Source organism: Cydia pomonella, chromosome 13, assembly GCF_033807575.1.
Source record: "Cydia pomonella isolate Wapato2018A chromosome 13, ilCydPomo1, whole genome shotgun sequence".
Lineage (NCBI taxonomy): Eukaryota > Metazoa > Arthropoda > Insecta > Lepidoptera > Tortricidae > Cydia > Cydia pomonella.
Window position 1 is genome coordinate 10,315,241 of NC_084715.1, and position 69,770 is coordinate 10,385,010.

A 69,770-nucleotide genomic window follows, 5' to 3' on the forward strand; every position below is an offset into this window, starting at 1 on the left:
TTGCCGGTGTAGCCTTTGGCGAAAGTGGATTTATATTTACTAATTCTCACATGTTGACCGACCTTGAACTTGGCACGTGGTTTGACTTTAATGTGATTGTAGACTTTATGTAACAACTGTTTAGAGTTGTTTTTATTCACACTCGCCGGTGCCATACCGATAGTACGATGCAGTTTGTTATTGTAATATTGTTCCACTTCACTTGTCAGCTGTATCCATTTGTAGGAACCATTCATGCTAAATTGTTTCCAAATCCAATGTTTTAAGGTTCTAATTAGCCTTTCCACTATGGAAGCTTTCATGACACTATAGGTAGAGTAGTGATTGATATGATGATGTTTCATGAGCGATTTAAATTTGACATTGAAAAACTCTTTTCCATCATCTGATTGAATATTCTTGGGCTTTCTCCCGTTTTCACTCAAAATTCTGCTCATTGCCTTTGTAACATCTTCAGCGCTCTTAGACTTTAGCGGTTGCATCCAAGCGTATTTGGAAAAGGTATCGATACACACTAGAATGTACTTGTAGTTGTTATTATCCTTGGAGTACTTTTGCATATCAATTAGATCAATCTGCCATGTGTCATCGAGCCCCCTCTGAATGAATCGACGACGTGGAAATGTTTTTCTCGCATACCTGTGTATCTCGTTGACCACTTGAGCTTTACTCATTTTTCTTCAATCGCTTTCCTGGAGCTATTGCCGTTGCTGATGGTGTTTGGGCTGGTTGTGGTGCGTGTGTTTGTGTAGTAATTCTAGCTGATAATTGTTCAACCTTTACCCGTAAATCTTTTATATCTTTAATATTTGCCTTTAGCTTTGTGTTTAAAAATACTACTTGTTCATCCAATTCAGCCCTACAAATAGCATCAGTTTTAAGAAAAGATTTATGAATTCCTGCCACCCGTCTATTTTCAAAATTTACTAAATCTCGTTCCACTTTCAAGTCGTCACGGATTGTAGACTCGCTACCCAAGTATTGTCCAAACTTGTTAAGAGGCATTGTGAAAGTGAACGATGGGGGAGGCCTCATCGGTATTTATAACAAGGTAGCAAGGGGGGGAGAGGCTTAGTTACAAAACATGTCTGTTTTATTAGATAACAGCTCAGAACAGGTTTAAAAACAGCTAAAACAGAAGAGGGTCTGTTTTCTTACTTTAAAATTATACCGCTCTCAGTCAGTTCCTCAACGATTGCATTGATCTCGTTCGAATGAGAGGTGTTGCCAGCATTCTGTGATGCTATCAAAAGCTGTAAACGGCTCACCAGTTCGTTGGGATCATCCCAATAGATATAATCAGTTTTAGGATAAAAAGTTTTAGTTGTTAATACATCTCTTCTACCAGAGTTCAAACATCCACCTTCTTTATGTTTCTTTGATTCTTGTGGTTGTTTAATGTAACATTGATATTTTACACTTCTATCTCCACTCAATTGGCCGTTTGGCGAGAATCCTCTACGATGAGCGTTTGTAATGTCTAAAATATTATTGTAATCCTCTACATCTTTTCTCAAAACTATATTCTTGTTTGGTATTCTTTTAAAGATAAGTTCCAACAGTCCAGGAGTTAGGTTGAATCGTGAATCTTTAATATGTAACACGTCATCAATGATTTTAACCCGACTATTACCAATATGCATTTTATTATCCTTGAGAGAACACCAAATGGTATTTTTGATGTTTTTAAAAGATGTTTCATATATTTATTTTGTAGATCATCAATACTACTATTACCACTACCACCACCTTCATCAAATTCAAGAGCCGACTTCATATCTTCAGCATCGCTAAACTCTTCATCTCCCTCTGTTTTTCTTTCATCATCATCATCATCATTATCAGCATCATCATTAGAATCATCTTCATCATCATCATCATCATCAGCAGCATCATCAAACTGTTGTGTTTTTGTAAAAAGATTATTACTCCACTTAATCAGTTTACTATTGGGTTCTTCGGTTTTAATCAGATATTTCCTTTTACGTGAATGTTTTGACAATGGTGTGGAGGTCTTTATCAAAGGGAGCTGGGGGTTATTCATTACTGCTGGTTTAGCATTGTCATCATTATTATTATTACCTTTAGATTCTAAAGCTTTAGTCATTAAAACATTGAGCGGTTTTGTAATTGGTTCAAAGGTTTGAGCTAGCGAAGTGTCAAGCAAAGTTTTATCTGCTCGCAACGCTTTTACTTTTCTCTTTACACTCTCAATGGAATCTACGAGTTTCCGTTTCAACTTTTTATTACCAAACATATTTTATTTTATAGTGTATGTGCTGATGCTGCTTCTGCTGCTGCTGCTTTTGGTACGGCCGATGCTAATATGTTGATAGGATATAAATTAAACGACGTTGTTCTTCAGTAGCTGACAACATAAAACTGATAATAAACCGGAGATGACACTAAATTTTATACAATAATGAAAACGTCAAATCCTTTACGATATCGACCCTTATTAATGTCTCTCTCCTTGTCGATTGTTAAAAAAGTGTACTTTTTCTGCCAACACTCGCGACAAATTTCCTTAAATTTTTCCCAACCCATATCGGTGTTCACGTGATCGTCATAGGCATGTTTTAAATTCAACTCGTCCTGTTTGAATAGCAATATAAGATTGGCATTATCACGTACCAACTGTTTAGGTATCCTACTATATGTCTGGCATAAGTAGAAACAATCTAACCAACGATGACGTCCCATTGCAAAGTACTGACGAATGGCATCTTGATCTTCCAAAGCCACATCGTCAAATACAATGACGCTGTCCTCCGCAGCTTCCTCCGGTGGGACGACTTGACTCTTATCATTGTACGTGTGAAACGGTATGTCACCCGCTTGCTCTAAAACGTCACTCAGAAACTTGTATTTAGGTTGATTCAATGATTTCGAATAAAGATAAACATTATGAAACTTTACACCGTTCGGATGTAAGAGCAGAGACAACAGAACATTTGTCTTGCCACAGTTGGAAGGTCCACAGATGAGACATCTAATGTTATTCGCCAGCAACGAGCCATGTTTAAGGGAGCGACGAGTCATTGCTGGTTTCACATTATCATCTAGCACAACACTCCAATCTTTAATAGCCAGTGACGTGTTTTGTTTTTTAAGCTTCATTTCACTGTGATGTATCAAATCGTTAGGACATGTATTTTATACTCACACATACACACATACATGATCAAATTTCAAAGGTTTAAATATTATATAGATATATAGGCATACTTTATACTCACGTACACAGTCAAGTATAGATACTTGAGATGATAACACACATTGGCGGGGTTAGTGTTAAGCATAATCCCAAACGACCTAGACGACTGCGATCTCATAGTAGCGGTGGGGGTATTATAAATAATTTAATTAATAATCTACCATTCGAAGCGCACATACCCGGTTACAATTATTGCGGTCCCGGTACTAGATTGAAGGAGAGATTGGCTCGCAACGATCCCGGTGTGAATCCGCTTGACGAAGCTTGTAAATTACACGATATTGCCTACTCACGTGATAAAACATTGGAGGGACGTCATCAAGCAGATTTGCGATTGGCCCAAGCTGCTGAAAATCGTTGGCGTGGTAACAATTCAATTGGTGAACGTATTGCCGCGTTAGCGGTAGATAAGATTATGAAATATAAAGTTAAACACGGTATGGGTATGATTCCCATATCTAAAGTCATTAAAGCAAGTCGTGATGCTGTAAAAAAAACACATTGCGAAAAAGAAGGATACAACTACTAATACACTACTAAAAGTGGGTGTAAAAGCTGCTAAACATTTTGTTAAAGGGAAAATTGTTAAGGGACAACAGAAACAGCGAGTCATTCCAATACCTAAGAAAGGCGGTTTCCTACCAGCTTTGATACCGCTACTGGGTGCTTTAGCAGCCACGGGAACTTTGGCCGGCGGTGTTACCACTGCTGCTAAAAATATTTATGAAATGGTCAGGAATAGAAATAATAATAATAATAATGAAAGCAAGATTGTCGGTAGAGGTTTATATTTAGCACCTTATAAACGTGGAATGGGACTCTACATTACACCGGCTAATGAAGCAGCAGCAGCAGCAGCAGCAGCAGCAACAGTAACAACAACTGCAAAAGTGGCGAAAAAAAAAAAAAACAAGAAATTAGATTTACCTCCGATTGGTCAAGCTCTCACCGATGTGGACATTGTGAGATTTGCACGTAGAGAGAAAATCCCCTACTTTAGGGGTGTTTTCATGCGAGATAATCTCCCAAAGAAACCTCACTATTATAAAACTGGTATTATCAATTTAGACTCTCAGCAGGGTGAAGGTACACATTGGTGTGCCTATGCGAAAAAGGGTGATTATTGTCTATATTTTGATAGCTTTGGTGATTTGAGACCACCTCGAGAGTTTATTGATTATATAAATGATTCCGCTAGTACCAAACAACAGCGCAACATGCGAGTAGAGTATAATTACAATCGATTACAGAAATTTAATACTGTAAATTGTGGACACTTATGTTTGGCCTTCCTGTGTACCAATGCTAAGCGTTTGTTTTAAATAAATATCATGAGCATTACATGTGTAGTTTCATTCTTACATTAATCGTCTACCCGTCAGTATCATGTCTATGACATCATTCACAATAAGTCTGAGCGGTAACGAGCCTGTGTTGAATGTAGACTTTCAACCGGCTCTAGAATTGGACAATGATGGTTTTTACGAGTGTGCACTCGTGTACTTTAAGACTTTCAACACTATTCCTAATGTTGATAAGAGCAATAATATGTTTCACTATGGGGATGATGTAATCGCAATTCCTGAAGGTTCATACGAGCTCTCCAGTATAATACACCTCTTGAACGAGGAAATGACAAAGAGGGCTAAAGGTGATGGTGAAAAATTGGTGGATATCTTTGTAAATAACAATACCTCCAAGTGTATGATATTCTCGCCAAAGTATGATATTCGCTTTGACAAACCAAACAGCATAGGGTCATTGTTTGGTTATTCAGCGAAAAAGCTTAAAGCAAAAACATCACATTGGTCGGATAAAACAATTAATATAATCATTACAAACACTATAAGAATAGAGTGCAATATTGTGGAGGGCTCATTCGTAAACAACAAGCCGTCACGAGTTTTCACCTGACGTCCCGCCCGGCTACCAAATTATTGAACAACCTACCAATATTATATATCTACCCGTCAAGAAGAGTAACAATCGCATACAAAACATTGAATTGCGCATTGTAAACGAGCACGGTAATACGGTAAATTTCCGAGGTGAAAGCATTGCACTTCGTTTGCATATTCGTAAAAAGTAAAAAAAAAAAATGATTATACATAACAATAAAAGCCTTGGTAACAACACCTTCACAACTAGTCGAGATCTTGCTCTCGTCGAGAGAACTACTACAACACGTCGTATTAACGAGAGACAGCGGCAGTCACTACAAAAACAACAACAACCAAGGAAATTGACTAGAGAAAACAGTACATTTTTACAGAGTATCGGTTTCAAAGTATGTCCTCGTCATCTATCTTAAACATTGGTGAGAAGGTGTTATTCGATGACAGTATAGAAAGTATAGAATTTCACCCATACACTCCGTATAATGACTCTTTCAAAAACAACGATAACATCCACATATGTATCAACCGTCAAGATCTAATTCTACTACCGAGTCAAAGTCAAATATTAGTGGAAGGCACTGTGGAGAAAGGCTGTCTACTGGTCAACAATGGTGCTGCTTTTTTATTTCAAGACATTCGTTATGAATTGAACGGTGTGGAGATTGATCGAGCGAGAAACTGCGGCATCACGTCCACCATTAAGGGACTAGTCTCATACACCAAGGAAATGGACCATAGTCTTCAGACAGCGGGGTGGGAAGTTGGTGCTAAAAAGATACATGACAAGTTTACATTAACCATACCACTATCTCATTTCTTGGGTTTCGCCGAGGATTACAAGAAGGTAATAATGAATGGGAAACACGAGTTGATATTAAATCGCGCCAGTATAGATGTAAACTGTTTAGATTTAGCACCCGTTGATCCGAATACGGTACCAAAACCGCCGACTCCAAATGGTGAGATTGAAATCACTCGTGTCACATGGAGGATGCCAGTCATAAAAGTATCTGATAAGGAGAAACTGCGCTTAATGTCGTATGTTGAGGGCAGCATACCAGTTCAGATAGCGTTCCGCACGTGGGAACTGTATGAATATCCCATACTACCTTCCTCAGAACGTCATATTTGGTGCATCAAGACTAGTACTCAGCTGGAGAAACCTCGCTATCTCATTGTTGGTTTCCAAACGGCACGCAGGAACGACAAGACCAAAGATATGAGTATATTCGACCATTGTAATCTTACCAATTGCAGGGTGTATTTGAACGCACAGTATTATCCATACGATCCTTTTTCGGCTGAATTTAAAACAAACAACTATGCGCTCTTATATGACGCATTTACCAATTTCCAACGATCGTACTACAGCCGTGATCATACCAGCCCTCAAGTAAATTATGCTCATTACAAGACACACTCTCCATTAATAGTCATTGACACGTCCAGACAGTGTGACAGCTTCAACTCGGGAGCTGGTGCTATTGATATTAAATTGGAAATGGAGTTTAAAGAGAATGTACCTGCCAACACCACGGCATACTGTCTCATTATCAATGATTCACTGTTTGAGTACAACGCTCTCACCAGTGCCACACGTAAAATCATTCAGTAGAGCATTGACCACCCTCAATTGTAAACGTGTCTTGGAACTTTGAAAATACGTTTAAAAAATGAATTATTCAAACATTTTTTTACCTTCTTACACACCGTCGATTGATTGTTCCGGTGCTGGTGATGGTTGCTGTGAGCTGAGCAAGAGTGTCTACAATCTCAAACGCTGTCCTGCTGGTGCAAGTGCTCCGATTGCAAATATCCATGTATACTTAAAGTTGCAGTTTATTCAAGCTAAAATCAGATTACATACCTGTGTCAGTTTTAATGGCCATTATGAACTCACCTGTGAAGAATGGAATGCAATGTTTGCGGAAAAAGTTGACGTCATTGGAAACTTCTTTCATAGCCCAATGTGTGTTTCACCAGAGCTGATTCAGTGCGATCGTCTTCGGATGTGTATCTCTCCTGTACCGTTACTTTTACTCAGCTGTGACAATGAACCGGTGACGAACACACACCCCTTGGTGATAAACCACATGGAATGGAGTCATATCGAATGTGTTATGGAGTGTATTAACGCACGTATCGGATACTTGAACAAAATAAAGTCTACCTACGAAAACCGTCTCAACTTCTTCAAGAAACATTTCAAGATATATCACCCCGCTAATGTTCAACATGCACGCAATATTATAGGTAGTTTGTGCAATGTAAACGATATTGTCGACTCTGAAATCAAGTGTTATGCCACCGATATTTTGTGTAATACCTATATTTTCAATTGAAACGGTTAAAGTTTCATGAAAATAAAAATAAAAAACAATAACTAACCTATTTATTATTTATTTTAACATAGAACCCTTATCTTTCTTCCTCCCCTACACCAATGCAATTGTAGGCTGTACAGTAATAACGCGCAGTAATAATTAAATATTACGTCTTTTTTTTCTACTCACAAAGTGGGTTCACCAGAGTATACTTGAAGATATGTAATCATTCACTTGTGTTTGGTCGACGGGAAATCCCCGTTTTCTCTAACCATTCTCAGTCAAGCCCGATGATGCAATAATGAGTCACTCTGTGTCGACACGTGCAAATCATGTGTGGGCGTCGCATGGCGCGTCGTCGGCCAGGCTCCCCTTCCCCGCTTCGCCGCGCACCGCAGACGTCAGCGCATGGCATGATGCAACTCACTTAGTTGCCCGCAGCCCGCCTCACGGCACGACCGTACCGTTGTCTGAGCGAGTGAATTGAAGCATCACCATGGCGTTGTTACATCATTGCAACTTTTGTAACGAAGATGTATTATCAAACTGTTTGATATCTCATTCGGAAAGTGACCGCCACATCCTGCTTTGTGCACAAGAAAAGTCTGCCGACGGTGCTGTTTACATTGTTGACAGTGCCTTCAAGTGCAGAATAATTACATACCGGATTAATGGGAGTGCAGACATTTTGGATCCTAAAATGTATTTGTTGAATATTGGAGAAACGCTTGAAAAGCTGATTACCATTGAACTAAAAACACATAAACATGTAAAAATAAATGTTGAACTCTTTGGTACTTTTGTGAAAACCAATGCTGAAGGTGAAGTGATACGTGATCTAAAGTCATTCAACACAAAAAACGTGGCTCTGCATAAAGACTGTATGGATTTTCCATCGTATTTTGAACAAATATCCTTGTGTATTTCCAAAAAATGTGAAGATTTCAACGAAAGGGACAGCGGTTGGGGTCTCGAGAAGATTGAGTTTCTCAACGTCAACGTTAACAAATATCAACCACTCAAAGGATCTACATATATACCACTGCCACCCGAGGTGCAATCGAAGAATGCATGTGTTAACGTGAAAAATCGTGATAACAAGTGTTTTTATTGGGCCATCATTAGTGCTCTCTATCCAGTTGATAAAAACAGTGATCGTCCCTCATCGTACCCACATTATACAGACATTTTTAACGTGACAGGTATAAAACATCCGGTTTGTCTCTCGGACATTAAAACGTTTGAAAAATTTAATAAAATCAGTGTTAATGTATATGGTATTGATACAGATAAGAAAAGGGATGACAGGGGTCTGACTATTGTACCTCTACGTATTTCGAAAATGTCTTGCGAAAATCATGTAAATTTGTTATATTTTGAGAGAGGTGATGTTTCACATTATTGTTGGATTAAAAATTTGTCTCGTTTGGTGCGTTCGCAAATTACTAAACACACAGAAAAAAACATGGATATGTGATGGGTGTTTACACCCCTTTGCAAATAAAAATAAACTAGATCGACACCGAGCAATTGGTTGTGGGGAGACACTTGTAGAGCTACCTAAGCCTAATAATAAATACTTACGTTTCAAAAATTATAAAAATAAAATGAAAGTGCCATTTGTAATTTATGGTGACTTTGAATCGATTTTAGTTCCATTAGCTAATGAAAAGTCTAATACTACAAGTGCTACTTGTAACACCCATAAACATGTGCCATGTAGTTTTTCCTATTATATTCATTGTGAATATGACAATAATTTATCCAAATTTGTTATCTATCGCGGTGAAGATTGTGTGGAGAAATTTATACAGAGCATTCGTGAAGACGCTGATAGAATCATAAAAATCTTGCAAAAAGTCGTACCACCAAAAAAAATTACAGCGACAGCACCGGTGCTAACACATCCTCCAATATATGTCATATTTGCAAGAAAAAAATTGGAGATGATGAAGCTTATGTAATTGATCATTGTCATTTAACGGGTAATATTAGAGGCAAAACACACAATTCATGTAATTTGAATTACCAATTACCAAAGTTTATACCAGTCGTCTTTCACAATTTGAGCGGTTACGATTGTCATCTATTCATTAAGGAATTAGCCAAGATTAAGGGAAAGTTAACCTGCATTCCCATTAACAAGGAAAAATATATTTCATTCAATTTAGAGATTAACGAATACAGTCTTAGGTTTGTCGACTCGTATAAATTCATGTCAAGTAGCCTGGATAAACTAGTTTCAAACCTTTCACAGGACCAATTCAAAATACTACCACATTTCTTACCACCATCCGATAATTGTTACGAGCGTGAGAAATATATGAAGTTACTTACGCGTAAAGGAGTTTTTCCTTACGAGTATGTAAGTGACTGGAGGCGGCTTGAGGAAACTGCGCTACCCCCTCAGGCCGCCTTCTATAGCAGCCTCACGGACTTAAATATTTCCGATGAGGATTACCAACATGCAAAAGATGTTTGGGATGCGTTCAATATTACAACTCTGGGTGAATACTGTGACTTATATTTAAAGACAGATGTTCTATTATTGGCTGAAGTGTTTGAAAACTTTAGACAAGTGTGTTTAGGTGCGTATGAATTAGATCCGTGTCAATATGTCACTGCACCCGGTTTGAGTTGGGACGCCATGTTGAAACATACCGAAGTATGCCTAGAATTGTTTACGGACTATGAAATGATTCAATTTATAAAGAAAGGTATAAGAGGTGGTGTATGTCAAGCGTCAAACCGCTATGCTAAGGCCAATAATGTATTTATGCATGATTATGACATGAATCAGGACAGCAGTTTTATCATCTATTTGGATATAAATAATCTTTACGGTGATGCCATGCGACGTCCGCTTCCAATCGATAACTTTAGGTGGATGAGTGAAGACGAGGTTAAACTGTTTGATATATCGACACAGCGGATAGACTCTGATGTTGGATATATATTGGAAGTAGATTTGGAGTATCCGCATAGCTTACATGACTTGCATAATGATTACCCTTTCTGTGCTGAAACCAAGCTACCAATTGAAGGTAAAATTAAAAAGTTATTGCTAACGTTCGATAACAAAACCAATTATGTCGTGCACCATGCTAACCTCAAACTTTATATAGAAAAAGGTTTAATTTGTAAGAAAATTCATAGAATTCTCACTTTCAATCAATCATCTTGGCTAAAATCATATATTGACTTAAATTCGCAAATGAGAATCCAAGCTAAAAACAGTTTTGAAAAAGATTTCTTTAAACTCATGAATAACTCCATATTCGGGAAAACTATTGAAAATGTCGAGAAAAGGGTTGATGTCAAGTTGTGTAAACGGTGGGATACTTTGCACAGCGAACATAAACAACGAAAAAAACCTACATATGGTCTCGATCGTTACATTTCCAGACCAAATTTCCACAGTGCCTCTATTTTCTCTGAAGAACTAGTAGCTGTGCAAATGAACAAAACCATAATTGTATATGACAAACCTATTTATGTAGGTTTTAGTGTATTAGATTTGAGTAAACAAATCATGTACAACTTTCACTATGATTACATGTTAAATAAATACGGTGATAATGTAAGCCTTTTATACACGGACACCGATTCTTTTGTTTATCATATCAAAACAGATAACTTTTACGAAGACATTAAACCTGACTTGCATAGCAGATTTGACACTTCAGATTTGCCTCAAAACAACGTATATAATTTACCACAAGTCAATAAAAAGGTTGTGGGCATGATGAAGGATGAAAACAATGGAAGAATAATACGAGAATTTGTTGCGTTAAGGGCAAAAATGTATGCGTATATATTAGACTCTGATGACAATAACGAAATTAAATGTATAAAAAAAAACAAAGGTGTTAACGCCGCTGCTGTACGTAGGTTAAATTTTAATAAATACTATACCTGTTTAGACTTGAGTAAAACTCTCTATGATAACATGTATAATTTGATTAGTGATAAGCACAATATGTACACTCAAATTAGAAGAAAGAAAATTCTCTGTGGTAAAGATGAAAAGAGATTCATTTTGAACGATGGTAATAAAACCCTTGCATGGGGACATTGTAAAATAGCTAAATGATTGGTAAATAAATAATTACTCATTCACTTTTAAACTTTTTTTTTATTTCAGTATACCTATCTATCTACACACCTGCGCATACATGATCATTTCTCCACATTATTGTTCAACGAGCGATAGGAAATTTCCCATTCCCAATTCAAAAAGCAGTGTATAGGTTTTTAAAGTGTTGGCAATGCGCGTGTAACAATTCTAAAGTTGCAGGCATCCATAGGCTACGGTGACAGTTTATCATCGGGCGGACAGTATTTGCCACCGACGTGGTATAAATAAGTTCACCAGTACCAGGAATCGGAATTAGGTCAGCTAAAAAATACCTATTACATAATATAGAGTGGTTACAACCGGATATAAAAATGTATTTTTCTTGAATACCTGGATATTCGATATTTATTTATTATTCACATACAGATATACTCGACTTTGCTAGTTAACGACATACTTAGGTTTAGAAACTCCCTTTTCTAAAAAGTGTGATGTAAATGTTACCAGATGTAACTAGAAATAGTTACAACTTTTAGATTAACATGAAACATCCCGTAATGTAAGTAAAAACATGTATGTTTAACATTACGACTAGTACCTGGATAAATATCGAATACCCAGGTATTCAAGAAAAATATATTTTTCTATCCGGTTGTAACCACTCTATATTATGTGCTCTTGCAAATATGCCCGTATGCATATTTTAAAACAAACTTATTGGGCAGTTGGAAAAGTACAAAGTCCATATATTTGCTGACCGCAAGCTCCAAAACCAACCGCACCGGGAGCGAGCCGAGGCCATCGACCTCGACCTTGACGCGTACACGTGCTCTGTGGCGTCAGATACATACAAAGTAGCGCCAATATATAAATATATAAATATATATATGCATATTTTAAATCTAACTTATTCTCTCTCTTATCTCGATCGACCTCGACGCCCACGTAGGAATTTGCAGGTGGCCGTCGGCGCCACGGTGGCGGCTGATGCAACACGTCGGGAGATAAATACCTAAATTGAGCCAAAAACGAGAAATTAGGACCAGTTTCACCGTGACGGGGTGGCCTAGGGGTTCATGACGTTAACTGGCTAAAGACGCCCCGGTTAGCTAAAGACGCTGGTTCGAATCCGACCTTCGCCACTGGAGGCCACCTCGTCACTTTTTGTTTGTCGTACACGTACAAAGTGGTGCCATCTATTTTAGCGAAGTTTTCCCTCGGGAGATAAATACCTTAAACATAGAAAGTAGCGCCAACTGGCGAGGATATATGCACAACTACCAAGGGGCGCAGGGCCATGGGCAGCGGCGGGGAGGGGGCGGGGGAGGGCGGGGAGGCGGCGGGAAGGGGGCAAGTGGCGCCCTCTATATATTTTTTAAACAGATCCATAGCTAACTTACTTACAAAGACGGATCATTGCGGAAGGAACAAGTGACGCCATCTAACGGATCTTTGCCGAACTTTTTAAATTCATCGATAACTAACTTACACGTACAAAGTAACGCCATCTGACGGGGATCAATGAACAACTACCAAGTAGCGCCATCTAACGGATCTTTGCCGAACTACCAAGTGGCGCCCTCTGGCGGATCTTTGCCGAACTACCAAGTGGCGCCATCTAACGGATCTTTGCCGAACTACCAAGTGGCGCCATCTAACGGATCTTTGCTGAACTACCAAGTGGCGCCATCTAACGGATCTTTGCCGAACTACCAAGTGGCGCCCTCTGGCGGATCTTTGCCGAACTACCAAGTGGCGCCATCTAACGGATCTTTGCCGAACTACCAAGTGGCGCCATCTAACGGATCTTTGCCGAACTACCAAGTGGCGCCATCTAACGGATCTTTGCCGAACTACCAAGTGGCGCCATCTAACGGATCTTTGCTGAACTACCAAGTGGCGCCATCTAACGGATCTTTGCCGAACTACCAAGTGGCGCCCTCTGGCGGATCTTTGCCGAACTACCAAGTGGCGCCATCTAACGGATCTTTGCCGAACTACCAAGTGGCGCCATCTAACGGATCTTTGCCGAACTACCAAGTGGCGCCCTCTGGCGGAATAGTTTTGAGATGGAACATACATATTTACACTACTAAAGTATCCATCAACACTGCAATTGCAACATTACTGCTGCGGCCTTGACGAAGGCACTGTGTGTCAACTTGCTTAATAAAAAATGAATAACATTCGCCGTCGTATTACTTCCGGAAGGTAGAGGCAAGAAACAGAAACTCCTTGGGCAGAATTGTTGCAAAATTGTCCAGATGTCAGCTATAAATAATAGTTCTAAATCTCTCCAGAGTAGCGCCAGAGTAGCTAAAAACCTGCGTGTGAAGTGCGCTGTCTATGATTCGATTTTTTTCTCAAGTGTTCTAGGTATTGTAGCGCCACCTATTTATGGTTTTTTGTCGGACACTTTTTGATATATGGAGATTTTGTTCCTTGCCTCTACCTTCCACAGTATTACTGGCACTAATGACGTCAGTCATATTATTTAGAAAATTGACAGAGCGGCGGCGTCAATGCGGCAGCAGCTGCGCAGTAGTAATGAAGCTGAATTGACTCCCGAATGACACCTTCACAGTCATGTCTGGGGGCGCAACGTTAAATGACTATACACAAAAAAAATTATCTAAGTAATATAGGTAGGTACATTGTGTGCGTTTAATCAAGCCAGAGTTTGCAGACGTTTTAAAAACACGTACGGCATCTTCAGTAACAAAGTGGTCTCACGTTAGTTCACTCACGGTTCTCGACGCTCGATCTCTTTCAATTAACTAAAGGACCCTCAATGCCCGTCGGATATTTTCACTCTTTACTTAAAGCAAACTCTTATCTTATCCTCTTTTACAACTCTAAAAGCAGCCTTCTCATTCAAGAAATAAAGTCCACATTAAAAAGCATAGTATATAAAGATATGAGGTTACGTAAGAAGACGCCTGATTTCCAAATTGCTGTAAGTCTATATAATATAGCGACCTTTTTACCTGGAGGATAAATAAAGAATTTCCTGATCCGTCTTGACCTAGATTTTGATACAAAAAGATATGCTGAGACTTTCTTTGAAACCTCTAAGCAAAAATGTACAATGGATTCTTCAAGATGCTTTGGATTACTTTAGCTGTAGATATTGAAATATGTATCTGTATTTTTTTTAAAACAGAACAAACAAAAACGAATACAGGGACAAAATAATGATTGTCCCATATTGTCGTTACTATGTCGTTACTAAGCATAAATGAAACTGGATGTCGTGGAAATGAACAAAAATATTTCTTTCGACCACCTAACTTTTTTCAGTTTCGTACAATAGTATAATTGCTTGTTTTTAAATTACTGCCTTTATTATTTTTTAGGCTTTAATATGATATACAATAAATGATAGGTAATCGAATGTATGAATATCAAGTAATACATACAATTTTTTTATAAAGAAATTATAAAACTTATGTAAAATAGAACATAAAGATGAATTCTTACAACTACGCTGTAAAACAATCGCATTCAAGCATTTTACAACACGGCACTCAAATAAACGCTGTGTGTTGTTGAAAAATTCAATTATATATTTATCTCCGCTTGGTTAAACGCGCGTTGTCAGGACGCGCGGTAAGTCGTGCTTGCCAACCGCCAGGCGATCACGTACAGATCCTGGATTTACCTACATATCGAGAGAAAATACAATTTTACCAATACTTGGAAAAAACATTGTAAAGGGGAAGTTTAAAATCCGCATTCCGTTTTTAGGAGATTCAGATGCAATATAAAATAACCTGCGTTTGGTTTCTTTTTTTTTGTAGGTTACTTTTAATCATTTGGAGATTTAATTGAATTAACATATGGCAACAGTAAATACTAAGCTTAAGTTCTTTCTGTAACTTTAACAGTTTTATTAGAATAATTCGAGCACATAGTTGACTCCCCAATATTCATTTTTACAAAAACAACACGACATAAAACGCTACAGGCGCAACCGATGCACGGTTCTGTCTGAGTGAGAAATCAATTTGTCCCACCGTTTTCATTTATGCAATTCAAGCGTTCCCATTTATTCGATAGCAAATTGGAAAGGGACTTTGTCGTCAGTTATGGCTTATGCAGTCTCAACTTAGCGATCGAATGCCAGGAACTGTATACAAGTGTAATGCACCAGACGAAATAATACATTTAACATCAAATGTCTTTGTTTATTTAGTGATGGTGTTGTCAAATGAAGTTATAGGTAAACAACTTAGCTATTTTGTATGCTTTTATATATGTATTATGCTTTTATATTTTTATTATTTTTTTATATTACCTTTACCTGAATACTACTTAATAATGATCGTGTAGATCGTGTCATTCACGACGACGCATGCCTTGACTCGTAATGTCATGTTGTTAAAGGTTAGATTTGACAAATCTGCGCGTCATCGTGGATTACACGAACTACCTATACCCGACACTTTGACGCAAAATACTTTTAATTCTAACTAGTGACAGTATCGGTTACAAAATCTAAATTATTTTCACGTCAGCAGCTGGAACAAGGGTAATTTGCTGCTTAAAAACAGTGAGCAAAATCGCATTTTGCTCACTGAGTGAGACAAAATAACATTCAAGTGACCTTCATATTCGAATGTCATTTCAACGTGCGGGGCCTAATACAAGTTCGAAGTATTTGGATTCTATTGTCTTTGTCCCTTTAACGTCATTAGCAATAAGAAAGAGACAAAAAAAGTGCATACGTAATTCAACGATATATTGACGGTTTATAATAGACCCCCGAAATAAGTCAGACCGCATCGTTCCAAAAACACCCTACGAGTCTTCATTCGTAATAATTAATTAATGAAATAAAAGCTTAAAATTTAATAAAAATACCATATTTTACGTATTTTATTATACAATCAAAACAATGTACTTATTCAAATTTACGCAATTGTTACGCAGTAAATAATTCTACTTAACGACTTTTAACGATCTCTACTATAGTTGACAAATAGTAGTATCCGCAATTCGGACCGTATCTTATAAAGTTTTTTTTAACAAAAAAAAGTTGACGATTGAACTGTCAATTGATGTTCGTTAATTCATTATTTTCGTAACATTTTATTGAAATTTCTTTCGTTTTGTTTTATTGCGGTAATTAAAGTTAATTGTTAGAATACCTTCAGAAAACATGAGTGAAATAGTGATGAAGACGGATTACATTTTTTCAGGTTGTATTTTTTGATGGCTGACTGACGTGAAAAATTTTGTGTACTACACGAGATCAAAGTTATTTACGTCTCGTGCGCTTTTGAGTCCCTTACTACGCTCAAGATTCTAAATTAGATTCACTCGCTACGCACAACAAGCACTCGAAGAAATATCAAGCTTGGCTCTCTTGTTGTACAAATAACTATTGCCGTCCTCTTATTAACAGTGTAATAAATATAAATAGTACAATTCTGTAATGCGCGTAAGTAGCTTCCTTTTACACTCTGATTTACACACAGGGACTTATCTTTTCTTGTAAAGCTGTTGAAGACTGATGCTAAGTACATATAATACTATTGGCGCGTAGTTCATCTGCCACTATTATTTAACTCTTCATGTGGCAATAGGTTATTACCTATGCTGCTATTGCTAGTATTAATACTGACTGTACTGTAAGTGAGTAGTATAATATGTTGGTAAATAGATTAATTTATTATATTTATATTCGTTTTTTTTTGTTCGCTGTGCCTTCGTATGTCAAGTAAAAATAACTTATTCGCCCTTACTTGCTTAATTTTCAAATAATAACTAAGCTATTGTGGTTTCATGATATCATGCATAGACTCTCACTGAGACCTGAGATTAATGTGTCCACATGACGTCTCTATCACCGCAGTAAGTGGCGCAGAGGCTCCGGGGGCTTACACTAGCTTATCCTACGGATAGAGATATAAGCAGAATTCCCGTTTGGTACAGACTGCGTTTGACCCTCCTCATAAAGTTTACGACCAACTCTTGAGACCAGAGTGGTTTTATTCAAGGCGGAGGAAAACGAAACGAGATCATTCGAGTGAGTTGTTTGAGGAATATGTGTTTACAGACACAATACCTACGTAACATAGTACCTAGTGTGATCATAAGTTATGAGACGAATACAAACACAAATAATTCAATTACCACAATTTTATTTATAAATAAATAATAAATATTATAGGACATTATTACACAAATTGACTAAGTCCCACAGTAAGCTCAATAAGGCTTGTGTTGAGGGTACTTAGACAACGATATATATAATATATAAATATTTATAAATACTTAGATACATACAAAACACCCATGACTCAGGAACAAATATCCATGCTCATCACACAAATACATGCCCTTACCAGGATTTGAACCCGGGACCATCAGCTTCGTAGGCAGGGTCACTACCCACTAGGCCAAACCGGTCGTCAATTTGTTTACATTAATTATTTTACTTAACAACTCTCCTACTCGTATGTAGTTAAATTAAACTGACTTTATTTGAAATGGCCTTTCGCGTTTTTCAGTTTCACTGTAAGTAGTTTATATTTTTTGTCAGATTTTGATAAAATTTGGTAGGTCTGAAGAGTTCATGATTTTGGTCGGAATAAACATGAAATCCCAATATGGGACAAAAAATGTATGTTGATTCCCGTTGAAAATTCCATTCGTTTCCGTAATTCAGTGAAAGATTTTCTAAAACATACGGTGGCTTTTTTTTAAAAATAATAGGAAACTATCTACGCACCAAATTTTATCAAAATCTGACTAAAATGAAAATACGACCACAAAAAAAGGGCCCATTTAAAAAAGTTATGTGTATAGTTCGTGTCATTCACAATGACGCGCAGATTTGTCAAATCTAACATTTAAAAGGAACGGGGATGACCGCTTCTCCAAACAAACGTAGTCCCCATTTTCCTCTCTGGATATTGACATTACTGAAAATATTTTTAAGCATATCAACCAATTTTTTGATTATTATCAGAAGTAGGAGCGGAAAACAGATACTATATATTTTTTTAAATGATAATAAAAAAAATCGAAAAAATAAAACGACGGGGCATAGCTGTGGTACACCAAATATTTTCATTAATGTTAATAGCCAGAGAGGAAAATGAGGACTACGTTTGTGTGAAAAGGCGAACCGCGCGGTCGTCCACGTTCGTCATAATGACATGACAATACGATTCAAGACACGCGCCTTCGTAAATGACACTATACTGGCATTAAAAAATCTAATTATACACTAACCCCCTTATTCATAACCGTCTACTAAAGTTGACAAACCGCTAATAATCGTCCCAGTAGACAAACAAAAATATTTTATTTTATTTATTCACCAACTTAAATTTACAGTTAAACCAGACATGCAAGTTATGGGTTACATACATATTTAAAACAAATTAGACTAAACTTATCACTAGATTTAATTAATATGAATAGTTGTGGGTGTAGATATTGACTCCAGGTAGCGGGCTGCTGTGGCTAGGAATTTCGGTTCTGTTTGTTCGAATATGTCAAGCGTGGGATTATGGAAAACAATAGAGGACTAGTGACTAATGTCATTGTGCTGGTATTGGGAATTACGAACAGAGGTGTAATTCGTGGCCGGAATCGTTTGTCCCTTTCCATCATACCACTACGTCGGAAAGGGACAAACGATTATTAGCGGCTTGTCAACTTTAATAGACGTTTATGAATAAGGGGATTAAAGATTGAGAAATGTTGCGAATGCTCTGCTGAATGGTCATTAAATTGATCAGCATACCAGTAACTGTAATTGTGCTAGGGATTTCGTAGTATGTTAATTCCAGTTGTGAACTATCTGTAAATTTTAATCAAATCAGCAATTATGATATTAAGATCCCGATAACGATCTTAGAGCAAAAATGTAAAATTCTAGTTAAATTAAGTCGTTGAAATTGTACACCTTTTGTTACGTAATATATAAATAACAAGTAGTGGTTTCTATTAGCACGTCTTCTCAACTTGCCTTTTAAAAATGAGGTCACAAGCGTGCGTCTCCAGTAATGTGACGAGAAGGGTTAAAAGTTAAAAATTAATTAAAAAAATATGGTGGTAAATTATACAAATTGATGTAAAAGAATAGTTTCAGAAAATGTTGTAGATTGTTTGTATCAAAATTACTTTGAAATTGAAGCAATTTCTGGAGAAAATTGATTTCGTCTTTCATTTACACTACTTCAAATTTATAATAATAAAAATGTAGTTTATTAAAGTTGAAGTACTTACAGGATATGTGTAATACAAAATTGCCATTTTAGCAGTCCAAACTTTACGAAATTCACAAATAGGATCGACAAAATTAGTGCTTTACGCGCGTTTACTTAAACGTCGATTAGAAAAAAACATTTCTAATTAAGTGAGTCTGTTTTCAATAAATTGATTTATTCAAATGAAAGATAAAAATATAATATAGAAACCGGTCCTTTTTATTACTATAAATTTTATTATTAATAGTTAACAAAAGGTGTATAATTTCATCGACTAAATCTATAAATTTGACATTTTTGTGACTAAAACCGATAACGGCGTAGGTAAGAAACTTACTTCATGTTGGTAAAACATTTAATTGGTTTAAAATGTCGAAGTTCAGTGACAGAGTAAAATTGAATGAAAGTAACAGAATAACGCACTCGTTAAGTTTAAGGTATTGTCTGGATTCAGACTGTAGACCAGCGTCATTGCCGCAGTATTGCAGCGCAACATTACTGCCGACTGCATTACTGCCGCATTTTTGACATTTGAGGCCGTAATGCAGACGGCAGCAATAAATCCAAACGGTACAATTAAAATAATCCGATATTTAAAAAAATATTTGAATTGTACGAGGAATCTTTCGTTAGAAACGTGTAACTAATGTAAATGATGACTTTATAAAAAAGTTTAATTAAAGCTCTATAGACTCAACTCCGGTTTGTTGAAGTTTATTTAAATCCAAAGCCAGTAGATTTAAGCAGGAATTAATTTATACAGTTGATCGACCTATATATTGCTTCAGTACGAAAGATAAATGAAATAATATATTAATGCTTATATGATTTTACTTATTTTAGTTATGCTACTTTAGTTCAATAAATTATACAAAAAATGCAGATAGTAAGAAAAAAGCGGTCAAGTGCGAGTTCGTTTTACTCGGGCACCGAGGGTTCCGTACAAAGTTTGAATTATCTCGTGTAACTATAAAGGCGAAATACTTTTGATCAACGGTACCTATACTATGTATGATTGTGTTCAGCGCCATCTATCGGCAAATTGTCTGACTAATTTGCGCGATGTAATGCACGTATTTCGAGGATAATTCTATATCATGTGAAATGATTTGAAATATTGTTCTTTTATTCGAAAAAAGGTGTCTTTAATGTAATCTCATGGAATTTCAAGTGTAATAAACACACGTAAAGTTGTTTAAATTGCAAACTGTATTTGGAAATGTTTTTTGTTAGCTAAGAAACAAGTTATCAGGATAGAGGGCTTATTATATTTTTCCTATAAAATTTATAATAATGTTAATAATATTGAATAAAATCATATTTTTTCTTCAGTAAACTTCGGAGATAAGACAGGGGGTGGGATGGTATTTATTTCACATTTGCCTCCAATAAAATAAAAAATAATGTACAACTTGAGCTCTTTCAATGATACCTAAGAGAGGTATGGGCATTGTGAATGTCATCTCGCTTTGTGTGGTAGGGCACAGCCAGTGAAGATACTGGCAGAGGGCGGAGGCCAGGAGGCGTGGGGAGCCCACAGATGCGAGAGAGGTGGAGAGGTTGGCCCGAGCAGCCGCGGAGCGCCTTAAGGAAAGATGGAGGAATGCCTTGGAGGATAGCCGTTATGGAACCCGAACCATAGGGGCTATCCTCCCAGTAATGGATGAGTGGTTGGGGAGAAGGAAGGGGGCCCTGACATTCAGGGTGACGCAGGTAGTGTCCGGACACGGCTGTTTCGGACACTACCTGCACAAGATACAGAGGGAACCGGGGCCCCAGTGCAACGAATGTGGCGCAGCGGATGACACGGCCCAGCACACTCTGGAAGAGTGCAATCGCTGGGCCGTGGAAAGAGTGGCCCTTAGGGCGGTGACGGGGGTTGCGGACCTCTCGCTACACAGCATAATTGTGGCGATGCTGGGTAGCGAGAGGAAATGGGAAGCGGTGGCCTCCTTCTGCGAAAAAGTCATGTCGCAGAAGGAGAAGGCGGAGAGGGAGCGAGAAGCATCTGCGAATGCGCCTCCTCTCCGTCGCAGGCGGCAGGGTCGAGGGCGAAGAGCCCATGCTCGCCTCGAGCCTTAGTAGGGCCAGCGGGTACCAAACCCGCACTGCACGGCCCCATAGACGTTGTCGGGGGAGGGGGATCAAGCGTTTCTGATCCCCCCCTCCATTATGAGGGTGCCTTGGCGATAAGCCGGGGCTGCCGGAGGGCGCCGTGGTGGAATGTCATCGATCCCAGTGCGCCCTCATAAACGGCAAAGTGGGTGAAACGCCGGAGTGGGTTTAGTGGGTAGGGCCAATTCTCCCCCCCTCTTGCCAGGAGAGGGGAAAGGAGCGGCGAGTCCCACACACTGTGCGTAAATGCATTCCCACTCCGTCAAAAAAAAAAAAAAAAAAAAAGGGCACAGCCAGTGGATGTCATTCCAGATCTAGAGCAGAGCCCAACTGGGGAAGTACCTCCACCTTACAGAAAACAGCAGCCAAATAACACTAGACCCTACTCATAGTGTTGTGTTCCTGCCGGTGAGTAAGGTTGCCAGAGCTCAACGAGGGGGGGGGGGGGGCGGGTTTAGGGTCGGCAACGCGCATGTAACTCCTCTGGAGTTGCAGGCGTACATAGGCTACGGAGACTGCTTACCATCAGGCGGGCCGTATGCTTGTTTGCCACCGACGTAGTATAAAAAAAAAAAAACCTAGTCAAAAGACTTCGAAATTTTGCCCCCTCTTCATAATGGGCATTATCTATAGTTAATAAAAAAATACTTTCAATGTGTCTGGGTTAGCGTTGTTCATAACTATTCCAAATTTAAAATTGATAGCTTATATATTATGGTTCTCGAGATGTTTAGTAATGTGACAGACAAACAGACGGACGGACGGGCGGACGAACAGATTCGCACCATAAGGGTTTTTGGTACGGATCCTAAAAACTATGATTACAATCTTATGATGACACAAGTCGGCATTTCAAAGACGTCCTAAGGAATTATCAACGTATGCAATTTATAAGCATTTAATGAATACTTACTTATATTCATTGTACTTTAATTGTGTGTGTGGTTGTTTTAGTAGCCTATTTTGTGTCCCACTGCTGGGCAAAGGCCTCCCCTTTCTTCCACCACTCGTGGGAGTTAAGATTCAGAAATATGAAATAAATAATAAATTTAGCGTCAGTCACGTTTTTTAGTGAAAAAATGCTCGAAATATTAATCGTTAATTTATGTGGCGGTTGCGTTCGTTTTACTTGATACTTGCTCGCCGTCGTAAGACATTGCAGATGTAAACGAGCTGTAAAAGCGGCATCGAAAAGGGATAATTGAAGCCAGATAAGGCATTACCCAATTTATTTGTTTTTGGCAGCGTGCCGTACCTTAATAAAATATTTTATGTATATTCATTCTATCAATAGTGTTCAATATTTTATGTAAGTACTCCGCCGGGTTTTAGTGGAATAATGTTGAAGCAGACACTTCACGGTCCGGTCAACAATGAAAAGCTTAAAATAAAACTTGATTGCTCGGTTGAAGAGCAAAATATTTTAAGTATTAGTATTCGACATCTTTCTATTATTATATTTTATATTCCGTATTTATTTACAATAACAATAGACATAATGGATATATACAGATGATTACTATAACTAGCTTATATCTAAAATAGGCCCTTGAGGCATTGTACCAAGGATGCTGGCGGCATTTCCTCAACCAGACGTTTCGCGATTTCTCCAAAAAACTTGTGCGTGCTGGGACCCCATGGACCTAGAGTTTCAACGACAAATGGTACAAAATGGTACTCTCTACCGAGGCTCTTATATTTATTATGTTTATTATATTTTTATACTGACATAAAAAATAATATGGGTCTGCTGTGATTTGTTCATATTATATTGAGTTTTGTTCAAAATAGACATGAACGATTTATTCGTAAGTACTTACGAATAGTATAAAACGTAGATTTAGAAATGTGAATCGTTGGAAAAGCTGAGATAACCAATCATATAAACGCGTTATAGAGAGCTAGAGACTCTTGACTTCATATTTATGCTGGTTTGATAGTCGACAGATTTAGATACAACACACCTACCGCATAACCTATCGCATATTATATTAGAACTTATAGATGATACAATATAACTACATCTACTGATCCTACACCGTCTCAATCTCAACCTAGACACTCTAAATCATAAAAGTTTTATCCATCATATATTTTATTACGTTCTTACGTTTCGAAGGGCGTTACATTACAAATCGGTTTTTCCCGACAACATTAAGCAAATAACCAAGATTCCGCTCACGCAATCTACCCCTAATGGTGCGTTAAGACGAGAGTTAAACAACTCGATGACTTGTTACAATTTTCTCCAGCGCTGATTTGACAACTGTTATACAGTTTTATGTCTCATAATACATTGGGAAAGTTTTCCAACTTGGAAGCGTATAATGCTTGGCTTTTTCTGAATAAAATGATCACACACGTGTGATTTTCAAAGTTGTTGATTGTAACATTAGTTGTATTATAAATTATAGTAGCATATTATTGTTCCCACTAATAGTTATAATTATGTATATTACGCATTAACAAATATTATCGTATAAAGGTTTAAACCTTTTAAATGGTTAAAGACTATTATATTGACTTAGAAAACATTTGCTTATTCATAACAAAAACCGAATAAATAAACCAAAAAAACACTGTCATTAGAGTCTGTGCGAAAGAGAAGAGTCGTGGAATATATATGGGGCAAAATACATTCGATGACTCTTCTCTTTCCGAACAGACTCTAGTATCTACCTGATGCCTGCATTGTTGTCAATGTCACTGTGCGAGTGTGGCAGCAACATAATTAGGCGCGTGTAATAGACGGACAATGGACTAAAATCTTTCTCGAAAGCGTCTCTTCCTTAGTAGGAAAACAAATGCGTAAATACTTGGATCTGTCAATCATATACTAGAGGTACGGATCTAGGTAACCAAGGTTTCCAACGTTACGAGTTTCTGTACTGTTCCATGCTGTTAATCGTCAATCGCCATGTTGTATATGAAAGTACTAAAAATATTTTAATTTCCCATTACTTATTGTAACGGGAAATTACGTGTCTATTAAAACTGGCCGGAGAGCACAGCTGGTATCGAACTAACTGATTCAATTGCAACATTCTACAGCTTGTCGGGCGTATCCTATCCGATTCCATGCAACAAATTGAAAACGATTCTCGGTTTTGTCCAGCTGATAGGCAATTCAGGTGTTGAAGTTGTAAAAAACTTTTTTTAAACTGTAGGACATTGAATCAGATTAATAAAACCTGAGAATGTAACAAGTGGTTACTGTTATCAACTAGCTTACTTAGTGCCTTCATAATGCAAAGTGGCTACAACACCACGTATGAGTAAACTATTGTGAAGAATTAACACGTCTAGGCGGTGTAGTTACATGAAGAATAAAACAAACTAAATCTTAGCTATTTGACTTGACGAGCTGGGGGCCTATCGCGAAAACCAAAATTCGCAAATTGCGGGGATCTTTCTCTTTTACTCTAAAGACGTAATTAGAGTGAGAGAGAAAAATGCCCGCAATTGACGAACTTCGATTTTCCCGGTAGGGGCCCAGTTTGGCATAGTTAGTAGTGTCCTTGCATAAGAAGCCGATGGTTCTTGGTTCAAATCCTTTTTTGTGTGATGAGCATGAATATTTGTGTGTGCGTCATAAATATTTTATATGTCGTTGCCTAAGTACTCACAAAACAAACCTTATTTAATTGTGCTTATGTAGAAAAATAATAACAATAATGAGTGACCCTGCCTACGAAGCTTTTTTTGTAACACTTAATGTCCTATATATTTATTTACTTTATCGAGGTCCAACAATTTTTTTATTTATAAATCGACCTAGTACGATAGGTAGCCTAATCCGTCCAAAGTTCGGATAGTTTTAACTAAAGTCCTAGTTGAATCCTTCCGGAGCCCGTCCACTTTGGCCATATAACTCAAAACTAAGTTATTCATAAACCGTTGTCTCATCAAAATATACGATTGCATAAAATAAGTGACAAGCTAAATGAAGCAGATATTCAAACTAGATTACTTAATATTTTGCTAAGATAGATGATCTGCTCTTACTTTACCAGTCTGTTTGATGAAATAGCAATATGCTCATCAATAATGCGGAACCTCAGAGTCTGTTACGTAACTACATTTTCAGAGTTAGGTGCGTTATGTTAGAACTTAGCTTAACTGTTATAGGATAAGTTGGCTACTCGTATTAACTTAGTATGAAGGTACTTATTCAGTACTCAAATGTAATACTCTTGTAATAGACATATTTGTGGGGTATCCATTAGGTAATTATTAAGTTTAATGTCAAAACGTCAGTTTTATCATGCTCTTGTGGGTTCGATTTTTTTATGACGTAAAAATGTCATCGTTTTCATACAGTTGATATGGTACATTAAATGTGTAGTATGAAACTTGTCACCTTAAAGGCGGGATTCCACCAATGCGGTGCGCGCCACTGTGCGCTACTGCACAAGCATATCCAGTACAAAGGTTGTGCCGCACAGTGCCGCACACTGGTGGAATCCCGCCTTAAGAGGCTCTCAATACCTAAAGCGCGCACACTGTCTATTTGTATGAGATAGCACTGACGCATGTTACTGGGCCTGGGCAAGGGATTAATAAGAAAAATATTTAAATAAAAAAAAGTGGATTATTAGTGTAATATTTTACTCAACCACGGTTTAGATATAAATGTTTTGAAACTGTGATTTTAATTGCAGACCCATAAGTCAAAACAATAAAGACATAAAACCGTTTAATTGTGATTTTAAGACCAATCTTTGCAATTATTTTCTATCGAGCCGATTTCGTTCAATCATGTATCGAGTACAACCAAGGTCTTTGAAATATAATTAATATGAACATATATTTTTCTTACTTGACTTAAACAAATAGTCTTTCTTAAAAACTGTTTAAGTAACATCAATTTCAAGGACATTGGGTGCTGACAGCCTCTTAAGTTACTAGTGACATAAATTTATTTATTTATTTCAACTTTATTGCACAAAAGAAAACTTATCGTACAAAAGGCATCGCTGAATTGAAGAGGTTGATAAGTGGCAATTGTTTACAGAAATATTTTGTCATAGAAATCATTCTATATGTAGTTTGACGTCATCATCGGCACTAAAAGTTCGAATCTGGTCAGTATCTATAATAATATGATCAGTAGGTACCGAAATAAGAAAACTTTAATATCCCTGTTGACATTATCACAGACATTCTAACGTCACTTTGCACTTCAATTTCTCACAACATCGACTCTGCCCTCGTGTGAACTACAACACCTGATCCCGATTCCAAGTAAACTAAACACGAAGCCGAAACTTTCGGATTTACATCAGAATAGAAATTCGGCGACCGCGTTGGTGAGTTGATTGAGTGGTCACGTAGTAAATAAGGGTTTTATTCGACACAAAATAGTTTGAGTGTATCGGAGACACTCGACTGGGTTTATTTTTTTATTTGATTTTTTCATCGAATGCTTGTTTTAACATTTATATAGATATTAAAATGTCTTCAGTTATCGGTTTATTTGGCTTCCTAGCCTAGTTGGTAGGGACGACAGAACAATAATCGAGATAGAAGAAAAGAGTTCGTCGATTTATATGAGACCCAGCGTGTAACATTTTGCGTAGGTATTTTGACGTCACCCGAGTCATTTAGTGATGTGCACAACATAAACAGAATCGTTTCCAATCGCAACGGAAGAGCGTCAGTAAGCCAGCAGACTTGCGACGCGCCCGCTCGCCATTCCACCGAGAGTACCGAGTAGGTAAATTTGCAATGAATATGTATATTTTAAAAGAACATCTATTCGTTTTTGAACGTATTTAATGTCCCATAAAATAAATAATGTGAAGTAGGTATTCTCTCTTAACCATCGTAACTGTAAAGCGATAGTCGATATAGGCCTGTGGTAGGAACCCTGCTAACGAATCCCTCCTGCTTTGTTCCCGGGTTCAAATCCTGATAAGAGCATTTACTATTTGGATGTTCATCACTGATATTTGTTCCTGGGTTATGGATGTTTTCTATATATTTAAGTATATCATCGTCTAGTACCCATAACATATGCTTTATTGCTTGCATAAGCTTACAGCGAGGCTAGATCGATTTGTGGTATAATGTCCCATAATATTTATTTATCTATTTGCTCCGTCTATGCTAGAAAGCGTTATTTTGAGTCCCGTGCAAGCGAAACATTCTATAATAATTTAGAATCTTGAGGGAGGTAAGGGAGTCAAAAGCGCACGAGATATAAATTACTTTGATCTGAAGATCAAAAAATATATATGTAATCTGATGAAAAAATATATAGGTAATCTGTCTTCATCACTATTTCACTCTTTTTTTTATACTACGTCGGTGGCAAACAAGCATATGGCTCGCCTGATGGTAAGCAGTCTCCGTAGCCTATCTACGCCTGCAACTATAGAGGAGTTACATGTGCGTTGCCAACTCTAAAACCCCCCGCCCCCCTCCCCATCTCGTTGAGCTCTGGCAACCGGCAAGAACACAACACTATGAGTAGGGTCTAGTGTTATTTGGCTGCAGTTTTCTGTAAGGTGGAGGTACTTCTTCAGTTGGGCTCTGCTCTAGATCTGGAATGACATCCACTGGCTCTGCCCTACCACACAAAGTGAGATGACATTCACAATGCCCATACCTCACTTTTGGACATAGTTTAAGGACGTACCCGGGTCCGGGTCAACTCACGTTTTCTTAAGGTATTCTAACAATTAAGTTTAATTTCCGCAATAGAACAAAACGAAAGAAATTTTAATAAAATAATAAGGAAATAATGAGATAACGAACATCAATTGACAACTTTTTTTTGTAAAAAAAAAGTTTGTAACGGCCCGATTCGAAGAATAAGACATATCTAAGATATATAGATAAGAACAACAAGCTCTGGTTTAGATAAGTTCTCATTTAGATATCGTTTGTATGTCATATATTTTTAAACTTTTATTTCATTAATTAATTATTACGAACGAAGACTCTTAATGTTTTTTGGATCGATGCGGTCTGACTTCTTTCGGGGGTCTATTATGAACTGTCAATATACCGTTGAATTACGTGTGCACTTTTTTGTCTCTTTCTTTTTGCTAATGACGTGAAAGGGACAAAGACAAATAGAATCCAAATATTTCGAACTTGTATTAGGCTCCGCACGTTGAAATGACATTTGAATATGAAGGTCACTTGAATGTTATTTTGTCTTACTCAGTGAGCAAAATGCGATTTTGCTCACTGTTTTTATGCAGCAAGTTACCCTTGTTCGAGCTGCTGACTTGAAAAGGTTTCAAACAAAAGGGTTGATTGGCACCATAGAGAAATAAGTAAACTTACAAAGATTGCTCACTCCATACCTACCTAAAAGGATTTTCTTACTTAATAAATAATAATTTGTATTGGAGGTATGGTTAAACTTATGATTAATAAGTTATAAACTTACTTAAAACTTCTTAAGCTTGAATCTTATCATAAATAAATTTTCGCTAAGCTTGTGCCTATGCAACTTGTTATAAATGGGTTTTTATCCCTGTATGGAGTGAGCAATCTAAGCTTACTTATTTCTCTATGATTGGTACCATAATGCAAAAAATACGATAATAAATGGCAAAATAGAACTCATTTGATATAAGTAGACATATTGTTTTGCTTTGTTTCGCATTTCAATTACTGCTTGAGCTTTAATCTTAGTAAACAGTTTAAAACTAGATTGGCCGAACCAGTGGTGCAAAGTTTCGAGTATCATAAAGCGCTCCTAAATAAGTACCTACGTGTCATAAGGATTAGCCTTCTAACATTTTCTGACTCACTTACATGTGCTTAAACTATTTGTGTCTAGTTTCAAGCAACAATTAAAATTGTTCCCTAGCGCCCGCCATTAACAATAGTTAACGTATAACTAACGAACAGATTGGAAACCCTTGCGGTCCTGTATTAATTGTGAAAGTTATCTGCTTCTTCCAGTGAACACGAACTAATCGGGACGCGTGCAGACGTGTCATACGTGTGGTCGCACCTTTATCTAACTTAAGGGCGTATATGAAAACATAATACAAAATTATATCTATTTACATTGTTCTTGAGTGTATTTTTTAAGGGTCTCTATTGTTTTCCATAAAGTTTTAAGTTATAATATATTGTTTGTCCGCATTTTCGTTAGCCATAATTTGATTTTTCTCAGAAACGCGTAAGTTTTCAGGATTGCCATAAAACAAACCTAACCTAACCTATCTAGGTATAGGATAACCTAAGGAAATTTCTGAAAAGTTAACGTGTGGTTTCAGAGTTATGACTAATGATTATATGACTATCATTACATTATGACTTTCGATAATTATGCGAAAGAAAGGGATCCGATTTTTTAATGCTACGTCGGTAGCAAACAAGCATACGGCCCGCCTAATGGTAAGCGGTTAGCGTAGCCTATGGACGCCTGCAATTCCAGAGGTTTTACATGCGCGTTGCCGACCCTATCAGACCGGACCCTCATTGAGTTCTGGCAACCTTACTCACCGGTAGGAACACAACACTATGAGTAGGGTTTAGTGTTATTCTGCTGCGGTTTTTTGTAAGGTTGGGCTCTGTTCTAGATCTGGAATGACATCCGCTGTGCTGTGCCCTACTGCACAAAGCGAGATGACATCCACAGTGTCCATACCTCCCCTCTGGTGTAGCAGGTGTCCATGGGCGGCGGAAATCGCTTACCATCAGGTGATCCGTCTGCTCGTTTGCCTCCTGTATCACAAAAAAAGAATAATAGGAATCTTATTTTATATCAGTGCGTTGTTCTAACCTTTACGGTGTAATTGGTGTCGCTTTGTGTGGCAGGGCACAGCCAGTGGATGTCATTCCAGATCTAGAGCAGAGCCCAACTGGGGAAGTACCTCCACCTTACAGAAAACCGCAGCCAAATAACACTAGACCCTACTCATAGTGTTGTGTTCCTGCCGGTAACGTTGGCAGAGCTCAACGAGGGGGGGGCGGTTTTAGGGTCGGCAACGCGCATGTAACTCCTCTGGAGTTGCAGGCGTACATAGGCTACGGAGACTGCTTACCATCAGGCGGGCCGTATGCTTGTTTGCCACCGACGTAATATAAAAAAACCTTTATGTGCAATAACAGAAGAAAAACACAACAGAAATAAGACATAACTTAGGTACCACTGTGGATATGACGTAGACGTGTATGAATGTGCCTCCATGTATGTAATGTTATATGTGTAATATGCCAAAATATATCCACTAATACAAACCAATATTGCGCGTTTGACTTCAATGTTAAACTCACAGATTTATGTTCAAAAAGTCACCAGTAACTCACAAGTCAAAACAAAGTACCTAGGTAGTTACATGAAAAAGAAAAAGGCACGTAAAGGGTAACTTGAGCAAAAAAGTCAAACAGCCAACATTAGAAACTAACCTACGGGCACAATTTTCTAAAGCATGTTGAAGCTTTTTGCTATTTGTTCTGACTCCGGCCTACAAGTTGTGGCGAGTTGTTGCCCTAGTTCATCGTCAATCGTTATTACGAGTATGCGAACTGCTTTACTCACACAAAATGAGGCAACTGGTTTTCTGGCTTTCGTTAAAATGTAGGATATGTTGATTAACGCTATTGTTAGGATGCCTAAAATTTATCTGTAACTGTTTAAATGTTACCTCATATACTTTTATTGAAAGTCACAAGTACCTATCCGTCGTTATGCGCCGCCATACAATCTAAGTTACGTACTATTTTCTTTGTATTAATAATAGTACCTGGGCGACCGAGCTTTGCTCGGTTATAACTATTTATTGTAATATGGTGGTGTATAGGTGATAATCTACATTTATAAACTTAAAAAGTAAAATGTGAACTGACAATTATTATTATTTACAATCGATTTTAACCTTACAGCACTTGTCACAGAGTAACGCCATCTATTGTCATCTATTCTCTTATTACATAGGTCATTTTTTTACTAAATTAAATTTGTCTAAAACAATAAAAATTAAAAAATGATAATATATAAACTTGAACATATAAAAAAAAAAACAAAAGTTAGTCACCGGGCGAGATTCGAACCCGTAACCCTCGTTTAGCAGTCCGCGTCTTAACCCACTGGACCAGGCGGACAGTAGCCGGCAACACGAAATTAGCGACCATATTCTGCGTCGAAAGAAAAACGCATGAAAACTCGAAAACACGCGTTTTCCCAAACATAAGACTAATCTAGATCGACTGTATACCCCCAAAAACCCCCATATACCAAATTTCAGCGAAATCGTTAGAGCCGTTTTCGAGTTCACAGAAATATATTTATATATATATATACAAGAATTGCTCGTTTAAAGGTATAAGATAAGATAATATTACTGACACTTGTAACTGGTGACCAACAGTAGCAAGAGTAAGAGTAGAAAGCAGCCGGCTTCCTCGCACAATATATCAGCATTGCGATACAATGAGGAAATGCCGCCAGCAGCTTCCTTGGTACGGTCAGCTGCAGAGAAAAAGTACCCCCCTGCATATTATTTGATTATTAATGCAAAGTTTCATATTTAAAATGAAAGTGTAACTTTCGATTGTATGGGAGCGGCTTTTTGGCGGTTTCGTGGTAATTGATACTATAGTTATATTCTATTTCTTTCTACTGGCTTAAACTATGCTATTCTATGCTTTTGCTAAATAACATAATAGCATGCCAGTAGATTTAACACAATCATATTCAAAATGGTTGCAAAGCCATCTAACTAATCGGTATCTGGCATATGGCCATCCTTTTTAAATTATTAGGGTTCCGTAGTCAACTAGGAACCCTTATAGTTTCGCCATGTCCGTCTGTCTGTCTGTCCGAGCCTTTGCTCCGTGGTCGTTAGTGCTAGAAAGATAAAATTTGGCAATAAAGCCGACAAAGTCGTACAATAAAAAATAAAAAAAAAATTAAGGGTACCTCCCAGTATGGGGTATCGTTGGAAAGGTATTTCAAAACTAATAGGGGTCTTCAACAAACATTTTTTGATAAAGTGAATATGTTCGTAGATAATTGCTCCGAAAGAAAAAATATATCCCCCCCCCCCCCCCCTCAAACTTTTGAACCATACCTCCAAAAAATATGATAACAGTCGTATTTATTATTTATTTATTTATATTTATTTAAAGTTATTTGGCATTATTCATGTAAATAAGCTAAAATTTCAGATAAAATATGATCTTATTTTACTCATTTTATTTTTATTTAATATGTAATTTGTCTAAAACAATTTCATTGGCTCTATGAGTAAAGCCGTTGACTATTGGCAGTTTTAGAACGAAAGAGTAAAAATTAAAAAGTAAGAGGGAATCCCGCTAATTTTATATTAATATTCATTTATTGCTCTCATGTACGATGCATTATGCCTAGGACTTATTGTTATACTTTACTATATAGTAATCTAAATGTTTTTCGCTATGAGATATTTATCTTCAGACATGCAAAGTCTCCGATTGCAAGTAAGTCTGTTACTTTTATTAGGTACTGATAATGCAAATTTGCCTATTTGTTTAACTCGAGTGAAAAGTACCGTTTCATCCCTTGGTTAACAATCTACTATACTTTAAGCTTCAGTTTAGCTTATTGTGACGGAGGAGTAACTACGGAACCCTATACAGAGCATGGCCCGACATGCTCTTGGCCGTTTTATTATTTGAGTACAGTAATATTTTAGGGGCGGGGATGGGTAAGTTTTCACTTGAATCTGTAACTTACTGTACCTACATGTTATATATAGTAGAATGTTTCGTAGCTATTACTTCTTTTTGCACAGTTTAATACTTCTCTTAGAAAACTCTTATCCTATACGTCTTTAACAAAACACGCAGTGTATACACTTAGCGCAGTGTGAATATGATTAGACAACTTAGCTGCGCACCAAGATTAAAAAAAAAAAAATGTCAAAAGAAAATCACAGTTTCTATAAGCCTCCCAGATCGCGACCAATAAGAAGCGAGCTATTGGCTATTACGATAGTATTCCCGCAGGATGCACCGAACTGAATTTAATTTAACTTGATATACTATTTACCTACTTTATTATATAAGGAATGGTTCGGAAAAAAGTAGCATCACTTTCTCTCTGTTTGAGATCTGTAGATACTATTCAATAAAATTAAATACAATCGTACTTAAAATAAAAGGGCGAATTGAAGTTTTCGCCTTTTATATCACATTTCCCCTAACACTTTTTAAACAGCGTCTTCTGAGAGAATTTATGACGTGTTTCTTGTAAACATAGTTTTTTTTCTTTAAGTTTGATTGTCTTTTGTTACATAAGTATTTAACTTTTTTGATTTGACTTCATTTTGTGTTGGTCTTTGAGGTCACATGGAATTTCCACTTTTGTGTAATTGCCATTTTTATAGAAATTTGTCTCTGAACAATCTCTGTCAGCGGTTAGGTTAGATTGGTTAGAAAGACTTCCTGACTACCCAAGATAAAAACTAGTTAATTGGTATAACTTATACGTAATATGTATGATATTCTTAAAAGCAAAAAACAAGTTCTGAAAATGGAAATTCAATTGTGGCACTGTGAAAAACGGCAAGTGAAGATTGTCAAATTGTTTGTCCAAAAAGTTTCAAAGTACATTGCAATGAGAATGAGAAAACTCAAACGATCCAATATTGTTCAATATTATTATATTTTTATTTAATAGTATTGGATCTACAGATTACTTAAAAAAATAAACCGCTTCGTAATTAGCAAAAAATAGAAAAATATACCATATAGTTAGTATAAGCCAATAACTGTCGGTAATCTAAGTATATCGCTAGAATAAACAGAGATTACATATACATATTCCATTACGTTACACATTATCATAATCATATATACCTATTACAATCAGAATACGCCGCCTAGTTTTTTTTTATCAAGCGAGCTCAAGCCGGTTTGTCGTATTTTGTCGGCTTGTGGCTATTGTTGTCGCACTTAAAATCACTACTCTGAGTCAATACTCATAACAACCAACAATTTGCTAGATCAAATTACAAATACCGTTCTATCCAAATACTAATTGGTTTCACGATTTCATGAAGTTCGCTCGATTGAAAATAAAATCGAAAATGTCACAAATTGGCTAGGAGCCTTGCTTTAATTGCCGAGAAGATTTCAAATATTTATGTTTCATATCAATTTAAGTAATAGTGATGTATGGATTTATCACTGGCTGGTAGTACTACCCAAAGAGAATATATTCTCGTTAGGGGTACTACCTATTTGCCACATATGTGTGATATTATTGTATTTAAAATATTATTTTTTTCATACACTTGCTCGTAAACGGTGTAATTGTATTCCAGCATACTAACATGGAACGAGCTATATTATGCCCACGGGCGATAATAGATTTTTTAAAATTTCATTATGGCTATGGAAATATTTTTTTTATTATGTCACTAATTGATACGAACCAAGCAGATATAAACAAGTTTTGCTTTAAAATTTTAACTTTTATAATTTAATATTTCCGTTTACGTTTAAAAAAACAAACCTCGGCTCGTACCAATGAGTTTTTCGGAACTTATGTACGAAATATCATTCGATATTTACCAGTCGCTTTTCGGTGAAGGAAAAGATCGTGAGGAAACCGGACTAATCCCAACAAGGCCTAGTTTACCTTCTGGCTTGGAAGGTCAGATGGCAGTCGCTTTCGTAAAAACTAGTGCCTACGCCAAATCTTGGGATTAGTTGTCAAGCGGACCCCAGGCTCCCATGAGCCGTGGCAAAATGCCGGAACAACGCGAGGAAGAAAAAAAATTTCTTTACACAGTTTTCAATCGTGGCTGAATGCCGGATGGATCTGTGCCTTCGATGCCGACTCTGTCAAAAATGACAATATGGCGGACGAATATTTGAACTGTCACCATATTTAAGAATTATTTCTCTTATAAATTTAATGATCGGACAACGGTAGCATTTTTCCGACGAAAGTATTACATGGATATGATTTGATTATATTTTGTACAGAATTTATATACCTATTACTTTTTTATCGACTTTTATTATCGAGGATTTAACATTTCTTTTATGATTATGAAGTACAGGCTACTTATAAATTATCTATCGAACGAATGTGTCTACGTCAACCTTAGTATTGCACTTGTTTCATTGACGTTACAATCATTATTTTATCATCAATTGAACACGTACAACGGAATAACTGAATTGTTTATTTCATTAGGTGGGTGAATCAACTTTTTTTGTTTTGTTATCCTGTCCCGTTGTCCAAGGGACAACAGTGGCACAGTTTGTTTGAAGAGACGTTGTATGCCGTTCTATTAACATGCTTAGTAGGGGACCCATTATGGACATTGGTTATAACGACCACAAAAACGCAAGTTTAATACATTGAAGTACCATAAAATCAGTATTTTAATGAACTTTTGTCCCCTGGACAACTAATCGTAACCATGGCAACGAGTGACGCTAAAAAGTTGATTCTCCCACGTATATATCGCTATATTGTTTGGTGTAATGTAAAATATGCCTACAGAATTTAGGTACCATTCGTAAATGGTTACAAGATCAACCGGAAAGGTTTAATGTTATGTACAAAATGTGAAATAACTGATAACAACGAAATATCTGTTTATAATTCTGCACCTCTCACATCTGTTGATGTCGAATGGTCGTTCTCTTTATATAAATAGATCCTCCTAGAAGCATGGAAAAATTATGATAATTTACTATAATAAGATTTTTTGATGAACATAAGCTTATCCATATTAGTCATTACGTTTGACGTCAAAATGACATAAAATGCAACCGGTGTCCGATCATTACAGTTATAATTTAGTTTTTTACTCACAAGTGTGATGAAAATCATTGTGTTTGCCACGGGCGGTACAAGAATTACGAACTCGTGTTAATTAAGTCCTGGCCTTCGGCTTCGGGCTCAATTAACACATGGTCGTAAATTCTTGTATACCGTCCTTAATACACAATGTACCTACTATCATTATCCATCTAGGATAACTTTACCCTTGTCACAGTTTAAGCGGATTATTGATCTGTCTTGATTTTGACACATTTGGGAATTTACACAAACATTTACTTAAGTATACAAGGAGCAGATCCAATTATTTGACGTTAGTGATTTGTTGTATACTAAGTGGATAAAATATTGTTCTAATTTCTGAAATAACTTATAATATTTTTAAATAAAATTATTATTCCCGCACAAAATCGGCTAATTGATATTAGCATTTACGTGTAAATAAAGATATATTAAGATAATATCTATCTTACTTATAGTTAATGGGGCGCATAAGACCGGCCTCTTTAACCTCCCAAGGGATCCGATCGCACAATAGCACCATAATGAAGTGGACCTCGGCAACGAAATACTCGGAGAATTCCGATACACTGCAGTACACCAATAATGATACATCTCAATTTGCAAGAGGAGACAGCGTCGGCCCTCTGGCCCTCGGACGTAATTGCGAGGGCGTAAGGTCTCATGAGAGTTTTTAATCCGACCCCTAACTTTCAGAGTCACATTAATAAGGAAATAACACCGAATTACCGGGCGCTATTCGTTCTAAAAGTTAGATTGAATAAAAGGTTGTTTTCGTATATTATCACGAAAACTTTATGATTTAATTAAAATTGTTTTTGCCTTGTTCTCTTTTGTTTGATTGCGTGGTCGTATTTTTTTGTTTAGTTGTTGATACTTTTAAGTTTTCGATGATCCATGGAGCTATTTAATTTTGTACTGAAACTTACTTTTGACACTGACATATCTAATCCATATGGTATCTTTAGCAAATGTTTGACATATCTTAAAGTTCGGATCGGGCAGTATACCTCCACCGTCCTTCTGTCAGCGGTATCTTAAGAATCAAAAATTAAGTATACAATATATTTAAAAAAAACGTACATACAACAACACGTTTTCAGTGTCTATCAGGACTTGTCGGTCGGTGAGACATCTCATAACCCCTATTTTAACTTAACTCGTCAAATTAGGTGTAACAATAAAAAAATATATTGCATTAAAAAAACGTGAGATGGTACCAAATATATTTTTTTAAATGTATATTAATTGTGGTGTTTTGAAATCTTCAAGTCCAAAGTTGAATAAAATTGGCAGCAGTAGTGAACAGTCAGCATCAAAGTAGTGGATCAAATAACGTTTCATAAGTATCTACCATTCTGTAACGGCTTAACTTTAATATGGAACAACTAAGACTGTAAAAGATATATTTTTGAACGCGAATTTTTGAAAATTATCTACATTTGGAAAAGTTATACGGAATATCAGATCCTTTTGTCGCGTTGTTTCATCCGCTACTTTTGATGCTGACTGTACATACTAATAAAGTCTGTAAAATAATTATGTTTGACTATAACTATAACTTTATGCCACTTTGATTTGTAAACGACTGAATATCTTTGTCTAAATATTGAATTTTGTGAAATTTATAACATATTTTTGGTTAAACGTATTTTTCTATCCTCGTATGTATGTTACGAGTATATAAAATATTCAGCTACAACATTACTTAGAGATAATGTTAATTTTAAGAAATTCCCCTATGCCATACGATTCACTGCCCAAACTGTCACTTACGATTAATACCAAGACTTACAAGGGCTTATGAAACAGACATAATCGGATTGAGTCAGCAAAACTAAATTCTTCGAGGGGGCATCATCCTGCCAAAGATAATTTAATATCATACTTGATGTGTTTCGGGATTTTGTGTGATGGAGCGGAATAAGAGTTTTTATCTGCACCCTACGTCTTTTCGTTTAATAGAAACTCGTTATACTGATTGGAATGAAATTGAGTTAGTATCTAGTTCGTGTCATCCACGATGACGCCCAGATTTGTCAAATCTATCCTTAAATAACATGACATTACAAGTCAAGGCACGCGTCTTCCTGAATGACACGACCTATTAGTCGATGATGATAGTAGTTATATAGATTAATTTTGGTTTCTTATTGAAGACTGGCACCAGCCCGCGTAGCCAACGAACCTATCGTTCACGCTCCGTGGCGAACGAAACGCAACTGTCACAGTCGCACTAATAAAGAAGAGTGATAAAGAGAGATGACTACGTTATGCTACGAAGCGTTAACGATTGTAACGTTGGCTACGCGGCCAGGAGTTGTTTTTTTTTTGTACACATTATTTATATTTAGAATACGGTTTTGGCAATATGAGTATAAGTAAGCTGAAATATTAAAAAGGTAGGTATATGAGAAGTTAAACTTATTGAGAAAGGTTATTAAAATTATTTTAATCTGCCATAAACTTTTCCGCTTCTAAGCCCATAACAGTTTTGGTTGCAGAACGCCGCCAGCGTAATGGGCACCATGCCGCAGGTAGATCCGCTGGATTGGGTGTTCTTTTCATGATTACGTTTTATTGTGTTAATTTTAATTTATTTGTAGTTTTAGCTTTTTTAAGTTATTTTATATTTATATTATTTACGCTAACTTAAATTTGGTTGCTTGTAAGATATGAATGACGAGGAGTTCATTTTGTGGTATAAACAAAAAGAGGCCTTCAGCCTGATTCGAACTTTAACCCTTTGAACACCAAGAACCCCTAAACGTTACTAGTCATGCCCAACGACAAGGACAACTATATAGATGTCATGACGTACGCTGTCAAAGTAACATTCACACTTTCGAGTAAGGTTTACATTAGCTCGCTTGCGCTCGGGACCTTGGCGTTTGAGTGAAGTTTGTGTTTATGACATAAAGCGTTCAAAGGGTTAAGATAGGTACATCAATTATTAGGCCTAGATACGATATGGATTGGATATGTCAGTGTCAATAGTGACGTATTTGTTTGAAGAAACGTCACTTTTTCACTATTTAGATCTAATATTCGACGTATCTTAAAGTTTGAATCGGGCCGCTTATACTAAGAAGAAGCCAAGTTGGTATGATGTACAGTCAGCATCAATAGTAGTGGATAAAACAACGCGTCTAAAGTATCTGACAATTCTGACATCCCAGATAACTTTTCTAAATATGGATAAATTTCTAAAATTCACATTCAAAAATATATCTTTTACAGTCTTAGTTGTTCTATATTAAATACATCACTTTTTGTTAAGCTGTTACAGAATGGTAGATACTTATGAAGCGTTATTTGATCCGTTATGTTTGATGCTGACGGTACTTATACCCATATGAGGTGCATGCAGTAGGAAAGCATAAAATCGAGATCTAATTTATACAATTAGGCAGAATACGCCTGCAAGATTACTTCACCGAATATGAAACAATAAAACCAAATTATTGTATCGAACGGGACCAATTTGTGCAGCGCTCTAATTTACAGCTGATATTAAAACCGCGAACATTTCACACATGTCCTATCATAAATTTTGCAAGCTCGGTGTACATTATGTTACAAAATTAGAACAAAGACCCGCTTTATTTAGGATTATTTGGAATTGTAATATATCTGGTTAAAATTTAAAACATGCTCTATAGGATATAGTATGTTATTTTATATTTAAATATAATAATAAATAAATAAATAAATAAATATTATAGGACATTATTACACAAATTGACTAAGTCCCACAGTAAGCTCAATAAGGCTTGTGTTGAGGGTACTTAGACAACGATATATATAATATATAAATATTTATAAATACTTAAATACATAGAAAACACCCATGACTCAGGAACAAATATCCATGCACATCACACGAATAAATGCCTTTACCAGGATTTGAACCCGGGACCATCAGCTTCGTAGGCAGGGTCACTACCCACTAGGCCAAACCGGTCGTCAATACCGGTCGTCATATAAACATACATACATTTGAATTATTGAAATAGCATGTCATTTTGAATCTAACAATAATTATTTTTATACCTAACTGATATATAAAGGGAATAAAAACACATTATTTTATAAAAATCTGTATTACAAATATTAATATTAAATAAATTAAAAAAAAAACTATTTACATATACGCTCACAGAGTTACCGCATTGAATCGCGAAAGACATCCTCTGCGCCAAGAATGACCCGGAGAAGGGATCAAATTTCCTTTCGCAGAAAAGATTTCCCAGCTCTCTAAGAAAAGTCTAACTGCCTTATTTATAAAAATTGGCGTACCTGTGTTAAATTTTGTCTATAAAAAAATTAAAAACAAAATTTCATCTCATACAAAAAACTCCACTCTGTCACATGTTTTGGGGACAAGAAACAAGACAACGAAAAGAATTTTGGGCCAGTTATCTCTTCCTATCACTTTTCCATATTAGTGCGACAGGGACAGTTGCGTTTCGTTCGCTACGGAGCGTTAACGATTGGCATCTTGTCTACGTACGCAATCGAAACTGTCACTCTAATTGCGCCTTCATTGGAGTGAAACAGAAAAATCCCCGCAATTCGCGAATTTCGGTTTTTGAAGTAGGCCCTCAGAGGTATACGTGTTTTTCCTGCTTCCTCAGATCCGTCACCTCAGAATAGCAGCTGCTCTTGGCTGTTGCTACGTTGCCAAAAATGTGCGGTGCAGTGAAAATGCTCGCGAATGTAACTTCCAAAATCAGGCATTTTCCTTTCTACCGAAGCATCAAGACAGAACCCAGAACCAGGTCTCATAATACCATCTGACCGGCTAAAGCCTGGGAGCTCAAGAATAGGACGCTATTGAATAAATCAATTCTTTATCAGCTATTTTAAATGCAGAGCTTTGGGCTAGAAACTATTTCAACGCAATTTATTTCCATTGAGACAATATTGACACGACTGAGCTCACAATTGACAGTGATTGATTTAAACCTAATTTAAAGTTAGTGTTCGACGCAGAAGCCTAACTGCTTGGGCACAAATAAGCGATTAAGATAATATTAAATAGAAACAGGTCATTTTTTATGCAATAAGGGCCAAATCAAAAATTCAACATGACCAATTTTCAAGTTCAAAATTTATGTATGTAGGTACCTACTTACATACTAATTAGGTCACATGCATTCAAATATGTAGGTATAATTTATGTTTATGTAGTTACTTGTAGTTAAAGAAAATATTTTAATCATGCTCTTAAGGACTCCGTCTCTGGTCGTATGAAAATTTTACATGTATGACAAATTTGTTTAATTACTCATCTAAAAATACTTTTTTCATCATCACCTTATGCCAGATAATGGAGTGGAATTATATACATTGTTATTGTTTAATTTATGGGTAGCCATAAGATTAATTATTATTGCGGCTTGCAGGCTAAATACTTACTCGTTTGGGATGAAAATGAAAATTCTGAAAATATTATATAAAATAGTATATTTTATTAAGTACTTAAAAAGGTACGTATGTATTTGCTTGAATATAACTGTTGTCTAGAGAAGAATAAGAATAAAATATAGATCATGAAGTAATCCATGTCTAATGCTATTAAGTTCGCCTTTTGTACAATGTATTTTATTTTGTGTTACGTTCATATTATGAGAAACTAACGAAATCATAATAACAGTTATAGCATGCGATTCAGATTCAAATTGTTAATCTCAGCCTGCCCGGGGGACTGAAGCTGCCAAACTTCGTACGCATATTTGTACATCAGTAAGGGGTTATAAGTCGGTGCTAATTTCGGTACGAATAAGCCTTGTAATGGGCTGTTCACGCTCTCACATGATGGATCGGCCGCGTGATGGTTTTGATATCGACCTAGTTTAGGCCGCAGTGTTTTCAATTTGAATTTTATATTTTAGGACTAATTTATGTACGCCATTCAAACTGACGCTAATTGAGTAACCGTTGTAATTGAGTAATTCTCCTATTTCATTTATTAACAACGGTTTAACATTTCATTTGGTATTTCAATCCACGGCCAACTGTGAATTGGACTCACTCTCCGACCGTTTTGTATCATAACTAGTTTTTATAACTATTGTTTTCAACTTACACGTTTTCAACTTTTTAATATTATAGTTTTAAGGTAACATATTTTTCTTCATGTCTACTCTAAATATAATATTTCACTCAAATACAATGAGCTTGGAGAGCGTGAGTTTCGTAGCTGAGGTTTTTATGTTTGATTATAATAAATGCAATACACCATATACAAAAAATAACATTTAGTTTTGTGTAGTTTTAATAAATATACCTCAATTAAAGCCTAAACCTAGCGAAAATCTCAATTATTTAGCTAAGCAACATACAGATCAATCGCCCCTATGTACTCAATCGATTCGGTTAATATATCTACGGTAATGGAACCGATGCTAGTTCTTAGTTGAAAGCTTTTTGCAAACTAGAAAGAGATTCTTCTCGTAGCCTGATTTAAATTGACTAATCAGATTACGCCGTCAATAGATTCCACTTTTTGTGATCAATTTATTGCAATTGTGATAAAGACTACAGGCATATAAAAAAGTAAAATCAAGTAAGGTAAACGAACTAGTGCCCATGACACCCTCCTCTATAGACAATGAGGAATGATTTAAGTTTTAAGGTGAAATGTGACAGCACTCGGACGTTTACAGACCTTACAGGTATCAAAATGTCAGTTGGCAATGTTACTATCTTTTACCTGTTCGTGAGTATGAAATTCTGGTCGATTGTTTTGAGGGACTAGCGTCTCTTGACCGTCGGCGTCTAGTCAGTATTATGGAAAATGAGCTGCGCAGTGCGCCAACGTTGCGTCGAGCAGCAGCCATAGAGTTGACTAGACGCCGACGCTCGGGAGAAACTAGTATAGGGTGGCTCTAGGACGCTTGAAATAATTTTGTCGCTACATGTCCAAACCTAGCGTTATTTGAATAAGATATCTATCCAATTTATAAATTATTTCAAATAATTTAGTACCTAGATGTTTTTTTAAATTATTTTTATCATTTATTTTAACTACCTATTTAAATTAATAACAAAATGAATTTTAATACGTAGATAACGTTTATTTATTAATCTTAATACAGTGAAGTTGTCTCTTATCTTTAAACGTCATCCTTCGAACGTGCCCGATCATACGTAACTGCACTTCAACGAAACTGCTCGTACACGTACCAATATTATTCCCAGTCCCAAATATCGTTGCAATATTATTATGCATGCGCCTTTCAACCCAGCTCAGGTGACCCGTCGTCTGATAATGTAAATTAAACCGTGTTTTGCAGAACAAAAGGTTCATTCTCATTCAGCAGCTCACCCGTCAACTCTTATTAAGTTTGCCTGTAAGCTTCTTATCAGACTGTGTATGGTAAAGATAAAGCGAACCACGGATGGCCCCTGTCTACTGGAAATATGCATTGTGTACAGTCACGTTCGGTCCGCATTATGTCCCTGTTTATCGTTAAATTTAAAGAGAGATAGTATTATATACAACAAAGTGGAGAGTGAGATTTATTTATTACTAATGACATTTATTTATTTATTGAATCAAGTTATAACATTAACATTACAGCTTACGCCAAAGCGTTACGTAGATTCATTACTTAAAAACTACTTATTTATTAATTAAAAACTAACTTACATCTACGAATATCTGTCGTGCATCCTTTCAAGCATTCCCTTCCACTCAGATATTAGCCTTCCTATCCCTGTTGCAAACAGATCACACTCTGGTAGGGCCGTGAGTAAGGAGTTAGCGAGCGCAGTTGCACGCAATACGGGGGAGTGCAGGCGCAGACGAGTACGCGTGCGCACTATGGCCAGTAGGGGCGGTCGCCTCCGTCTACTACAGTACGCATCAGGTACAGAAAGTTTTAGAAACCTTTCTAGGAGGCCAACACTATCTATCTTACCCCTCAAAACCTTAACTATAAAGCATGCTATGAGATCTTATGTTTTGGTAAATAGATTTCAAGACGTAATATACCTACCTAATTAAATAAGACGGAATTAAAAAGTGTAGCAACTTGAACCTTCATTGGTCAATAGGGCATGATTGACTCCTTTTATAGTATACGGGGGTTGCTGAGGGATGAAGAAACGGAACACAGCGTTGTTCATACGGCGGTTATTCCAGAACTGATTTTTACATAATTACCCACATGTTATTTTCATACAGTACTTAAGTCTACCCTAAGTACATATATCACACCTTTACTATATGAAAGGCCGTATAATTTTTCACCACATCATCTCTCTATTTAAAAACTGATGAGAAATTGGAATTTTGTCCACAAGAGTGCCAAAGTAATTTGATGTAAATTTTGAATTGTTTCATCATTTTGGTTAGTAAATTTGACTTTTAACTGATGATTTTGAATGATAAATATTTCTGTAATGGCCTTCATTTGGATTAGATTTATAATGTTTTAGTATTTTTAGGTAAGTGTTATTGACCGCTAATGTCACTACTTGGCTTGGCACCGACTTCAAATATATCCGTTGCTAGAGCATATAAAAGGGATAATTTTTCATTTAATTATTTTTTTGAAGTCGGTTTTTTTAAACTTTTTTGGTTTTAAGGCATAAATGTCTGGTCATACGCTCATGTAACTAAAACGTTTCGCGCTTTAGTTATGTTTTAAGTTTTAAGGCATCGACCTGAATCCGTCATGTTTTTCGGAGTTCCCTCAATTCTTCATGGACCTTAAAAAATGTTCTAAAAAAACTTTATCGCTTAACAAACAAAAAAATCGCTAAATGTGAAATTCGCGTCGTTGACTTAATGGAGTTCTCTCAATTCCTAATTTTAATACGAAACAATAAATTATATACAAATTAGTTCTGAAATGTCAGAGTTCTGAAGTAACAATACAAAAAAATTACGGTCGAATTAGTAATGTCCTCCTGTTTTTGAAGTCAAGTCGGTTAAAAAAGGTATTCCACCATTTTATAAATTTTCTCTTTGTCATCAAAATTGTAGAAGTAAAAACAAAATAATTTAATTGAGATTTAACTTAATCTGGCGCAAAAAATATTACTAAAACAGTGTCTTAAATTTCAACGCCAGACAGTGTTTCATTATTTTTAATTTAGGTTTGGGTAATTGACGAGTAAATTTAATGAATTCTTATGAAAAAATAATAAACAAGGTAAAAAAATAAATGTTTCAATTGAGATGAAATTAAGATCTGCTTTACAAAATATTGCTAAGATAAACATTAATTACAACGACGGTCATTGTCTCATTATTTTTCTTTCGTTTTAGTTTATTGACAATTTGTATTAGTACCTACTAAATAAAGTAAAAACATGTTATTTATTTGTGTATAAAAATAAGTAATTGTACTTTACAATGCTCTGATCAATCATCATCGTCCTCCTAGCGTTATCCCGGCATTTTACCACTGCTCACTTGGGAGTTTGTTACGGGCCACATATTATCATGAATAATGACATTACTTTTAAGAAATGATAGTGTAGGGATTGGAATGAAGGAATGATGGCAAGTAATGTAATCCAATCGGCGAACTAACTCCAAACATTGACTCAAAACCCCAAACAAAGACACTCATTTTTACGAAAGCGACTACCGTCGGCTTGTATGGACATCGTTCGGTTTTCTTACGATGTTTTCCTTCACTGAATAGCCATTGGCAAATATAAAATGATATTTCGTAGGTACATAAGTTTCTAGAAACTCATTGGTACAGTCAGCTTCAAAAGTAGCGTATCAGACTACGTCTCAAAAGATACCTTTTTAATAACTTCACAAAAAGATATATGTCTCAATATGAAGATACTAGATTTTGACAAATATAGGTACTTTTGAACGGGAACTGTAGAAATATATCTCTATTTGGAAATGTCTTTTGGGGCGTGGTTTCATCCGCTATTATTGGATGCTGGCTGTACCTACTAACCAAAGTTTGAACCCGCGTCCTTCGGTTTGAAATTCGCAAGGCTTATCGCTGCGTCAAAGAGCCTGGAGGCGTATTCTGATTGTAATAACTCACCCGGAATTTGATCTGAATTTGACATTTTTTCAAGAAAAAACATAACTTTAGACACTAACAGATCATGTCCATATCAAATCCAGATCAAATTCCGAATGACTTGTCGTGTCTTTTTTAAAAACACCTGCAGCAGGTATACTGTTACGTTAATACAACAAAAGGCTCTCTGGTACTTTCGAGGTTTACTGTACCTGTCCAGCTAGCTGCCCCGAAGCTTAGTGCATGAAATTTGACAGCAACCATCCCTTTCACACCCGGCCCGCCCCATTATACAGTGAAACCTTGATAAATCGAATGTCAGACTCCTGTCTGAGGAGCATTGAGCGGCGCTAGCGTTAATATTTGGTGTGAGCGTGATACATTATGAGTATGAATAAGAGTAATTTATATCAAATCTTAATCTTTGACGGCCTTGTAGTCTAGGTGGCAGTAACCCTGCCTACGAAGCAGAAGCAGCCTCTTAAGCCTGCCTGTGGGTTGCCTGCCCTACAGAAGGCATACAATGCTCTCCGTGTTCAATACAATAATGCATTAAGGGCGCTGCTGCGCTTGCCGAGGTGTTGCAGCGCCTCGGGAATGTTCGCCGAGGCACGTGTGGATTGTTTTCACACCACCTTGCGCAAGAGAGCAACCTCAGCAGCGCAACATGTGCGCGCCAGCGGCAGCGCCCTGCTGGCAGCCGTCGCCGATAGGCTTAACGGTTCATTTATGGGACACTGGTTGTCATTGCATGCACCAGTGTGTCATAACTGGGCTAAATGACGTAGGTACCTGAGTAAGATTTTATAATCCATTACCATTGACATTTATTAATCCTAAGCTTATTCACTTTTAATAATTATTAGTTTTATTGTATTTTAATTTTGCTTTTATTTTAATGTATATAGTAGGTATGCCATTATGTCGTTATGTGTTTGTATCATTGTGTTATGGGCTAGAAGCCTGAAATAAATGATATTTTATTTATTATTTTATTTTTAAGGTGCCCAAAACGTATGCACACCTCTGGGATGGAGCTAACTCGGATTACCCGCATTTAGGACCAAAGTATTAAAATGATTTCAAGCTTGCTGGGAATTAATTACTGAAGACGGTGTTGGCCTACTTCGTCAACAGCTACGGTTAGCGGTTGTCGTAACTGATATGCTGGCTATTGCAAAATGAACGGGCGTCTGCACTTTAAAATTTACACTTGATACACTGGATAAGATCACTCAGGTTTCGTTAAAATTATGTACGTACAAAATTCTAGGAAGTTTAAAATCTTTTAAAACCAATCCACTTCTCTTCTCTATTTTCGAACCCCATAATTGATGATCAAACGAACTTCTTGAAGTGAAGTTCGATCGATATTATATGAGTCACTTCATTTGAAGATATAATTTTATATTAACCATGTAGTTTCCCTATTGTACAGATAGCATCGCACACATTTAAGAGTAACTATTTTGATTAAAACTGTGAAAACCAATTTCCGCCTGTTATGTTTAAGCAATGAAACACCGATTTGGACTGACATTACATTTATTAGGCGAATATGTCGGTACTTGTAGCTTTCCGAGCTACCTACAAATCTACCATACATAACATTGTCCTCCTCTAAATTAACCAAAACGTTTCTTAAAATATTACAATAATGGTTCATCATAGATGAGACATGACTTATATTACTTATAAGATAGCTGTTATTGTTGTTGTAATTGTTAGTTAAGTGTCACATGAGTATTTATAGCATTATGGAAATAGTCTACATTATGAAATAAAGGGCATATTTATTACGTCACAGGTCTAATAAGCATGTTTGTGACTAACTATTAACAATTAAATCAGACAAATATAAAAATGTACTAACTTTAAAATCTACAAACAATATGGTTTTTATTAGTATACACATATTATAAGGCGTAATGGCAAAGGGACGAATAATTTCGACTAATAACCTACATTTGTTTAAATCTTTCTAAACAACGGACAGCAGCTTTCCGGCGCGAACGTTCGTCACGTTTTGTCGGAGTCCCCGGGGGCGTGCCATACTCATCCTCGCCTCCGCCTTCCCCGTCGTTTTGATCCGTATCGTCAGCGGGCAACCCCGTGGCATCCGGAATGTCTACTTGGACCTTGTCCGCTGGCTGATCGGAGACGGGTGATATATTAGGTGCTTTAGCGTCAATGTCACTGAGCGTAAATCTCGACTTTCTGAAATGTAGTTGATCTACGTGTCGTTTATGTGTGCGGCCGTCACTCGTTCGCACTACATAAGATACGGGTCCTTCTCGCGCGAGCACCAGGCCCTCGGCCCACTTGTGCGCTCCGCGCGCGTAGTCTCGCACCAGAACCTCGGCCCCCTGCTCTGCCTGGCGCGGCGCGTGGCGCTCGCTGCGCCGCTCGCTGGCCCGCTGCGCGGTGCGCACCACGTCCGCAGTGTCGGGCCGCAGCAGGTCGAGGCGACCGCGTAGCCGCCGCCCTAGAAGCGCCACAGCCGGTTCTTTCTTAGTAGTACTGTGTTCCGTATTTCTGTACATGAACAGAAACCTACTGAGAGCCGCGACATCCTTCTCGTTCTCGATAACGGCTTTTTTTAACACTCGCTTAATGGTACGTACCGCATTTTCGGCCGCGCCATTGCTGGCCGGATGATAAGGAGCTACTAAGGTGTGTCGAATTCCGTTTCGTCTAAGATAAGAGCCGAATTCGGCCGATGAAAACGGTGGCCCGTTGTCGGTGACCAATTGTTTCGGCAGGCCAAAGCGTGCAAATAGTGTTCGTAAACAATCAATTACCATAGAAGCAGATCCCGTTTTAATTTTTTCGACCTCTATCCATTTAGAGTGAGCGTCGATTATAACTAAATAATAAACATTATTAAAAGGCCCCAGAAAATCTAAGTTTAATCTCGCCCAGGGTTCCTCTGGCCACGGCCACGAGTGCAGCGGCACGGGTGCCGGCGCAGGGCGCTGCGCGCGGCACGCGGCGCACTGCTCCGCCACCCGCTCGATGTCCGCGTCCAGTGTGTCCCACCAAACGTAATTCCGCGCGATCTGTTTCATCTTTACAATACCGGGGTGGCCACCGTGTAATTCGTTCAAAACCGCAACTCGTAAAGATTTTGGAATAACCACTCGATATCCCCATATTAAACAACCCTGGTCTATATTAAGAGATTCTTTTCGATTAAAATAAGGCTTTTCTGACTCACTGCTATTATTTGGCCATCCGAACATAACGTACCCGTAAATTTTGCTCAGAACGGGGTCTTTCGCCAACTCACTTTTAACCTCCTTAAAACTAAGTGGAAAATCCCCTTCTACAAAATTTAAATAGCTACATCCCTCGTCTTTTATACTCGGCCTATTCTGACTAACTAAAGGAAGACGAGAAAGAGCGTCCGCATAACAGTTCCGCTCTGATCGGATAAATTCAATATTAAAATCATACGCGGCTAACTTTACCGCGTAACGCTGCAAACGGCTTGCCGCAGTCACCGGTAGCCCTTTGTTTTTACCAAATATGTAGCTGAGTGCCCTGTGGTCCGTCCGCAACGTGAATTTCCGCCCGTACACATACTGGTGATGTTTAGTGACACCAAACACGATCGCCAGCGCCTCCTTGTCGATTTGCGAGTAGTTGCACTCGGCGGCGTTCAGCGTGCGCGAAGCGCAGCACAGAGGTCGCTCCACGCCGTCCGCGCCCCGTTGAGTCAAGGCCGCGCCCAGGCCGTAAGGGCTGCTGTCCACCGAAAGAATTAGCGGCAGTGATGGATTATAGTGTGCTAACACTGGAGCACTGCTTAACACTTTTTTAATTTTTTTAAAGGCATCATCACATGATTCGTCCCAATTCCATTTTACATTTTTCTTTAAAAGACTGTACATTGGTTTTAAAATATCGCTCATATTAGCACAGAATTTTGCATAAAAATTAACAAGCCCCATAAAACTTTTAAGTTGTGTTAAATTTGAGGGGGCCGGGGCATTAACAATAGCAGCAATTTTTCGTTCATCCGTATGCAAACCATACTTATCAATTCTATAGCCCAGGTAGTTTACACTGTCTTTAAAAAATTGACACTTAGCAAAATTAATTCGTAAGCCGTTCTCTTTTAATCTCTGTAAAACGGCTCTTAAGTTAGACATATGCGTTGCCTTGTCTTTCCCCGTTACACAAATATCGTCGGCGAACACGGCCGTCGACGGCAAACCACTCAACGTCTCCTCCATGATCTTTTGAAAGTTTTCGGGAATACACTTTATTCCAAACGGGACGCGTTTGTATACAAATGTACCGACGTGAGTGGTTATGGCCGTCATCGGCTGTGACTCCTTCTCCAGAACACATTGCTGAAAGGCGTTAGACAGGTCCAGTTTGGTATACTGTTCGCCTCCGCCCAAAAGAGCAAACAGGTCCTCGATCCGCGGCAGCGGGTAATGAAAATCTTTTAACCGCGGATTTATTGTTATTTTATAGTCGCCACAGATACGTATGGTGCCATTTGCTTTTACTACAGGCACTATAGGGGTCCCATATTCTGATCTGTCGACTTTATAAATAACCCCCTCCCGCTGTAAGCGATCGAGCTCCCGTTCCACGCGCTCGCGAAGCGCCAACGGTAACGCCCGCGCCTTAACAAAAACTGGCGTGTCGTCCTTGAGACGGAGCTGCAGTCGCGACTTGAACGTGCCTAACCCCCCAGCGAAAACTTCTGGAAACTCTTGCTTAAGAGATTCTGCCATAGAGTCCTCACCTTGAAAATTGATACAATCGGTAACCCTTAACTTTAATCGTCTAATCCAAGTACGGCCCATCAAAGGAGGACCGCCGTTTTCGATTACATATAACTTCAGTCTATCTACATTGTTACCGTATCCTACTTCAACATCCAAATATCCTACTGTCTTGATAGGATCTCCGATGTATGACCTAAAACGTAACATTTTATTTTGTAAGGGCAAATGGGAAAAACATCTATCATAATAGTCTTTAGATATAGCCGAAATTCTGCTACCCGTGTCGACTTCAAATTTGCACCGTATTTTCTGCATAGTAAGCGTAACGTAAAAGGGGCCGTCCCCAATGTCCACATCACTGTCAATTTTATAAAAATGGCAATTACTATCATCCGAATCAGAATCGTTTAAAAAGTACTGACCTTTTGTTGACTTTTTAGATACCTCCTTTCTGCACATCACTTTCAAATGGCCTTTTTCACCGCACGCGTCGCATGAAAATTGTTTGTACCGACATCTGCCCTCCGCGTGACCGGTCTTGCCGCAGCGCGCACACGGCGCCCGCGGCGCGGCCGTCGCCGCCGCCGCCGGGCCCGCGCCCCGCCGCCGCGCCGCTCCCACGCGATGCAGACCGTCGTTCGGCGGCGCCGACGCCGACGCCGACGCTGACGCGCCCGCCGGAGCGCCCACCGCCGCGTGCTTCTCTGCCGCCTCTAGAGCCAGGGCAAGTTCTACGGCGCGCTTGTAGTCGATGGCCCGCACGGCAAATAGCCTCGACCTCATCTCTTCGCTCAGCAGCCCCGACACGAATTGATCGCGAAGGTTGACCTCGAGACCCGTCCCGAAGTTACACGTTTTGGCCAGATGTTTTAAATTCTGTAGGTATTCGCGTATACTTTCACCGAGTAGCTGCTTTCTTTGACGGAAGATGTGTCGTTCCGCTATTTCCGATCTCTCGGGTTCCAAATGCTCCCTTACTAGCTTGACTAAGTCGTCGAATGTTTGGTCCTCGGGTTTAGAGGGTGCACACAAATCACACATAAGCTCATAACACTCCGCACCGACTAAAGTTACTAGTGACGCCACGTGTAAATTGTCGTCGATCGCGTTTAACGTGATGAATTGTTTAACCCGACGCACATAAGCATCCCAGTCTGACCCGACACGAAAACACTCCACACTTCCGAGAGGCATTGTACACAAGCTATTACACACTAAAAATCGTTACTAAATGGGTTTTAAACACCAAAATACCGATCCCGTCGCCAGTGTTATGTTTAAGCAATGAAACACCGATTTGGACTGACATTACATTTATTAGGCGAATATGTCGGTACTTGTAGCTTTCCGAGCTACCTACAAATCTACCATACATAACACCGCCCACTTCCGCTTACTGGTTACCTGCGTGCGGCGACCGCTGCGCTCTTCATTATTTTTAGAGAAGGCAGGAACCAAAACTTATATCAGGGCTCTAGGGTGGGTGGGACCTTATATTATATCTTCAAATGAAGTGACTCATATAATATCGATCGAACTTCACTTCAAGAAGTTCGTTTGATCATCAATTATATTTCGTCACTTCATTTTTCAGATATAATTTTATATTAACCATGTAGATGTTTAGAGATATAAGTTTTGGTTGAAATAAGCCGAAAGCTTTGGCTGTCTGAGTATCTGGTTTAAGTTAAGACGTTCCTTCTAACTAGCACATGGACGCCGGGACGTCCCAAAGAGAGAAAAAAAAAAAAAAACTTCCCAATTTATATGCCATGCCAATGACCGCAGGATTTTATTTTATTTACTGTACGTTACGTATACACCGTACTAACATTAGAAATATATTATTAAAAAACATCATAGTGAGACACTAAAAACATATATCTATCTTAGTCCGAAGTAAAATAAGTCATTCGGGTGAAAATTATTTGTTAATGTTAACCATGGTGATAAACCGAAATATTTAGTATTTTTATTTATTTTTTATTTATCTGAACTACTGTATTTGCAGTTAGGCCGTTACTCATATAAAGTATCCTTGGTATGAGATATTCATATTATAGTTTAATTTTTCAAATTATTAGATTATAAGTTAATCGCCATCTATATATGGCTAGAATTTATTTATTTTCAGGTGCTAAAGATTTATTTTGATCAGAATTTATTTATTTTCAATTTCTAGAGATTTATTTTCATCAGTTGTATTAAGTTAGTGTCCCAAATATACCATATTTTGATGTTTTGAGTTATATTATTTAAAATCGTATTTCAGTCGTTTAACTTTAACCAATTCTATAATAAAAGAAAACAATCTGATGATCCTTTTTTATGAAAACACATGATACTATTTTAATTGACTGCTAAAGAAATCCAGAAGTATGGTAAATGAAACTGAACCAAAATTAAATCAATGCTTTAGCGAACAACTGTGTAATGGGTTGTGTTTTAAGCCATCAAGTAATTGAAGTTATTATCACTGTATCGAACGCAGAGTAGCCCACCTGCGTAGACTGCAGACCAAGTTCAGGACATAATATGTGTACACAAGTATACTGTGGCAATTGAGTTATGAAGCCTTGTTTAAAAGCATAAAGAAAGTTTAGGTATGTAGGTTCAAAATAAAAAGTACGTATTAGGTATGTACACATGATACATATGTATATATATATATATATATATATATATATATATATATATATATATTTTAATACACCTTTTAGGATATCAAAACAAAGCCTAATAATCCCGTTTCAATTTGTTGTTCACAATGAAACATAATTCACTAAGATTCTATACACTTTGTGGTCTACTTTACATTCAGTTTAATTCGATTTCAAAAAGTAGAATTAATTCATAAAACGTCCATTTATGAATGTATGAAAGTTCACTAGCGGTCCTTGTCCGCGATACGGAATTAAAGAAGACAGGCGGTACTACTATTGATATCAACTTCAGACTCGTCTAAGAGTAATAATAACTAAAATAAGACGTAATTTATGTCAACGATACAACCCAGCGTTACCTCCAGACAGGGTAGGATACGTTGTATTCATTGAGCAGATGGCGACAATGAGAAAATTCAGTTATTAGGCTCATGCACACGCATGTCGGCTTACAGCAGCTCCTGCTGAACGAATAGTGACACAACGAGTCTTTGTAGATACAAAGACTCACGCGGCCTAGCGCGTTTTAAGATTTTTAATTTAAAAATAATAGTTTTTTATTTTATTTTCTCCAAAACGTGTCTAACGTCATTAAAATGCATTAAAATCTCTAATCTATTCAAGAAGAAATATATTTTGGATTTTATCAAATGCAAAAATCCATCATGTTCTTGAAATATAAGAAATATATGAACGTGCAAAAATCCATATGCTTTCGGTTAAGATATGAAAAAATAAATTTATAAGGCTACTATAACTACTACTCAACTTTCGAAGTTATTTCTTATATAACATTATAATTTACCCAAATTGAAATGTTTATTATTGCGCTCATATTGCATATAATAAATAGGGCAAGGGCCAAGGCCCATTAATGACATCGGAATATATTTATAAATTAATTTTATATACCTAATGTATATTCGAGCTACTCGTATTACGGTGCTAAGTTAATAATAACCAGTTAAACCTGAGTAGGTAAAGTCAGCGTACAACATACATGATCAGTAATTAGCTTAATAAACATATGTACATGACTCCATGTGACAAGTCTTTTCATTCGAATAAAGATAAATAAGATGACCTTTTTCCTTTTATTAAATATTAATGACAGCATGACACGATTGACCATATTTGCACAAATATCGGTGCTGTAGCTGGTATTCTCTCAGCGCAAACTAAACTAGCACAGCAATCAACCACGATAACAATCCATAGTTTTTCACGTATTAAGCATCAAATCTCAAATGCCCTCTATTTTTATTTTATCCAAATATTCGCTCTGTCGGTAACGAAAGACATAGACGTAATGTTGTATATTTTTATAATGTATAAAAAATACACTTATAGAATAACTGGCATAATAAAATAAAAAAATGTATTGCTACTGTGGTTGTATTGCGAGTTTAGAAAATAAATATTATTTTTAGTGATTCGGTCTTAATTTTATGAATGACTATATTAATTATACAGTAGTATAATTAGATTACAGATACTAAATGTATATGTACATATATTTCAAACTTAGCAAAAACATATTGCATAACCGTTTTGAGTGTTTTAAGTCTAGTGAACGTATTGCATAGTACCATCGCAATGGCTGGAAGAGTACCGCGACAGACACATGAGAGTTGAACCATACATTTATTTATTTATTTTATACGATTTCTATTACCTAATTAATTATTTAGTTATTTAAGTAGTAATCTGAGGGGTAATCCTTTAAAGGATAATCAGAGGGTAATCGTCTTGTTGTTTTAATACAATTAAATAAATATATGAATAGGTATTTACCTAGTTACCGATACATTTTACAACCATAAAAATAAACACTCAATGTCTGTGAGAGATGCGAACAAAATATCTTAATATGTGCAATTCGCCAAAATGAAGAGAAAACCATATTCTGATTAACTCAGATGGATGGTACTCTAGTGGTGCTTGACACTGAGCTCTTGCAAGTTGTTCTAGTAAATTGTGATGTAAAAACTCGTCTTCCTCTAATTCAATTGAAGTAAGTGTACTTATTATAATTCAATGATTCAATTGAATTAATTATCCGGTATAACTTTAAGAAAAAAATCTAATTTTCAAACAGATAATAAGTACTTACTGGCATCGCCAATAAGCGACCATGACAATTACTCATTTATATCAAGTTTTGTTATATCTTATTTTGAGAAATAAAGATTCTTAAAACTGATATTATAAATAGGTAGTATTCATTTGGTTGACTCTTTTTTATGCGATTTAATATAGGAGTAAACCAAAGTTGCCCATAACATTATTGACGTACGTAGCCATATTTTTATAGTTCGATTTATGAATGTTTCTGCATATCATAATGATTTAAAAATCGACACCAAAAAGTATGCACTGTCAGGGCACCACTATACATATTAACAAGATATTTTATCAGGATTAAGTTTAGAAATTGCTTTCAAATCCATTACAGGTCTTTTATGACGTATAAGAGTTTAAATATTGTACGTCAGAAAGAATATACTTTAAATAATACTGTGACGTGATGTAGGTACACGTAGCAATTCCCACTTTTAGAGACAAGTTATACCTACCCAATGTATTAATATTATATTTATGTGGGTAGTGTAGTATAAAAACAATGTACTATTGTGTTAAATACAACATTTGTGAGTCGCTTGTTGATTTACATTCAACCTATGGGCGGGGATTCATACTTCTTTTTTCATTTAATACCGTACTATGGGTTAGGTGTGAGTAAAATTTGGATATATTTTAAGTGTTGGGCCGTCTAAAACCAAATAAAAAGAAAGCCTCCCTCGGCTTTATAACACAACATTATTCCCATTTTTAAGGCAATAAATTTCCCACAAAATATATGGGTATTATGAAAAATGCACCAATATGAATGTCTAGGCCCTTTGTTTCGTTGTGCGTTGTGCATTATCCGATCTTTTGGTTCACGACCAATCGCCGCGCCGGGCGAAATCGGTGTTCGAAATACGAACAGACTTTCCTTCGTGTTGGTTCACGACCAACCCCCAGGATGATTTTTTATGCCTTTGTTTCGTTGTGCGTTATCCGATCTTATACCTTCGTGTTGGTTCACGACCAACCCCCGGGCGAAATCGGTGTTCGAAATACGAACAGACTTTCCTTCGTGTTGGTTCACGACCAACCTCCAGGATGATTTTTTCCATCGTGTTAGTTCTCGACTAAGCTCCAGGATGTATGTATGTCCTTCAAGTTGAAGGATTGCACAACGATATTAAAAACAAATATATGTATATTGCACAACGAATTCAATGAAATCTCACAGCTAACACCATAGTAGGTAACGAAGATCGTTATAAAAAATGTGGTCTTGTGCCGAAGTGTTCGGCAACTAGACCGAGGTGTGGACGCTACCACGCACAAATAAAGAATGAAGAGCGCAGCGGTCGCCGCACGCAGGTAACCAGTAAGCGGAAGTGGGCGGAAATTGGTTTTCACAGTTTTAATCAAAATAGTTACTCTTAAATGTGTGCGATGCTATCTGTACAATAGGGAAACTACATGGTTAATATAAAATTATATCTGAAAAATGAAGTGACGAAATATAATGAAGTCCCATTTTACGAGGTTACACTATTACTAAACTACCGATTATCGGTAGTCACTTCGCTGGGCAAATTAAAAGAGGAGGCCAATTGCGGTAATAGTGACCGAGGGGATATTGGATTATGTTATCCCACTATAACAATATTGAGGTAAGTGAAACAGCTTATTTGGTTTTGAGTTTCAGAGGTATCTTGGTAAGCTAATATTTTATTAAAGCAATGTGAAATTCAGGGTGTGGCCTGTACCACGAGCAAATATTTAAAAAATATATTGTTCTCCTCAAACGATAAAACTTTAGTTTAATAACTTTTAAAAATTATGCATCCTTTAGACTTCCTGTTTTTCATACAAATTAAATATTGTCTTCAATGTACGCTAAAGTCATTGAAATTGACGTTGCTTGTCACAATTGTCACGCTATTAATATAAAAAAAATATTAGAATAAACTTTAAAGCATACTAAAAACACAAGTTATTTTTAAAAGTTACTTACAATTAGATTGAGGAGTAATAAATAGTAATACCTACAGATTAATTTATTGGCCTTGTTACAGGCCACACCCGGAATAACCAGAACAAATTTTTGATACAACATTTTATTCTTATTAGAAAACTTTTTTGACTTCATTCACCATAATATATAAAAACCAAAAATTACTGATTTTATTTAACCATCTTTTTCAATGATTTGAAGCTCACATTCACATTCACGCGAAAAGGCGATGGAGAAATAGGTAGCTGTTGCTAGAGAATGTGTGTAACCTAATATTACTTATACTATAGGACCATCAGTGACTTATTAGCAGACATAGAAGTTTTTTGTGGCACAAACCAGTGTCTGAGAAAATGAAATATCGATAAATCTGTTATCGATAAGTCAGACATAGATTAATAATTAAAAGTTGTAACTTCTACTTGCTGTAAATTACCGAGAAATATCAAGAATGAAAATCAATTACAAATCGGTACATGATTTCTTTATGAACTACATATATTTAGTACTTAACAATAAAATCTTAAACTGTAGTATACAATGCCAAAAGAATAGCAAACTACCAATATATCAAAGAAGATATCGAACGTGTTGTGGACTTCTCATACAATGTTAAAAATATCTATAACGTTAAGGTAACATCGATAACGGACATGTCGATATTTTATTTTTCCTACTCCTCTACTGTTATCTGTCATTTATGCATTCACTAACACGAATATAAGAACATACATAAAAGGTTTCAAGAAAAGTCTATATTGTCTATTCCTCATAAAAGCTCTTGTGCTTTTATAAGCTATAACGTTACTGCGATTAATGGCTACCAACCTAACAAACTTACAAAATATTCATTTGGTTGCATAGTAAAAATAATTACTTCATAAGTCAGAAACACGCATGTGACACCCGTAATATAGCAACACCCATAGACTACGAAGACCGCTTAGCGTTGCTTGTTAGTCTCCGTAGGCTACGGTGGCCAAAATTGAGAAAAAACTTTCCAAAAAATTAATTTAGCAACTAGGAAGTACCAGGGCCTCATGAGTTACGAGGAGGTGTCGCCGACCGGCCGGCCGCGGCCCGGGGCGGGCCGGGCGCGTAACAAGGTATGCTCGCGCGTCTTGGCTATATACTTTTGCTGTAATTTGTTAACCTAAATTAAGATTTATTTTTGTTGACTCGTAGGAAAAATATTGTATGCAACGTTGTATAAGTAGGTCAAAAAATTCTCGTGGCGTATTCCTTTACAATGTTCGCCTACGCCTTCGGCTCCGGCTCACATTGTAACTCACGCCACTCGCCTTTTTTGACCCTTCTTATACAACTGTTGCATAAAATACTATTGTCAATCACTTCATTCTGCCACCAAAACTTCTATGTCTGCTTATTAGAAAATTAGGTTTAAATACCTTTAGTCGTTTCATTGACCTACATCTGCAGCTTATTGGTTTATACTACTAAGAATATCCAAAAGCAAAAATGTAAGCAATACGTGCCTACTTCAAAAGAGCTACGCACATAACAAATGCGAGTAAAATAATGTGATTTCCTCCGAAGAACGTTATTGAGGCTTTATGAATATTCAAACTGGGTAATCGCTGGTATCCAAAAGGTCTTAACTTAAGAGTGAAAATATGGCTCTTTTGACGTTTTTACAATAACGATAATATACAGGCTGGTAAATAGGATTAATTTGTGTCAGCTTCCCGGCGCGCTGCAGCCACTTAGACTGAAATAATAGGTAAGATCACGCCAAATTAATTCAGATTTTCGGCTTGTTGGTAACGTTCCGATGTGGACAATAAAGTGCTTTATAGAGTAAATATCTCCTAGCTTTCTGAAAGGGATATAATGCCTAAAAGAGGCCTTTGTCCATTAGTGTGGCTTATAAGGATAGTTTAGACAAATTTCAGACCGTGGATGCGACAAAACTTAAGACTGAGTCGACCATCCAGTGGCGCCATCATTAGGGGAATTGTGTTGTCGAATAAATTAATCCATTTCTGTATAATCCAGTTTATTAATGTTATAGTCCTACTGATTCCCCTACGTTTGGTCTTTTTTACATAGTTTTATTTTGGTCAATAAAAGTAAGTAGTATGAAACTATATCACATAGATCAAAAATTGGGGAATAAGTTGGACAACAATATTAATGTACCATCAGCCGTAAAAGTGCATGGCGACTTTATCAATGAATTCATTCATGATTTCTTCTTCTTCACAGCTGACTATACAATTTATACAGAAATTAATTGTTCTTTTAGAAAACACAATGAGGGCGCCACTGGACAGTCAACTCAGTCTTAAGAGCAAAAAGTACATTATTCGACACGAGAAATTTAATAAACCGTTCACATATTGCTCATGCTCCTGCAGCAGGCACACGTGTCACTCTTAGGACTCAAATGGGCTGCCGCGCCGGTTGGCAAATGTATGTTTCAAGGTTGCACGGGTTGCCACAATGTCACGTGACCGCTGAAGTTAGGAGTAAAATGTAAACATAAATAAATAATAGTATTTTATACAATCGTGATATAATAGAGAGCTTTTCAGTCGAGTACCGGGTTTAGGCAAAGAAGCTTGCTGAGTTGCCTAAGTAAGGTACGAGATTGAAAAGCTTGATTATATCACTATTGTATACAATACTTTTTCTATGAGTCTACAAAAATAATACTTTAAACTTATAGAATCTTATAGGTAAACAAACCAAAAGTATACAGCTATTTAAGATACGCGAGCGGCCGCGATACCTTCATACTCGTACGCACCCCGGCCGCCGGGGCCCGGCGGGTTGGTCAACGACACCTTGTAACTCATGAGGCCCTGGTACTTGCTCTATGCTAATTAAATGTTTAGACAGTTTTTTCTTGATTTTGGCCACCGTAGCCTATGGAGACTAACAAGCAACGCTAAGCGGTATTCGTAATCTATGGATGTTTGCTATATTAAGGGTTTCACATGTGCGTCTATGACTTATGAAGCAATTGTTTCTACTATACAACCTAAAATAAATAATTAATTTTAGCTATCGTTTTGTTTCGTCCTCTTGACCAAGGCGAGCTGTGTTTGGTCAATTTCATTATAGTTGAATAAACCGTTTCGAAATGAATATTATCCTTGAGTTGGATATCATAAACAGTACCCAATAACAGTTTTGTATCAGAAATCTTAATTCAGCCATTACAGTCGACGAGTAGAAAATAGTACATTGTGCAACGAGGGGGGTACCTAATTGAAATTTTGGATACGAGGGTGATTATTAAATAAAGAATAAAGACCCGAGTTTGCAATATTCTTACCCCCGGAGTTACACACGTTTTTCATCACACTTGCGAAGAAAAAACTAAATTTTAAACGAAATAATTCTTAAATACGGTGACATATCAAACATTCGTCCGCTATTTTGTAATTTCTATTCGGCATTCAGTTACGATTAATAATTATGTAAAAATATTTTAAACGGCTGTTGAATTAATCGAAATATTTAATTTTAAACATAACCAAAAATATTAAATTATAAACGTCAGTATTTTAAAAGTAAAACTCATTTATGCTACTTGGTTTGTATAGAAAAGTCACATAATTAAAAAAAAAGCTAAAACTTCCTAGGGAGTTATAGTTTTTTTTTTACAATCCATAACTCCATTTGCTTCAGTACACCTGCATGAAATAAGAACTTTTTCGAGGAAGTGTGATAAAAATAAAATTTTCTAATGCCAATTTAGATTGTTACTCTAAACTGTGAATAAAAAAGGGAAAGCGCGTCTTGACCTTACTGACGCAGCTCGGAACTAAGTAATTTTGCCACGATCTCAGTTGCGCAGGACGGTTTTACTAGCCTTTAAACCTTTGTATAGTAAAACGATCCCGAAATAAAACAAAGTAAGATCGTGCTGGATTAAAGTGGTTACCTAATCTAAACTCAGTTGTCTGCTTAATTTTCTAAGAGTGTACTGAACTATCCATATAAATTAATTTGATCTCTTTCATTTTGAGAATAACTGAAGTCTTTTTTATACTGTGTATCGTTAGGTATTTAAATAAAAGTAAACAAAATCTGCCCTCAAATGGCTCCTTAAGCCAGTTGAGGGTAGATGAAAACATTACATGATCAAATAATGTCGGTTAAAGTCAGGTCAGGTCGCTAAAGATACCGAGTATAGAGTACCTAATTTTATACTACTTCGGTGGCAAACAAGCATATGACCGCCTGATGGTAAGCAGTCTCCTTACGCCTATGTAAGCCTTCAACTCCAGAAAAGTTACATGCGCGTTGCCGACCCAAACACTCCGCACTCCCGTTGAGCTTTGGAAACCTTACTCACCGGCAGGAACATAACATTATGAGTAGGATCTAGTGTTATTTGACTGCGGTTTTCTGTAAGGTACTTCCCCAGTTGGGTTCTGCTCTAGATCTGTAATGACATCCGCAGTGCTGTGCCCTACCACACAAAGCGAGATGACAATCACAAATAATGCCCATACCTCTCTTTAGGACGTAGTTTAAGGACATACCCGGGTTCACCTGCCCCGGAATTCTGTGGAATCAATTTGATTTTACCGTATTTGCATTATCAAAAACCATTTAAGTTTTAACCACGTCTCTGTTTCAATTTAATGCGCTCATCAAATGTCACCAATATGAAAAACGCGTATTAAAAATGAAAAGAGAAAAACATTTTTTTCAATATCTTTTATCAGGTATTATTACGTCAGCAAGCGAAGGCTGTCAACGGCGAAATTCATTTTTAGATTTTTATGTGAAATAAGGACGGAAATGAGAATTGTCATCAAGTTCTAGAGATGTCATCTCGCAAGACCTCTGGCAGGTTGGTCACATTTGTTCATTATTTACCTGGTGCTAAGTTATTGTCTTTCGTACGCCTTTGTGACACTGATCAAGTTAAATTTGTTTTTAATTACCGAACAAAGACATTTTTATTCAAAGGAATACTCTCATGAAATAAGATCTGAAAGTATCAATAAAGAACTAGTCATAAAAGGATATTACAGTAATATAAGTACCTACATATTATTACGTACAAGACCTAAGCATTTGAAAAAAAGATTGCTTCCTGAATCCTATAAATTAGCAAAATTGAATTATAAAGTTAATGCAAAATAAAATTCATGCTTTCTTTGTAGCCAGAAAACATCGAAAACAACAGAAACAATAAAATTATAAAAATTACAAGTTACAATGGAAATTAAACTTTTTTATGTATACTCCCCAAGTATACCATAAAGTTTTGCAGAGTTCTAAAAGGAAACAGTCGGAATCAGTACAAATGCGACTTCATAAAAAGGCCGCAACTCCATTCTCTGTACTGTAATCATCTCCCATTCCCAATTTCTCAAACTTTTTTCATCTTCGTTCACATCTGTTTGAGCGCTTTGCCCGTCCTTGCTGTCTTTCGATTTTCTTGACGCTTTAACTTTAAGTTGTGGATAACTTAAAGTTGTGGCAGCGTCATTACTTCGTGTAAAGTTCTTTTAAAAGGTTTTTAATGGTAAAGTACTATTTGAGTTTACTTAACTCGTGTGAACATTAAAATTCGATGGATCATTATAGAATAGATTATGTATAGTAAAAAGGTTCTCATTTTTAGTTCAAATACATTTATATTTTGGCTGACGTACTTGTGTATTATTTAGTAATAAATATTTCTCGAATCGATTTTACACAAATCAGCCTATTCGTCCCACGGTTAGCTCAATAAGCTTGTGTTGGGGGTACTAGACGACGATAAATATAAAATAAAGTAATACTTATATACATAGAAACCATCCATAACTTAGAAATATTTGTGATAAATACAGAAATAATTTCCCATACCAAGATTCGCGGGACCTTCTGTTTTGTAGGTAAAGCTACTACCGTTTAGTGGGTATATACATACCCACTGTATTCTGGCAAATAAATAATTTGTATTTGTATTTAGGCTAGGAGGCCATTATAAAACGTAATGTTTACGTTGATACACAAATAATAAAGAATATAAACATAATAGCGTTTTAATTGTACGATATATTCGCTTCTATGTGATTGATACTGGCAACCCTAGCCAAGTAAACACCTAATTGAGAGAACTCTACGCATTTTTAATTAAAATAATTGGAAAGAACACCAATAACACCAGTTACAACATACTGAAAAGTGAACATGGATTACTCACATTGGAAAATCCCATAAAAACACCAAGAAGGAGCGCAGGTACATTCCACTAGCACTTTTTATTAAAACCGTGTAAAAACCGTTGCACTTTTGAATGTAATTTTGTGTTTGTAAACAAAGGAAATAATTTAAAATAATAAGGAAAACTAACGGCTTCGAGTTAACCTCAAACAGCTGATTGGACAACAAAATCGAGTGGTAGATCTGTCACAAGTGACAGTCACTAGCAGTGTGGACAGGATAAAAATAACAAAAGTTGCGTTCGGAAATCATATTTTTATTATACTGACGTATTGTTGATACAGAAATTAAATTAAAAAATATTGTGATTTCAAAATATCGTAGCACCAGTAATAACCAACAATGGCAGCTAATTCTACAAATTCTACGCCCAAACTGGATTTGGCTAATTGCGGAAATTGTGGGAAAATGTTAAAAAACAATGAATTTATGACATGTTCTTTGTGTGAAAATGTCTACGACTTATCATGTACTACTGTTACGCTGCGAACTTTTAAGTCAATGACAAAAGATAAAAAATCATCTTGGAAGTGTCGTCAATGCTTAAGCAAGAAGCCAAAAAAAGATACAAGCAAAACTAAAACTACAAATGAATGTCCCATGGACAAACTTGAATCACCCCTATTAAAAACGACTTCAACTGAGAACCTTGCTAGCGCCTTAAGCAATGCAGAAATTTCAGCATCCTCCCTCAATGATGACAGCCCAAGGAGTTTACCTTATATATCTCACCTGGACAACTCAGAAACCGCTGAATTAAAAGATAAACTCGAGAATGCTACAATTGAACTATCGAGTGCTCATTGTGAAATAGAGCGATTGAACATTGAAAACAACAAACTTAAAAAACAAATAGAAGACTATCAAAAGAAGCATAATATATATAACAAATTACTTAATGAGGACACACCCAAAAGACGTACGCCGCAGCGAAATCTTAAAGTTATAGCTGTAGATGAAGCTGGAAAAAACAAAATTAGCCTTCTAGAGGATAAAATATCTCAATTACAGAAGAAAATACAATTATTAAAAAGAAAAATGTGTAATGTTCTCAACGAAAATAAGCAAATTAAACAACGATCAGATAAGGAAGCCAATACAACACTATCGAGCATAAAACGATTAGTAATAACATTACAGAAAACAATGAAGGATCTCATAGTAAAATCATCATCTCACGGAAATCAAACGTCACCTACAGATTCTAACACAAATACCGAAGAGGACTTCACACATATAGTAAGAAAAGAGACAACCAATGCAAGTCACAACCAGAAAAATGACAGCAAAAATAAAAGTACGAGGAAGAAAATCTGCATTCTGAGTGCAAATCATACGAATAAACTTCTACGTATTGCACAACATCACCTAAGCGTTGATTATGATCTCTGTCATCTCTTGTATCCACATGTAGGTGTAAGACATTTGTTACAAGACTTACCGCAAAAGCTCGCAGGGTTCACAAAAGATGACTATTGTATTGTATTCATTGGCGAGGAAGATTTCAAAGAGTCGCAAAACTATGCTACGTTAATTAAAGATATTAGAAATAGCATCCAAAAAGTAAACCATACAAATGTAATTTTGTGTGTTCCTACCTTCAACTGCGGGGACAGACTAAATATGTTTAACTGGAGGGTAGAATCATTCAATAGGTTACTCTATCTTGACATAATAACACATGAATATGCATACATCTTAGATTCTAACAGGAACCTTTCATACGATCATACCATGTTCCATCGGCGATCTGGTCAGATTAACAATCGTGGTTTGGGTCAAATTTTTCAGGACATTACTGTTTTTCTATATCATTTGAGCGATTCCTTTATAGACGTTGACAACACTCTAACTCAGATAGATCAATACTCAGATCTAGATAGCAATAATGTAAAACCGAACAAGTACATCAATAAAATCACTAACTATTTTAAAGTCACAAAGAAAAGTGAAGAGAACTCTTTTTTAGACCAGGCCAGTTAGGTCCCAATACGGGAAAAAGGGGGTTAACAATCTTTCATCAAAATATAACAGGTGCATTGAATAAACAAGACGAGTTATATTGCGTATTGGATGAATTTAGAAGAAAGGGTACTTTTATAGATATAGTATGTCTCAGTGAAACATTTATACAAAAGGGATCAGAACTAAACTTGAAAATAAAAAATTACAATGTAGCTGCTAGTTTTTCTCGAGTGAACAAAAAGCGAGGTGGTGTCGCTATTCTCACAAGAGAAAATATTGAAAGCAAACCTATCTCAAATGTAGAAAAATATACTGATGAATGTGTTTTCGAATGTTGCGGTGTAGAATTATCAAATTATGGGATTTACGTTTTGTGTGTATATAGAACACCGACCTCCAATGTAGACACATTCCTATTGAAACTCGATCAGATGCTTATTGAATTAACAAAAAATAAAAAAAAACAAGTAATTTTATGTGGGGATATTAACATAGACTTGATAAAGAAGACAAGACATGCAAGGACATTTTTAGATACTATAGAGAACTACAACCTTAAAGCTCAAATAAAAGACCCGACTCGTATTACCAAACAGTCACAAACATGTATTGACCAAATTATCAGCAACGTACCCAATGGAGAAACCAGTATTCATGACTTGGGCCTTTCCGATCACACAGCCCAAACTTACCACATACCATTACTTAAACCTAAACCACAACCTGTGATATGGTGGTACCAACATAAAAGAGATTTCTCGAAGGAAAATAGACTAAAGTTTCTAAATCATTTATCGTGCCTCTCATTCAATGAAGTTTATGAAGAACATGACTCTGAACTAGCTTTTAATAAATTTCACGAACTTTACTGTCTATTTTACGAATTATGTTTCCCTATCATTAGAGTAAAAGTCAGGAACGTGTCAAAAAAATGTGTATGGCTGACAAAAGGGTTGCGTAAATGCTGTCGGAAAAAAAGAACTTTGTATATGGGATGCCGGTACAATAAATGCCCTGCCAATACTGCATTCTATCGCAAGTATGCCATGATCCTAAAAAAATGTATAAATTATTCACAAAAAATGAGAAATGCATCTCATATAACCAAATCAACTAATAAATGTAAGGCATCCTGGAATGTCATAAAGCAGTACACGGCCGGAAATAATCATACTAAAAACATTCAGCAAATTATTGACAAAAACGTTGTATACAGTAATCCTGATCATGTAGCAGATGTTTTTAATAAATATTTCATTAATGTGATTGAAGACAACTGCCCTAAGATTGATACTTTGTCAGAAATCCATGAATCTGTACCACAATTCCAAAATAGTATTTTCCTACGGCCTGTTAGCATTTCTGAACTTGGAAAAGTTGTTTCCTCTTTAAATAACTCTCAAGCAGTCGGTTATGACGATGTCAGTACTGATATTATAAAGATGAGTATTCACATTGTAGGTGAACCTTTAAGACACGCAATCAATTTATCTTTGACCCAAGGCTGTTTTCCGACGATTTTAAAAAAATCAATCGTCAAACCCTTATATAAAAAGGGGAACAAAACCCTTTTAGATAACTACAGGCCAATTACGCTTATATCAATTTTTTCTAAAGTCTATGAAAAAGTCTTATATGCAAGAATTAGTCACTTTATTGAAAGCAACAGTTTGCTTAAGGATGAGCAAAACGGATTTCGCAAACATAGAAATACGAGCCTTGCTATATTTCAACTAATGAAAACGGTTACGGATTGCATAAACGAGAAAATACCTGTTAGCGTTCTTTTTATGGACATGAGTAAGGCGTTCGATGTTGTATGTCATAAAAGATTGCTGGGGAAAATTTATCGGTACGGCATTCGTGGTTTGGCTTATAATTGGATAAAATCTTATCTGACGGATAGGATGCAATGCGTAGAGATATCTCAATACTGTCCTAAAAGTAAATACATTGTTAAACACAGATCAAATTTTGTGCATAATAAATATGGCGTACCACAAGGCAGTATAATGGGACCATTACTGTTCCTATTATACATCAATGATTTACCAGATATTCTGTCACAACAATGTTATCTTTTTGCTGATGACACAACTATTGTTATTAAAGCAGATAGTTTAGTCACTTACGAGGCATTGATTAATGACACCTTAAATAGAACAATAAAGTGGTTGGAATGTAACAACCTTAAGGTTAATTTAGGTAAAACAAAATTAATGCAATTCTATACTAATAGGGGGAAACCACAAAATCTCGATGTTATTTATAATGGTAAAAAATTGATGAAGTATCAAGTTTTAAATTTTTAGGGGTAACTCTTGACCGGTTTTGTAGCTGGAAAGAACACATCACCGACCTGTGTTCCAGAATGAACCGCTTTGTCTATGCTTTAAGAAGAATAAGCCAAGTAGTCTCAATTGATGCGGCTCTTACCTCCTACTACGGTTATATCCACTCAATCCTTCAATATGGAATAATAATGTGGGGTAGATCTACGGACATTGATGATGCATTTCTCATGCAAAAAAAATGTATAAGAGCTGTTTTTGGACTGAATACCTTAGATTCATGTAGACCTTATTTTAAAAATCAGCATATTTTATCTCTCCCGTCTATTTATATTTTTAACGCTTGCATATTTGTGTATCAACATGGCCACCTTTTCCAGCAAGTCAAAGAAGTGTATCGTAATCCTGTGCGGCCACAATATCGGAACAAACTATATATACCTCCAACAAAGCTGTCGCTGGTAGCAAAGAATGCATTTGTTATGTGCATAAAGATTTATAATAAAGCGCCAGATGAGATTAAAGACTTACCATTCATCAAATTCAAAAAGGCTTTAAAAAAATGGCTTGTTGATAAATGTTTTTATAGCATAAATGAATTTCTAGACTATAAGTAGCTCAATAAGTATATGTCAATTGTACATTATGCATGCCTGTAAGGTAGTTTTAGTGATACCATCAATGTACATACTTTGTATATATATATATTCATAAAAACTGTACCTAAAACTATGCATAATAAATATTTCATTTCATTTCATAAATATTTCATTTCATTTCATTTCATTTCATTTCATTTCTAAAAGTTAAACACTACTATTATTTTGACGACCGGTCTGGCCTAGTGGGTAGTGACCCTACCTACGACGCCGATGGTCCCGGGTTCAAATCCTGGTAAGGGCATTTATTCGTGTGATGAGCAATGGATATTTGTTCCTGAGTCATGGGTGTTTTCTATGTATTTAAGTATTTATAAATATTTTATATATTATATATATCGTTGTCTAAGTACCCTCAACACAAGCCTTATTGAGCTTACTGATTTAATATTTATTTATTTACAATACAGAACGTACGTTTGCTGCGATACAAATTTAAAAAGCATTTAATTCCGTCCTCGATAGTTTAAAAGTCTAATACTCTAATATCGTTTCAGTTTAACGTATTCCCACCCATCCCCAAATAGTACCGGT

At 36.6% G+C, this 69,770-nt stretch overlaps 2 protein-coding genes across 2 annotated transcripts; one reads left to right on the forward strand and one right to left on the reverse strand.

Moving 5' to 3' along the window:
• The first annotated feature begins 5,506 nt into the window (after positions 1–5,506).
• LOC133524561 (uncharacterized) lies at positions 5,507–6,730 on the forward strand. Its single transcript, XM_061860645.1, has one exon. The coding sequence runs from the start codon at positions 5,507–5,509 to the stop codon at positions 6,728–6,730; it is 1,224 nt and encodes a 407-aa protein (XP_061716629.1).
• A 41,871-nt stretch (positions 6,731–48,601) lies between these two features.
• LOC133524562 (uncharacterized protein K02A2.6-like) lies at positions 48,602–52,579 on the reverse strand. Its single transcript, XM_061860646.1, has one exon. It carries the CDS (start codon positions 52,577–52,579, stop codon positions 48,602–48,604), a length of 3,978 nt encoding a protein of 1,325 aa, XP_061716630.1.
• Positions 52,580–69,770: the final 17,191 nt, after the last annotated feature.

What these genes read in the sequence shown, in the direction of transcription:
- LOC133524561 (XM_061860645.1), top strand. Translation starts at nt 5,507, where the DNA reads ATGTCCTCGTCATCTATCTTAAACATTGGTGAGAAGGTGTTATTCGAT.
- LOC133524562 (XM_061860646.1), bottom strand. Translation starts at nt 52,579, where the DNA reads ATGCCTCTCGGAAGTGTGGAGTGTTTTCGTGTCGGGTCAGACTGGGAT.